Genomic DNA, 60,948 nt, shown 5'->3' on the forward strand with positions numbered 1-60,948 from the left:
AAAAAATAGAAAGAAAAAAAAACCGCTCCGTCTCCACAAGTTTCAGATGTGAAAGCGGTGGGATTATTTTAGGATGGTAGCGGAGCGGAGGTAAGGCAGGATCGAGCTACATAATGCTGATTTAATGTTTGTCTTTTCTCTGCCTTTTCTGGCGTTTGCCCTTCCAATTCTTCAGCACTGCTTGACAGCGGCACATCCAATAAAAGCACCCGCAAGGATTGACCTACAGCCTTTACTGACGTTAATGCAAATGAGCTGCGCGCGGCTAATGGGAGTCGCGCTCGGCGCCGCTGGGTGGTCCTTCTGCTTTCCGTGGGAACTTTGAAAGCAGGAAGCGAGCTCTCCCACAGCAGCTCTGAGCTGGATGCAGGTAGTCTCATCTGTCTGAGCTGTTGTTTCTGCTCATCTTAACTGGGTGCAATGGTTTTCTTTTCTTTTTAAAAAAAAAAAAAAACTGTTTTACCTTCTGTAAAAGAAGTAGTTCACTGCAGCACACGGAGTTTGTTGGGATTCACTGACATTTAGGTAAACGTAATCATAAAATTATAATATATATCAAATGTTTATGAAATCATAAAATGATAAAGAAAATGTTTCAGTAATATTTGATCATTTTTAATCACTAGTTAACGTGACTGATTGTTTTGTGTTGGATAGATTTTTTTTTTTTTTTATCAGATCACACACTGATTTATTATCATGATCTTTTGTCATATGATTTATGGTTGGTATGCGGGAAACATCAAGAAAATCCAATATGTTGCATTCAGAAATGTTTTCACCCTAAATTTGTCATTGATTGAGATATACTATGTAATTTTCTTACAAAATGACACAATTTTCTGACGTCTTAATGAACTGTCTGTGATGTGCCTTTGTCTAAATACCACAGGGAGAGTGTCCATGAGAGGAGAATAGTATTAAGCTCTCAGTCCTTTAGGTATCCTGTAATGTTTACACCCAGCTACCACTTAGGGTTGCAATATTTGCTTTTTTTTTTCCTTCATGCTGCATTTAGTCAAATAAACCAAACCTTTGGAATAATGTATTCCCTTCCTGCATCAAGCATTTCTGAAGGAGAAGATAAGACAAGCAGTAAAAAATAAAAACTAGTTAGTTTAATAGGTGATCTGGGGCAACTTTTCTTTCCACCATATAAATTGTAGTCCGCTTCTTCCATTTAGTTCTATAGAACATTAAATAACAAACCTGGTATGGCATTTTCTTATGTCTTTCTTAAATTAAATCAAATTTATACCCATGGACAATAATTTGTTGTTCAAAACAAACAAAAGAAGATTCAAAAAACAAAAAACAAAAACAAAAACAAAAAACCTTTTTCTGTCTTTAAGTATATGTTTGATGCAGATGAGAAATTTCTCCTCTGAGAAGGGATCGTTTGATGTAGAAATCCATGGTAAATCTGAACTACTTACTATATGAAGAATTTTCAGATACCATAATCTGGTTGTGTATTTTCTTAGTTTTCCAGTTGGATGTCACTAAAAAAAAGTAGTTAAAAGTACAGAAAATGTGTTTAAACAATCATGCATCCCTTCAAAATTTTAAAATTGCAGTTTGTAGTAAGGTGTGTAAAATCTTTCCTGCCGGGTTAGTTTGGTCTGCTGTAGAACTACTGTAGACATGATGAAAGTCCAAATTTAATCAAAAGTCTCAGTTCAATAAGAATGTCTTAAATGCCAAGCATAACTTTTTCTTTCTTCACAAAGTCATGAACTTTCCACAAATTAGCTACACTACATATCACACAAGCAAAGTAGAGCTCACTTTTCCAACCTGTGCATTTTTTTAGATTGTATGATGATGGCAGATAGTGTGCTTTGCACATGTTCCGGTTTAATTTAACACGAGCCTGTGATTGCTTTCATGTTTTCAGTACAGCCATCTTACTTCAGCCATGGTGTTGGCCCTGCATTGTATGAACTTTGATATCTTTGGTTTTTAATGAACACTGAAATTTTTTTCCTGCAAGCAACCAAAATGACAAATATGCCTATTTCCATATACTCCTGACTATTGAGATCACAGGTTAAGACTTACTTTGCTTAAACATGGAAGGATGATCCAATAACAAAGCAGTTCCTTGAGCTTTACATGTTGGACGTTTGTAAAAAATCTTCCTGCTCATCTCATAGGCTGCATATCTAGGAGCATCAGTCTCAAAGATATTAATAGAATATTGGAAAGTTTATATTTTATCATCCAAAAAGAATGAAGATAGGAGGCATGTCCCATTGTCATACTTAGCACTGCATCCTTCTTCATATTTTTCAAACCTCAGCTCCCACTTTCTTGATCGTGGATGAGATTTTAACATTATTCCTCATTTGCCATCTTCACCATGTGTGCTCATTTGTGTCTTTTTGTGTCTGATTAAGAAGAAATTTCAGCCTGTCAAAGATGTTTGTGGAGAAATCTGTCAGATGATTAGATTTTGAGTAGTGATGAGCAGAATAGTTGAGCAAAACCTTTAGCCTGGGGGGGGGGGACACGGACTCTTGTTACCCCTGCCTATGTGGTTTGTGTCATTTGTTTGACTATTTATTGGCCAAACTGTTCAAAAAGTTATGGATGAGTTAACAGGTAAATTTCACCTGACTTGAAGCACGGCCCTTTTCAAAAACTTTGGATATCATAGTGGATTTTTGTTAGCCTTGGTGGAGGTTAACATGTCCAGACTGGCTTTAGACACCATTAGACTGCTCCTCTCAGCTCAACAAATAGTTTGATATAAGAAGCTGAATTATATGTCTCTAGCCATATTAGACCCTCTCATGATATAGAACGTTGGATGCTAGTTACTTTAAGATGCTGCATCTACAGAATTAACATATGCATTTATACACAGTATAATACAGATATCTGTTTTGTTTCTTTGATACCAGACATGATTTGAAAAGGTTTGTTCACCAAAAATGTCCTCAACAGTATTAGAAAAGTGGAAAAACAAAGTGATATTTCATGAAATCTCCCTCCTGCCTGTTTGTCATTCAATGCTTTTCTTGGAATAGAGAAAGAGTGTGTGCAATACAAAAGTAGAGTTTGAAATTCAAAACACATTTTTTTAATAGTTGTTTTTTTTCTTTTTTTTTGTTGTATTGTGGAATTTAGTAATGTGACATGACTAAGAAGAAGGGTTGTGGTAAATTCCAACAAAGTGACACGCATCAGATGTGCAGAAAGATGTTGCCGATAAGAAGGCTTCGACTGAAGAAAAAGGCACAGGATCCTTTAGGGAGCATTCCAACACATTATTTACGCACCTCCATAAAGCTGGTAGACTGGAAATACTCAGGTTAAGGAAAAAAAAAGCTAAATATATTCTAACATTTATAAAAACTAGTTGCATCTTTTCCTCAGAAGCTCCTTCCTCAGCCTCATATTTCAAACTTACAGCCTAGACTTCGTATGATGAAACTTCTCTGCTGTTGTCTTCACAAACAAGGATTTACCATCATAACATCTGTTCCTATGCTTAACAAAGGGCCTAAAAGGCAGAGAAGTACTCCCAGTGACATGAATTGACCTTCATGTGCCAAGCTTCAGGAGGCTAAAAGCTTCCTAGAGCTGCAGAGAAGGATGTTTTTCTCACTACTGTTTGTAAAACATGAACACATTTAGTGTTTCTATCAGCAAAAGTTACTTTTTGCAGCTCAAAGCTACATCTCACATGATGCTTTTTGTTCCTATATGGAGGCCTGAAAAAGAAGTACTCTAAAATCCCCTTAAATCACCCACTGAAATGGTTTATTGCTTCCATAAAGCAGAAGAACGCCAGTTTTAAACAAACAGTGTGAGTGCTAAATAAATCTATGCTGTAGATTTGACAGATGATGGCACGTAAATGATTCCACAGGAAGATCACACAAACTTCTTTTTATCTTTTGCCTGCAAACAGTGACGTTTGCTACAGTTTTTAAAGGGGTGGGGGGTGACATGTTTACTGTTGCCTTCTCGTTTATCATTTATGTGTGTTTAGCTATCAGTTATCATCATTGTACTTTGGGCTGCTGCATTCTTCAGCAGGACCTCCGTAGGAAAGTCATTTGTTTATGTTTACCTTACTGTCCGATGCCGTGTGACATCTACATAGTATGCAAGAACTCATTGTGGCAGTGCAATGGTTCAGCGTTGGAAATGCAAAGTCCATTTGCTGTTTTTACGCATAAAACTTTTTAGGTTTACAGTGATCGAGTGCTTTTGTTCATTTTGTTCATTAAAATTCCACAACATAATTGTTTTATGAAAACTTTTAGTGCTATTTATCAGAATGGAGAAGCTGATGGCGGCTACAACTCTCTTGTAAAATGTAATGAGCTTTATTTCTATAAGGCATACATGTGGTACTTAACACACACTGCACTTTTAACAACTTGTTGTGGTGTCTTTTGTCATTTTGTTTTTTTCTTTCTTCTTCCTGAGATTTTCTACCAAATAATTTTTCCATTAGTATGTTTTTGGTTTTTTTTTCTTTTTTCAAATGTAGATTTGGATGCCCTGCTGCTTTTGGAATCTCTGCTGGTAGTTTTGGCACTCTTTATCATCTGTTGTGATAAGTTACTATGCCAACAGGAAGGTTGTTTACATGTGGGAGCTCTCTAAAAGTCCAATGTCTGGATTAACCGGCTGAATGGGAGATGTGGAGGATGATGATGAGGGCAGAAACAAAGTGAAGAGAAAGAAGGAGGAAGTTAAAACTTTTTCTTTCCTGGATCGTCATGAGGAGTGTGCTATCATGAGCAAACAAAGTGTATGCGCTTGGAGCAATAGCAGGGACACAGTGGGAACATCAGGAATGCAGTATTTTGTGTTTCATAGCGACACGACTGATTTATATTTTCTTTCATCCACCCCCAATAACATATATTATATAAATTTAATTGCTCTTCTGGGATAAATACGATGTGATCTTATAAGATTTTGTTGATGTTTTCTTTCCAGTGTTTTTAGACTTATTTATAGAGTGTTTGATGCCAACAATTAAAACTCAAATCATATTAATAATTTTGTAAATATATCAATCAAATACATCAGAAAATTGCTGAAGTAACAGAACACATACACACTAAAGTTAACCCACTTAATTTCTTTTTCACAGATGTTTTCACTTTAAGTAATGAAAGAAATTTTGTTTGCATTAGAAGTTTATGTTAAGATATGTCCAGATTTCTCTTACTTTTCTTTTTGGCTAATTTAGTACTTTTTTTTATTTCTTTTTCTTTTTAAACAATTTTTTTACATCAGCTTGACAACATAAAATAACCTGAAATATCCACCAGGGGGAGCAAGAGGACTAAACTTCCATTAACTAGGACGCGTCGCCTTATTTCTGAACTGGACATAAACAGTAGGAATAATAAAAGAATAAAAATAATAATAATGAATTGATTAAAGAATAAACAAAAAGAATGATCTATTTTAACCTGTGTAAAGTTGATGATCTGAAAAAGATTATTGTGTATCCAAAGTAAAACTGGTTTCAATATCTTTACTTTAAAAAAAAAAGAACGCAGTTTGTATTTTGTGCTTAAACAACATATTATTATAATTTTCACATTTTTCTTGCCAAATAAAAAAATAAAAATCATGTTTCTACATCTTGTATCTGACACAAAAACAAACAAAGGGGGGGGGGGGGGAAACCACTGTTGCTGCTCTCCTAGTTGTACAGTTGAAGTTTTTTTTGTACTGTACTCAGTCTCTCACAGCATGTCCAGACATAACACAGAATTAAACCTAAACATATTTTCTTTCTGAACTTTGACTACGCTGCTGTATCATGTATTGTCTGCACAGATTGTACTAACAGTATCTTGGATCAGTGTGTGGTTCCTGGACTTGATCCAACAGAAAAAAAACTGTAATTTAGTTGACATGAGACATAAAGACCCTGCTTAAAGCATTGAATTTGAGCATGTATGCAAATTTTAATTGTCTCAGTTGAAACAAATTAGAATCTCCTGTTCTGCATCACTTGACTAAATTTACGCTTTTATAAAAACTGATTTTCTTGTCATGAATCGCTGTTTAAGTCAACTTTTTTAACTAAACTAAAAACAGTATGGTATTTTTACATTACCTTAAACAAGTCTATTCCCCCAAACTGAATCATGATGTGAAAGGAACTTAACCTTCTTACAAAGTAGGCCCCCATTGTATGATTACAGTCTGTAGGGTCTTGTGTGCTGATTATATTTTTAAAGGAATTCTGTTTAGACATTGCCTCTGTCAAAGACAATTACTGAATGGTTGCCTTTCTTATCCTAACAATCATCAATGCTTTTGATTAAAAATCAGTTGACAATTTAATTAATTTTAGGTAATTTTGCAAACATCTGTAACATTTTTTAGTTGTACACAAAAAAACACAATGACACATTGTGACAATAAAAGCTGCAGGAAAAAGATCAGACAGTAAGTTACCGTGTGTAACAAAATGAAAGGACAATGGCAGAAAAAAATCATTTATTATTTAAAACGGTTTCTGTTCCTTTCATTTTACCAAAATTTTTTTAATGTTTTTATTTTCTTAGAATGACCCATTTATATTTAATCGCTGTGGGTCTACATAGATCCATCTATACATGCACATATAGAACTGACCATATTTATGTCACCAATTTGACCAAGTTGTCTCTAAATGGACAACCAACTCGTCATTTGTAATTCATTCATAATTGCACCTGAGGTCAGTCCTACAAAACTAGATTTTCTCTTATCTAAGTAACTTTAGGGAACATAACCAGAGAAACCAACGTAGATAAAAGCACCACCTCCTGACCACTCAGTTCTCTTGGAAAATTGCCCGTCCTTTCTGTCCAAGTATGTGCACAGATTATGAGTGGAGCACTTAGGACAGAAAGAGTTTTTAGTCATAGATATATCCTATTGATGAAGAAATAAAACTTGGACACTGACCACTTTGAAGTAAATTTTGTACTTGGTCTCTTAACTAGTTCCCAAGGCTGTTCACTGGGGTTGCAATTGAAAAAAAATTAGATTAATAACAATGGTCGCACATGGTATAACTGTACAACCATGAATTTATGGAATGTACAACTACTCGTCTTGTCAAGCTGAATTAATATTCCAACTTAAAGCATGCTCGCACGTCTTCTGAGCCTCAATAACACTGAATGGAAAACATAAAGAAAAGAAATGACACGGAGGAAGTGCTCTGCCTGAAACATCTGAGCTGTAATAAAGTTAAATTGAGAGATGAGAATGCTGTCTTTTTATATTGTCTGACAAATTAATATTGTATAATCTCTTAAATTTATGCAGCAGTGTTGCTTTGGGCCTGGATGGTGAGTGTTTGAATTCTTCATAATTCTGAAGAGTAATTGTCTGCTCCTCTGTGGTAAAATATGTCTGCAAGTGGTCAGATGCTGCAAACACCACCTCCTTTTATGTGAGTGTGCACTGATTAAGATGGGAAAACCCTGGGTTGAATTACTAAATTAATAACCAGCATCGTAGCGCTCATCTGGATTGTGAGTCTGGGTAAATTAATCTGAATAACAGAGGGATAGCCCAGGTATGTTAATCCTGCTTCGTAGGACAGGCCTCTCAGGTCACTGGATTCACTTGCAAATAAAAACACATTTATATCTGGGAAAATTTTGGTTACTGATGGCCACTGTCCATTGACAACCCTGCTTGGCGTTTGAAGTAATTTCTTTGCCCACTTTTTACCACTAGATGTCAGTGATTCTTACTGGTTACATCTTTACATTTAGGTTAAATGGAGACAGGAAAGTCTCCAGCCTTTCTCTATGTGGGATAATCTGCTGTTGTAAGTACATTAACTTCACTCTGCAAATCACAACCATACTTTGTACATTAACAAATGAAGCCCTTGCTGAGCTCAGAATAAATGAGACTTAGCTGTTTGCAGGACACGTTTAGCCACATTGAAAGGTGAGTTTGCATGATCAATTTAAATGTGCTTTCTCTCTCCTGTTATCTTGACCTTTTTTATATATATACTGGATGCTTCTGATTTAATGTTTTGGTTACATAATTCAGTTTTGTTATTGTTGCTATTGTGGCTTCTAATTCAGGCTTTAATTTAAACTATAATGCTCCCTGAACATCAAGAGGAACTGAGGACTTGACTGCTGTGTTTCTGCTTGCATTGAAGCCTGATCATTACCAATCCTGATCAATTCTTCTGTTTAAAGACAGCTGGTGAGGCAGCTGCACTGTGGCGCAATTAGGCAGCTGTACAAACAGCAATCCATCTACACAAGACTGCATGGACACAAATGGTATACAACTGAACAGCTTCTTACAGAATCAACTTGGTTTATAGTGAACCCTGTCCTGATACATGGCAAGCCACCTTTAGTCCAGACTGTGATACTGGAAGTGATTTGTTGCTGCAGTAAGCATATACAGGTCTTGTCACAGCCGTAGTAGTCACCCTGCACCTGAGCCACTGCCACCCCTCCACCTAGATTATCAAGTAAGAAGTGATAGTAGAAAAAAGTAGTTAACAAGTACATTCACATGTGAATACAACAGCAAAAGGTATGTTGAAGAGTGTAGCAGCAGTTATGTAAAAGCTGATTTAAAAAATGAATAAAACACAGATTAAATCCAATATATTTTGTAGTGCACACTGGTTTGATCAATATTACTACCTGATAAAGTTAATTTTCAAGTAATACTTGTAAATGTACATGTTGCTCCGTCAATTTTGTAGATATGGACAAATATAGCTGAATAAAAAGTCTTCTCAAAAACAGTATTCTTGGATCTGCATCCTTGTGCTGCAAAAACACTATGTTTCCCTGCACACTGCCAAAAGACAGTTCCCATATTCTGAATTGCATGCTCTGAAGTGACTGTGTGAGCAGCAAACTGGAGAATGTTTTTACTTCAGCCTTTATTCGTCCACATGAACTTTTCTGATGTTCATAGACGAGAAAAGACAATAACTCATGATGTGCAGAAGTTTGCAAACATGTTACATATACAACAGAGAAAAGGTGATGAATACATGACAAGCATCACAAGACTAGATAATTAATGGGTGAAATATCCCAATTTGTTATCCAAGCTTTTTATCTGTTACCACCTTAACATGAACTAGCAACAGTATACAGCAGTTAAAAGCAGTACAAAAATAATGTTTTCAACATAAAAACTAAAAAGACGGTCTCTTCAAGGAGATGATGTCACCCAGCATGAGGAACATAGTGTTGCAATATGTTTGCATAAAGCAGTGAAACACTGTGAAACCTCTGCTAACACCCGACCAATAAGATGGGAACATTTCAAAGTTCAAGTTTAACAAAGGTTTTACATTCAGTGTCACATAGTTTTGATCACAGAATCACACAATGAGATTAGAAGTGTCTTCAGATTGAACTAGAGGACATAAAGCAGCTGTTATCACAAGGTTGCATCTTCATTATGTAATCTTTTTTTATTTCTTTTAGCAAGATTTACATAATTATAAATGATACCACGTTTTTTTCTTTTGACACATCATCCTGGTTAATGGTTACAGGCATAAAGGTGCAACAGTAAATGTAGTAGCACATTCAGTTCAAACAGTGATACTTTTATCAGACAGGTGAATGGGTCGCAGGTTCACACGTTAGTGTTATCCACAGCGACCTACTTTATTCACCTCACCATGTTACAATAGCAGTGCGATGTGACTCCACTGCTGCACCCAATAACTGTTAGGTTTCTATGCTTCTTTCATCTCATGTTGTCATATCAGTAATTAAAAACTGAAAAACAGTCATGTGAAAAAAAAGTTGTACTCTTTTAGTCTTCAGGTCATCTGTAAATTGAAACCTCTGATGAACTGATGTTGCTGTGCTTTGGACCGATTCTCCTGTTGCACGATTCAGTTTCACCCAAACTTTAGCACTCAGGTAAATGCCGTCACATTCAGCTCTAAAATACTTTGTCACACAGTTTGGCTCAGTGACTACAAAGTGTCCAGGTTATGTGAGTGTAAAACAAGCCATAATCATAACCCCTCCACAACTGTGCTTGAGAGTTAGGATGCAGTTTGTTTTTTTTATTTGTTCAGGGTTTTCTTGTGGTTTTCACTAAAGATGGAGCTGTTTGCTATAGTCATGGATTATAACTATAGATCACCCATCCATCCATCCATCCATCCAGTTTTTATCCCTGTTTTTTTCCCATGCAGGATCACAGTGAGGCGGAAGCCTATTCAAGCTGCTATCAAGTGAGAGGCAGGGTACATCCTGGACAAACTGCCAATCCATCATGGGTAAAAGGAACAAGCAACCACTGGTGAAACATGTTTGAACCTAACATGCTTGTTTTTTGACTGCACACGGATGTGCAGGTAGAACATGCAAACCTAACATAGAAGGACTTTAGCTGAGGTTTAGACGAGGGCACTTTTTGCTTTGTGTGATGGACGTTGCAAACACCCCACTCACCCCTTAAAAACACAACTAGAAATAAACATAGAGTTGCAAAAGTTTTTAATTACATTCAATAGCATTGCATACAAAAAAATCTCATGCATTCCTCTGTTGACCCACAACTTTCCTTTAATTCCTTTATTTAAACAATAAATCAAGGCCGTTACATCTTACATTTCACTCTACAGACAGCAAAGGAATTACAAAACATAAATTTCCACAACAACACATCTTTCATTCAAAAAGCTTTTTTTTTTTTTTTTTTTTTTCTCGCTTTCCTCTCAAAAGAACCCAAGTCCTTCTGTGAGTGTGACTGGTAGCATGTAACTGGCCCAGATTTGCAACAGGAAAACAGCAGAGGCTAAAGGTATACAACATCTGATATGGACCTCATTTTAAATATATAAAAATACTAATTGCTGGGAAATCCAATAAAATAACAAGTTGGTAAAATAAAAGCAGAACTTTTACTGTTCTGTCAATTGAAATCTTAACAAAATTATAAAATATAGGTAAAAATTTTAAATTGTTCCATGACCTACATAAACACTGAAAAAATACCGTTATATAAAACATTTTTTTCTTTTTTTTTTTTTTGGAAAAAGATATGATTTTGGTTTTGAAGAGTGCTTTTCATTACATTAACACGACTTCTTGCTTCTTACATGTGTATTTCTCTTAGCGTTTCTCTTCCCCTTAGCTCCTATAGACTTGCAAACTCTTTGTACAAGACTGGATGTTCCTCCTTAATATTGGAGAAGAAACAGCTTCCAGATCACAGGAGGAGAAAAGATGCAAAGACGCAGAAGTCAGTATAATGAAAAGCCCCCTGAGGAGGTAGCTATACACCTCCTGTGCCCTAAATTGATGACATTCACATACCAAATTGTACCTTGTCCTCAAAGCTTTGGCTTTTAGATGCATTAGCCATAAACACTTTAGCTTCACAATAAGCCAGGCCAGAAATGCAGTTAATATTGAGAATACTGACAAGACATAAGGTGACGATCACATGTTGATAATCTAGCATGTATGTACCAATTAATTACGAATAAAACTGTCTGCAAAAAGCACTCTCATGCACAATGATGTCAAATCAAAATTATTAATAAATTGTCATTTAAGACATAAAAGCATGGTTTGGAAAATGGGCGATGTATACCCACACAGGTTTGAAGAATCACTCATTTGAAATAGTCACATCTGTGAAGAAATGGATTGAAATTTGCACACAGCAGATTTTTTTTCTTTCTTCATTTTTCTTTTTTTTTTAAACCCTTCTTGTGTCTCCGCATAGTTCAGCAATTAACAAGAAAGATTTTGGACCGAGGCTTTAGATTTAAAGCTCAATAAAAACTGCCTATTTCTGGCAAGGCTAGTGGAAGTAGGACTGCAGGGTACCACGGCGGCGCACATCAGTTGTCCAGCAATGGAAGCCACCACCCAGGGAGTTGGCATGACGAATGTTCACCTTTATGGTCTTGATACCTGTGTGAAAGTCAAATTTACACAATGTAAAACAGCCTAATTCTTTGCAGATAAACACGATAATCATAATACCTTAAGATAAAATACAAAAGTCGAAACGATTTTGAAATTTTTACCCACCAAGGTTCTCAAACATTTTGTGAATAGTAGCTTCGTTGGCGTCAACCATGACACGTTTCTCATCCAGCATCAGGACATTCATGGACAGCCATTTGGAGGACATCCAAAGAGGGTGATCTGTGCAGAAAGTGCTTTACTTTGACAAAAATTCTACATATCCATTTTTCCTATAAAACCAGCTATAATTTAAATACCCACCATCTGGAATCAAAGGTGTTGGAGGTTTCACAACAGTCCAACCAGCTTTCTTGAACATGTCGACCTGCAGTAAAAGACAAACCGAGGTGAACGTGAAGCATCGTGTTTGTGGTGTTTGTTTAACTCCACGAGAGGGCAGCACAGCCCACTGTGAGAAGTGAAGATCCCTGTGACAGTACCTGGCGACATGGGCGATCCGGGTTTGACAGCACCAGCCCTGGACCGATTATGTTAAATGTGGCATCGATGTGCATCGGATTGGGGTCCTTGAATGAAATTATGTGGACCTTGTAATCTGGAGCCAGATGACGACGCATCCACTCTATTCCCATGTAATTTGTAACCTGAAACAGAACAGTGTACAGGATGAGATCTGAGGTACTCACACAGATTGTATGTTCAGATGCAAATCTTTCATCTCTGAAGAGCATAATTTTATTTATTTATTTAGGTCTATCTTATTGAATAAACATATGCATCTAATCTATTGTTGTGCATGTTGCTCTGCATGTGACTGATGTTTCGTCAATAGCTATCGCCCCTTGAAACTAGATAAGAGACACGCATCATACCTGACTCCGCTGGACAAAAAGATCCCTCCCAGCTCGAATAAAGTCAGCTGCATCAAAGCAGGGCTCATGTTCTGTGGTCACAAACTTCCCCTGGGCAGCCAGCTTGTGCCTGTCCTCCACTGTACGGATGGGGTAGTCCTGAACGACACAAGGCAAAAAAAACAAGATTTACACTTAATTTATGAAACCATTACATACAAGAATAACAGTAATGGTCAAAATGTTCAGAGGTGATGTGAATAACCTAAATAAGGTGTTTAAATGGGAGTTTTAGATCAAGAAAAATTACCAGCAGGGTGTAGGAAAGCCTTACCTGATCATACAGCTCATCAGCCATGGTGGGTTTAGGAGCTGTGGTCCATTTGGCACCTTTTCTGAAGTACTCCTTGATCAAAGGCCTGTAGGCACGGTATTCAAAGAAACGAGCCCTCCAGGCCATCGGAGCCTCAATGATTTCATTTCCCACAACCATGAGGATGTCTCTCGGCATGGCAGCATACATTCCTACAACAGGTTCAGCCACATAAACTTAGCTTCCAAAAAAAAAAAAGAAATATAATGTTGTCAAAAAATTAAAACAAAGTGGGAAAAAAATGTGTGGAAATGTTCCATGCTGCCTCACAGGATTTTTTTTTTCCTTTTTACCTGTTGACTTGAAATCTGGAGTTTTATATTCCAAGGACCAGTCGATGGGTTCTGGCCTCCTCACAATGACGCCCTCATGACGCAGAATATTGCACATTTCTTCAATCTCAGCAACAGCTTTTTTCAAGTGGTCTGCAGGAAAAGACTGGCCCCCGTGTTTCTGGTAGAAGGGCCAATACTTCTCATATGTGTTAGCCTGTTGGGGTGTTTATAACAGGATATCATGCTCTTAAAATCTCATTCAAATGAACACTTGGCTTCAGATCAATCAATCTGACAAGCTTACTTTCACTTCCACAGTGAAGGGAGGCACATGGGCATTTTCGGCTCGACCCACAATCACCTCCTCAAGGGGGTCCCATTCATTGTAGCTGCAGACAGGACATTCCTGCTGAGCCGGCTCAGTAACGGGCTCCTCTTCAACTGCACGCTGTGGTTGTGCAGCTGCTGCACTCGAAGTGCTCTCAAAGGCCCTCTGCACCCACCCAGTGAGTGACCGGCCAAGCTGAGGAGGGAGGAAATGGATCAGTTTTGTGCTGTGAATAGAGTAAAATATAAGGGAAAATCTTTTGTGTAAAACGAGCCAACTCTTTTGATTTAATAGAAAAATCTTAATGAATAGATATTAACAAAAGCCTGATTTTCTATTCTATTGCAAGAAGGAAAACATTTTGAATGTGACGAAAAAAAAATTATATCACAGACTGAAGCCAACATGCAGAAAAAAACAGTATTGGAAAAAGATAAGGCACACACACATTATCCTCAGACTTCGATTTAAAAAAAAAAATGCCTTCATTGAGGTATAGATGGTTTGGTGCCAAAGTACACGTGCTAAGAAGCCTTATCTCCACAGATAGCCCTTACAGAGAAGCCTTTGCTGGCTCAGGACCAGCTCCAATGTCACTGAGTTTGAGAGCGCATCTGCGCCAAACAGCTGTTCGTTGTCACTCAGGAACCAAAAGAAAGGGGGGAAAAAGCGCAGCTTGGAAAACCAGAATCCTTTCAGGTGGTCGGTGTGATTCAGATTTTGTTGTCCCTTTCTCTTACTCTCTTCTCAGTCAATCATACTGGATCCCCCACCTCACACACACCTTTTTTTTTTCTTTCTTTTTTTTTTTTTTTTTTAAAATTCTGTAATAATAGACGAAACAATCAATAAATCAATTAAGCTGATCTCGACTTAACCAGTTCAGATGTAGCCTATAGTGAAGAAAAAGTCGAACAAAATGTCTTTATTCGCAGATGTGCTTTCTTTTTCCAACAAAAATAAATTCGTTTTGTGGATAAAATAAACAAGTAAATTATGAAAACCATCACAATACCAACCATGGCTCCGATCAGATGGGCAGCCTCGGCCCCCCTGCTACCTCCTCTCAGACATCTTACTCGCAGCATTGTCCGCAGGAATAATGAGTTAACTCACTGAGCAGCAACGGATCCACCTCTCAATGTGCTTGTGAAGGAGGGAGCCTTAGCTCACACACACCTTTATAGCAGCGGGGCTACGTGCCTCTTAAACCATTGGTCGCTTTCATGTTGTGAGGCAACGTGACTGGAGAAAAAGCATTTCTGAAACACAATCCCTTACGCCAGCAAATTCTTATCTACCGGTGCTACTACCGTCAAAAGTTTTCAAGGACGAAATCTGAAAAATGTTTTGGTTTTTTAAACATATATATATGTTTGAGTAGCAGCCTTTAAAACTGTAAAAGACATTTTACATCGCCAAGTATATGGACTTGTGTAACGACTCAATCTATCATTCAGATGTCTGCAAAAAGCTGGGAAACCTAAATGTGGAACATATGCTTTAGCTTAATCAATAAACCATTTATAATGGGAAGCAGTCTTCATGTTAACATTTTTATGAGTACCGTTATTAACTGTGTTAAGCCTCAGGCACTTTCAGATCCAGGTCATGAAATCTGAATGGTTATTTTTAAGTGATATTGCTTTTAAATATTTTAATTTATTGTTTCATTGAGGTTTTTGCTTTTTGTTCTGTCTTCTCTTTACAACACCTGTAATCTTTGAATGTTTTTACGTAAAGCACTTTAAATTGTTTTGTACATGAAATGTGCCATTCAGATAAACTTGCCTTGCCTTAATTAAAAAAATAAGAAAATGTCCATACCACCTTATAAATTTCCTGTTTAAGAAGTTAAACATCAGCTTCTTAAGGTAATTTTAATCTAGCTGTGTCTGTTTTTGCTTGCTTTCACAGGTTTTGAATTCAATAGGCTAATTAATAACATTTACAAGATAATCAGTCTTTCGGGGAACAGCTTGGAACACACTGAGCTGGCACTTGATATAATCAAAGAGATAGAGAGCCTTGCGAAGGCTGTCACACCACATGCTTTACTGGACTGTGCTCACAAGGGTTTCATAACCCACAGACCTCAGTGACTGCTGATATTTCCTTGCTCTGTTAAAGAAAGGTCTTTGGCTGATGCCCAAGGTTCAGTGGATATGTACTGAGGATGCCTTCAAGGTCTTTACAGCATCATCTACTCCCTGAAGAATCTCAAAGAGAATATTCTAAAATGAACATTTTTGTGCCTTTACTTGTGTTTTTAGCTGTATTTATTTAACTCTGAGTCACTCTGAGGGGTAGTTCAGCTTCTGAAAAGTAGACAAACAGATAGCTTATGTAAACATTACAATAAGTTATCCGCAGGTGTGAAAGGCTGCTTTGAGGGTCAGTGAGTGCATCAGTAGGGTCTGCGTGGTGTAAATGCTGGCATTAGGTGGGAAATGTAAGGCAATGTTCAACCTCATTTACATGCGTCTGATTATTCACAGCTCCACCAGTTCCATGATTAACTGGAACGTCTGCAAATCCCAAGGCATGTAACTTAATAGTGAAGTATACCACTACTAGCACTATTTTTAAAAAAAATGAAGTTATGGAAAAACTCACTTTCAAATTTAGCTCATTATTAAATGACAAAATTGTGGCCATTTTCCTTATATTTTTAAAATATAGATTTATTCATCTTAAATAAAATGGGGCTGTACATATTTATTGACATGATATTGACAGGTTCGCGATGTAAATATGCCAGATTTAGCTCTGTAGGCTAATCTCCACCTGTAGTCCCATTGCATTTCATTGTAATAAGAAACATAAAATACATACATATAAGTTTGTTTAGATCAATAAATAATAGTTCATTTTTTAAAAATTCCAAAAGTCATTCAGACAATAAGCATATATAATAAACAAACATTGTTGATATATATATATGACACAGAGCACATAGTTAAAAATGTTAAAAAACAATCAAGTACATAAGTATGTGCATGTTTGATTGAGGAGCCACCTTTTGACCCATTTGAAGAAAGTTATTATTGAGTTCTGGGGACAGAGCTACCAGTATGTGCTGCTCTGACAGAGAAGGACAACTGCCTGAAACTGCTTTTCCTAACATGGAACATCAATCTCCTCTGCTTTGGGATCAAGCGCCCACATTGTTGTTCAAATGGATGAATTTCCACAGAGCAGTTCTATAAAGGATTTTATATACCAGTATAACATTGTGTTAATCTGTCATTTCCCAAATAAAAAAAAAAAAAGTTTATTTTGATTTTTTTAAAAAACAAAACAACAATGATGGTAGAGGTTTAGCGTTTTGAGAGTATGTTTATGAAGCCTACTGGTTGTAAAGTTGTTTCACATATTTGTGACCAGCTGGTAAAACTAGCGAATGTGTGAGAAAATCACAACATTACCATGTCTTTTTGCAGACTCAGTTAAATGATTTTGAATCTGTCTGCAGGTTAATATGTAAAGTTAAACTTTATTTACTACCCTTTTCACTTGTTATTTAAACGTTATTTGAAGTCACTGGAAATGCGTGGAAGTGGGTCTGCCTTTTGGTTTTAAGGCTTAGAGAAGTACATGCAAACAGTTTTAATCAACTATTAAAAGCACGATTTGTTTATTACCACTTGTGTACAGATATGATGGCAGATTAAAGTTCCTGAGCGTACTGAATTTAGTTTTTGCATGTAGATAGATTGCAGTGTCATCAGCTGACAAGTACACCGCAGATGGACAAGCATCTGGCAATTCATTGGAGCATAACTTCTGATAGATGCATTTCCTAAAAACAATAATTAAACTGAGGGGGAACACCTGAACCACCAATTTTCTGTAATCATACAGAAAGAATAAATACTGGTAGAAACTTTGGAGTTCATACCTCTCTTACCTCTTCTTTCAAAATGGTAAAAATCAGGTTGAGTTTTTTTTTATTTTTTATTTACAGCTTTTTTCTTTTGTACAACCGAACCACTTTCAGGGTCCTGCAGGTTTGCGATGTTTGCAACCTGCAACACACCTGATTCAAATAAAAGACTAAGAAAAATACATAAGGCCACAAACTGCTGTTTAGGAACCATTGCTCCGCCCCTCTGTAGAAAAATCCCCCACAACCCTCCCTGCTTTGCAGCAGGGGCTGCACTTTAAAAAATAAATAAATAAAAGAATTAGTTTTTTTTCTTTACAATCTTTTAGAGGATATCTGACAATGGAGTTGCATTTAGTTTCAATCTTTTTAGCCAGCATCTTCATCATCATCATACCTTTCTCAGTGAAAACCTTTTCTCCTTATCTTTGGATGGATATTCTTTATTTCGGGGATCTGATTCGGATTTTTGTCACGTTTGTTTCGAGGCGACGAAGGAGACCTCTCTTCTTTGTTTTGGACCGTTTTTTGGAACAAACCACCACGTATCCGGAGAAGTTGTTCCTAGTCTTTGGAGATGAGAGCTACACATACACTGACACAGACAAAAAGAGCAACCAAGTTGCCAACGCGCTCTTGTCTCACCCTGGGTACAAAGCTGGGGACACCGTTGCGCTTTTAATGGGGAATGAACCCGCCTTCATATTTACCTGGCTGGCTTTGGCTAAACTCGGCTCTCCTGTCGCTTTTCTAAACCATAACATCCGGACCAAATCGCTTCTGCACTGCTTCAACTGCTGCCAGGCCAGAGTGTTGGTGGCAGCTTCAGGTATATGAGAGTGTTTTGTTTGTTTGTTTTGGATAGACCTGATCTTAAAGAGGCTGATCACTTCAGGTTTAGTTAAATGCAAATTAACTTTGATTTTTACCCTTCAGATAAGGGGTAAATGTAGCTTTAAAGATTGGAACTATGAGTTTTTAGTTGACTACTGCTACTTTACTTTAAAGTAGAATAATATGAAAGGGTATTCATGTCCCTTTTGCAGAGCTGAAGGAGGCAGTGGAGGAGGTGCTGCCTTCACTGTTACAGCAAGATGTCACTGTCCTCCTGATGACCAAACATTGTGAAACACCAGGAATTGAATGCTTCTCTGATAAAGCGGATGAGGCCTCAGACGCTCCGCTCCCTCAGTCCCTCAGATCACATGTCACATTTATAAGCCCTGCAGTCTACATTTACACATCTGGAACTACTGGTAATGGAGAGCCTGCGTCTCTGGTTTTTGTTTTGCAGTGCACAAAATATACAAGTAAACATATAAAGTTAATGAAAAATATAAGTCTCCTGCTTTCAGTTTTGTGTCTTGTTGTGTTTCAGGTCTCCCTAAAGCAGCTGTGGTGAACCAAAACCGCCTTCTAACAGCTCTGGCTGTTTTATCCTCAAATGGTGTAACGGCAAAAGACACTATCTACCTCAACCTGCCTCTGTATCATACAGCAGGGTTTATTGTTGGCTTGATTGGGTCCATTGAAACAGGTGAGACGATGGAGATGTAGATTTGCAGAATGTAATTTATGTGATTATGCGATGTATCAGCTTTATCAACAGATGAATGATTGATGATGAATCCTTTTTTTTCATGCTGTGCCACAAGCCAAAAAAAAAACCTCATAAACATTAACATCAAATAAAATGTACGAAACATTAAAAAACGCAGTCACAAAAAATTCTGTTAGATATTAATAGTGCTTGAACCTTTTTTTATGCTGCTCTCTGCACAAAAGTTATCCTCCTGCTCCTGCTCCTCCTCTTCCTCTCGGGATCCTGCCCTGGTTCAGTCTGAGTGAATGAGTCTTTTGTCACCACGAGCCAGTAATCTGAACAGATCCTTTTAACTGTTTTCTCCTAAATAGGCTAAAGTTCACATAGCTATTGTATATCCATGTAAGCACTGACTTACACACTTACTAGGAGTGATTCAGTGCTGCTGTTGTGCACAGTTCACCGGCACAAAGTGAACATATGATTATATTCTGATCTTTTGTGCATAGAAAAACTGCAGGAGTAAGGATAACATATCATAGAAAAGTAATTACAAATCTGTTTAAATTTGTCATGAATTATGTTTGTTGAAATAAGAAAAATGTTCTGAAAGTGTAATATTTGTCTTATTTATTGTGTTACTTTAAAAGGTTCGACTATAATTCTGAAGAGGAAGTTTTCTGCATCCCAGTTTTGGGACGACTGCAGGAAATACAATGTGACTGTTGTCCAGTACATAGGAGAAGTGATGCGCTACCTTTGTAGTACACCAAAGGTAATATTTTGTTTGTTGCTGGTACCCAGTTTAAATAAGAAGCTGCAGTGTAAGTGTAACACAGGCGTGTTCAAAGTCGGTCCTCGAGGTCCGCTGCCCTGCAGGTTTTTGATGTATTCCTGTTCCAACACAGCTGGTTTCCACTGAATGGATTCAGCAGCTGCATGATGACTGATTAACTTGAATTAGGTGTGTCAAAGCAGGAATGCATGAAAAACCTTCAGGTTTGTGGCCCTTGAGAACAGGAGCCCGACACTCCTGGGATAACATGTTAGGCAAATTGTTTTAAAATTTGAAACACACACACACATATATAGATATCTGATATGTATACACTAGCACATCTTTTGTTGTGAAAGGCATTCTCTGTTGTACCTAATGCTTCATTTTCAAATATTTTTGTCTGAACATGTTGATCAGTCTCTCATATATAGTTCTGTATCTAATTATTTAATAGCCATTAAGCAGTCACTTGTAATCACATAAGTGACTGGAACCAACACATGTTGAGACAGGATCTTTGGCAAGAACCTCTGATCACACCTCTGCTTTGCCATCCTAACTGCAGTAAAACTTGGTCTGAAAGACAGCTGCAGGGCGGGGTTTGTGAACCGGCTGCAGCAAGCTGCAGAACTAGCCAGAGAACTTTTCCAAATCTGTACATTTCCCAGCACAGCACAGCTGGCTTCCCAAAATAGAAATCGTTAAATCTCAACTATCGGGTTCCAACCTTTACCAGTGGAGTTTTTAGGATCATTAAAACCATCAGATTTTTTATTTTATTTTATTTTTTTTTAAAGTATCATGTTTTCGCAACCTTTTGAAGATGAATTTGTATTTAGGAGCACTATAAACATTCTTTCTACACATGTGCCATTCAGAGTATCTAATTGCATCACATGAAGTGTAGTCTCGATTTACTGCGTGACCCTGAGGGACTCAGAGGTGGTTTGTCTTTATCTGGTCACCTCTAGGAATAGATGCTGGCCTTTACTCTGACTACCATATCAAGTAACTTGGGAACCAAATCTTCTTGACTTATATACAGTATAACTTAAAGGAGACAGTATTTTAAAAGTCAGGTATTTTAGCACAACTCTTGAACAAATTGGTAACTTGTGCAAATGATGGCGTTTATATATTTGTTGTACTTCTTTATATGTCTATATTGGTGACTGTTATTTCTTGATCAGCTTAAAACATATTTAATTTTGCCATCTATGTGTTTGTATTACAATGCAGAAAGACAATGACATGGAGCACAAAGTAAGACTGGCCATTGGCAACGGCATCAGAGCCGAGGTTTGGAGAGAGTTTCTCAGTCGTTTCGGCAACATTAAGATACTAGAGTTTTATGCCTCCACTGAGGGAAACGTGGGATTTTTCAACTATGCAGGCAAAATAGGAGCTGTTGGACGAGTCAGCTTTTTTCACCGGGTAAGAATAAGAGCATTCACTTTTAACCCTCTAAAAACCTTTTCATACTAAAAACTTTTAGTCCTATTTTTCATACTAAAAAGTAATATCATAATGTGTAAACCTTTGTTTCAGTGTCTGCTGGGGCCCACTTCCGCTGCAGTAACTAATCTTTTCAGCGGTTTGTTTGTCTTGTACAGTTTAGAGGAATTTTACTGCAGATGTATTTGACCTCTTCAGTCCTGGAAAGTTGGTGGTTTTCTTCACATGGACTGCTCACTTTATGCCCTTTACAACATTCCTGTAGGATCATTGGTCTGGAGTTTGATTTGACCGTTGCAAAACATGAACTTACCACTTCTTTAATGATTATTTTGTAGGTCTGGAAGATTTAGCTAAAAAAAAAAAAAAAAAAAAAATAGGTGTCAACCAAACTCAATTGTCAGTCTTGTTTTTTCTTTTTTTTCTTTCTTAACCCTTTGTAGGGCACTCAATGAAATACCTTGAAATTAGAAGTTTTAACCTAAAATTGTCCTTCATGTATGTACTAAGACAGTTGTTACAGTTTTTACATTTGTTTTATGCTAAAAATCAAAGAAAACAAAGTGTTAAAAAATCAGTCACTTGCCTGATAAAGGGTTAAAAACATGCTAAAAGTTACAAAAAATGTTTTATTTCACTCTGGGAGCTTTTTCACACTGAGGACAGTATATTTGAAGGCATAGGCAGCAGAACTGCATCCATGACCTTTGTCCAATGAGCAGCTTTTGTCATACAGGATGCACTGTGAGAGAGATTTCCCAGATGTGGGTTGACATATTTTGGGCTTCGTGGACTGCTGTTTTGCAGAGAGCATATTTTTCCCACTGGACGTTCGGGCAGTTTTTACTGTGGTTGATGTGGGCAAGTGCCCAGGGGAAAAATGTGTGAAGGGCCACACTGTGCATGAGAGGGAAAAAATCGGTGTAAGGGTGCACAAGGGTACGAGAACAAAAGAAAAAATTCTGCTCATTTCCATGCCAAGTTATGGAGGTGGGCGCACCAGGCATGCTCATAATCTTACAGCTGCTGCTGCTGTCTTCTGGATGGTTAACTTGGTCCTCCTTAGCAAACAACAGTGGCTGTCTCCATGCAGCCCTACAACAAATACTGTTCAGTTTTCTTCTGATGAAAACTCCTGAAAATGTGAGGAAGGTCTGTTGGAGTTGCCATGTATTCCTTTACAAATTATAACACACCTTGCTCTGGTAGTAACAAAAAGATAAAGGACAATTCCTGAATGCTCTTTATCTGTCTACAATCAGCTTGATGTAAGGGTAAGAGATTGTCTTACAAACCTTTTAGCTGAGAAACATAAAGTCTTCTCATAAGTTTCCTAGAAATCTCCCTTTTTCATGTTAGGCTTCTATAAGTGTGTTTTCTGAACCTGATCAATCTCTGATCATTAGATATCTGCTCACACCTGATTGAAAACCCTTGACTCTTAACATCACCATGACACAGAAAGTTCCACATTATTTGGTTACGAATGCAACAATGACTCTTTTTCTTCAGTTTGTTTTAACCCCTGTTTTAATTGTTACTGGATGCACAGTGAATTTAATTTTACTTGTGCAATGGCAATCCATGCATCCATCCATAATCCGAACTGCTTAATCCGATCAAGGGTCGTTGGGAAGCTGGAGCCTATCCCAGCAGTCTCCGGGCAAGAGGCGGGGTGAACCCTGACCAGCTCGCCAGTCCATCGCAAACAATAGAGATTAATTGGAAAAAAAAAACTGAGCAGTGCATTAAGAACGGTGTCTATGAAGTTTCTTCACAATAAAAAAATAAAGATAAGTGATGCCATATTAATTAAATTTCTTCCATGTATTCTAGTTTTCAAAGTTTTAGATAATATTTTATTGGTGTATTTCAGGTGCCATTTTAAAGAAAGAGCTTCTGTTTAATAAATCCCCCAAAAGTGGCTGTTCCTCACAAAAATGCACAGTGTGTGTTGTGATTCCTTAAAACATTTGGATACACACAGTCAACAAAACTACAGGAATCATTATGGATGTTATTTACTATCACATCCTTCAATTTATGCTTGGCACAAGACATTTATGGAGACAGGAACAATGTTGGATAAGTGGAGGAGCGGACGACCAAGAACAACAGAGGGAAACAGATTTAGACAATGAAAAAAGAGACTTAAATATCTGCTCCTCCTTTTTTAAAATAATTTCCAGAAAATGATGGATTCATTTGCATTTTAATGAATTTGTTAAACTATAAAGAGACTTAATTAACACCCTTATAATATTTCTTATTAGTTGGTTTCTTGGTGTATGTTGTGAGTGGGTCAAAAAGGGGTGAAAAAGTTAAAAAAAAAAAACTGTTTTATTCTTTTGACTTATCTGAGTAATTACCAAACATTTCTACTTTTGGTAGAAGCTGTTTCCCTACACTCTCGTAAAGTATGACACAGAGCGGGATGAACCGATCCGGGATGCAAACGGCCTCTGCATTGAGTCACCTAAAGGTGGGACATGGGATGGTTATACTTTGAATCTTGTCTCTTAAGTTCATGTTTTTAGTTTGGTATTTATTATGGTTTTTATGATTTTTCTTTTCTTAAGGAGAAACAGGACTGCTGGTGTCAAAGATTACAGACATCGCTCCTTTTGTTGGCTATGCCAAAAACAAAGAACAAACAGAGAGGAAGAAACTTAGGAATGTTCTCAAAAAAGGAGATCTTTACTTCAATACTGGAGACCTGATGAGAATCGATAAGGACAACTTTATTTACTTCCAGGATCGTGTTGGTGACACATTCAGGTACTATTGTTTACTGTGGTTTGAATTATCATGTCAAATTTGATGATTAGTCAAAGTGTTTTTATTGTATGTTGATCTGTCTGTTTGTGTGTTTGTTCGCAATTTTAAGCAAAAACTACAGGGTTGAATTTTGTGATTCATTTCCTGAAAATGGATCTTGGTCCAAATTACTTTCTATTTAGTTTTGGGGAATGATCTGGATATGACTGTGTACACAGAAATAGCCTAACACTACTAATATGTAACACTGTTATACTCACATATCAAAATGGTATGGAAAATGTATGAGCAGTAAGATTCACCTCTCGTATATAGTTTACATCATTATTTTTGTGTAGAATATGGTAATATTATCCAGTGTAATGCTACGTAACATATAAAATAAAAGAAACAAAAAACATAGGAGTGTTGTTTTTGGCTTATCCATCAAAATATGGGGGAACTGAACTCCTCCTTTGAATTTTATATAAAAACTAGATAAAACTGTGACCACAGAGTTCATCAGCAAGATAAAAAAAACACAAAACCTTCACCCAAAACAGATTGTGATTTTGCACATATTAAAAGAACAATTAGGCCTTGTGTATCCGGCCTTTATTTCGAGTCTGGACACATATGTTTGTAAATAAATTAACATTATTTGTTTAACTGTTAAATAAAAAAGAACTATAACAAGATTAATATGTTTTTAATCAATATGAGACTTTCAAATGCTAAGCCTATTTTTTGATCATCAATGAATATAATAATGTATATAAAATGAATGTAGGTCTTTTGGGGGAGGTCTGCGCTCTCTGAGTGTTTTTTCTAATATGAAAAGTAGGGCTTGTTTGTGTTTGAGGCTTGATATGCCTGACTTACAAACACAGCAGAACAAAATAAAACAGCAGAGGCTGTTTTTATACTTCTGAGAAGAACTTATTGTTGTAGTTGTACAATATCCTTTCTACCATTACTGCATGGGAAGTTATACTTGACCGAAATGTTTTGTTTCTGGCATAGTTAGATTCATTATGTCTACTCCGACTTTAGATATAAGATTTCTTTTTTTATCAGACCATGATTATTTTAGAAAGGAGGACTTTTCTGAAGAAAACGGAAGTGACAGTCGAAACATGTCAAAAGTAAAACCAGCTACATTAAAACACTCATTATCTGTTTTAAAAAAAGAAATCTGACATCTAATGTTTAGTTTCTGTTATTTCCCTCATGTTTGTGTTTGTAAGGCACCAGACAGGCAGTTGTAGCACACAGTACTTTTTTTTCCCCTACTAAATATAGTTGATATGAGCTTGCTTGAGCCCACAGGTGGAAAGGTGAGAATGTTGCCACCACTGAGGTTTCTGACATCCTGACGATCGCCGATTGTCTCCAAGAAGCTAATGTTTACGGCGTCCAAGTGCCAGGTGACGGTCATTCCCTCTGAGAGCTTCACAAGACTATAACTTGGTAGCAGAACGTTGATTTGGTTATTGCTTAGCTAATCTGCTTTTGGAATTAGGACATGAGGGGCGGATAGGCATGGCAGCTGTCACTTTGAAGAAAGATGGACAGTTTGATGGAAGTACAATGTATAACCATGTGGTCAGCTACTTGCCCTCATATGCACGACCTCGCTTCATGAGGCTCCAGGTAATATAGATACACACTTTTTTTCTTGAAATTAATGCTGAACATATTGTACTGAACATGTGTACTGATTAGTGTTTAATTCGTTCATGTGTGTGCTTGTTCTGTTCAGAACGCCGTGGAGGTGACGGGAACTTTTAAACAGATGAAGATGAAGTTGGTGGAGCAGGGTTTTGATCCAGGATGTATTCAGGACCCACTTTACATTCTAGATGATCATATTAAAAGCTACATACCCCTGACTGCTCAGCTCTACTCCTCCATTATAGCAGGAAGCATCAAACTGTGAGCAGGTTCATGGGGTTGACCAGCTCAGCAGATCTTTTCTGTTTGGCTGCACAGATTTCTTATATAATGAACTTTTAGCTCAGGGGCACAATGGTCTTTAACTCCCCATGCATGATTTTTTTTTAAAAATATCCCGCCTATGGGTCAGTTTGTATATGTCTATTCGTCTTAGAGGTGGGACCTGGTTTGTTTAAACATGTAAATTCTACATTTACTGGCAAGTGAATAAGTAAATAATTAGTATAGTATTGTGTCGTTTGATGGCTGCATTTCAGTATCAAGATTACTGTCATGAGTTATGATTATTCATTGTCATTATGATTTTTGGGTTGATATGGCATTTTGGGGATAGTGGGTGTTGCTTCCTAATATGGTAAAGTTGAATTGGACGTTCACAGTTATTGGACTGTGACAATTTCATGAGATTAAATTTTAAATATGCTGGTATCTTTAATTAAAACATGACTTTTATAGAAATTAAAGTGATTCTTTTTCGTGAAACAGAAGCTGTTTTGTGTGTAATTAATGAATTTACTCATAATAGTTGTAAGATGACAAAAATCTTAAGAAAAAAAAGGAGAAAAGAATATCCATCTGACAGATAAGGGAAAAAAAAAAACACAAGGTGGAGCCAAATATTCACTGTCAGAGGCTCTGTCCCAAATGTAGCTGGATAGATGTATACCATATGTGCTGGTTGTAACAGAGACTGTCCCACCACACATTCCTGGTAAGTTTTTGCATATGATTGCGAAACCTTGTGGTGGAGTTTTGCTCTTATTCACAAATGAGAGCAAAAATGCCTGGCAAGTGTTCCCCATTCAGTCCCCCAGTATAAACATGTTGTGTGCTGTCAGACGATTTCTCTTTTTGTTGTTCATTAAAACTGTCATGGACAGCCTATTTAACCAGTTTTCATCCAGACTTTAACAAAGAAAACTTGGAAGGGGCTTGGAAGTTAACCTTTGATTTGATGACTCTGCAAATGCCAACAAACTTGCTTTTAGTTATGTTGTTTGACTCAAGGCGCTGTTGGTCATTTAGACATTTTATGTCACCAAATTGGACTATAGCAGGTGGTGTAACATGATGCTTTATTTAATAATTTAGGCAGATTTAATGGATTAAAAGTGTTTTCCAGTGAGCGTTTGGTCTGAAATTATTATTCAGAGTAACAGTTACACTTGCAAGTAGCAGCAGATCACTTTAGTTTTTTTTTAGCCTCTGTTTACGTGAGAAAGGGATAGATAAGATTAACTTTTTAATATGAAAAGTACATTTTCATCTAATGTTGGTTTAGATTCTTAGTCATTTAAATCATGATAATCCTGACAGTTTAAATAAAAGTGTGGAGTCCTTTTGCTTTGTTCTTGAAGATGTTTCACCCCAAAGGTCTCTTCAGTTGTAACTTGTGAGCAGTTATGTTTGATAGGTGCTAAAGGAACATCCACATGCCACTCAGCTTGTGTTTGGGTGTTTTATTCTTTGAGTGAGTCAAATTCTGTCTAAGAGTGTCATTGTGTATGAAATCTACTGGATAGTTGTGCTTGGAGAAAATTGGCTGAAGGGGCAAGGAGAACAGAAGTGCTCACCTTTATTCAATTCAATTCAATTCAAATTCAAATTCAGCTTTATTTGTATAGCACCACTTTACAACAATGTTATCACAGGGCACTTTACATACACATCATTTCAAGCCAATTCGTACATAATCTATAATAGAAACCAACTGATTGCATTTAGTCATGACTTTGATCCAATCCCCCATCCTGAGCATGCACAAGGCGACAGTGGGAAGGAAAAAACTCCCTTTTAACAGGAAAAAAGCCTCCAGCAGAACCCGGTTCAGGGAGGGCAGCCATCTGCCTCGACTGGTTGGGGTGGAGACGACAGGACAGACAGAACAACATGTACAACTGCACTTACCCAGGAAGACCTGCGGAAAAAGGAGAAATAAGTTAGAGACGGTGTAATGAACAGGTTTGTTCATTACGGGTTCACGCAAGCACTTTGCACATTGCACTTTAAAATATTCACAGCATTTGGTTATTCACTCTGCACTTGGGGAAGTGCTAATTTGCACATAAAGAAATTGCACATGATTGTCGTTTTAAAATAAATATATTTGTTTGTTGGGATGTTTGTTGCCCGTGGGTCCGGCCGGGGAGGCGTCACTTCCGGTAATGGCGGCCGCCGGTCCTGCGGGGCAGCGCGACAGTTATGATGGGATAAGTGCAATATATGTGTACATCTTTTAAATTGGTACTTTCTTTTAGGTGTGGGGCACATGCGTGAATGTTCGAAGTGTGGAGTGTAGGTGAGAGTGTATGTCGGGTTTTGTTTTTATTTATGTCCTCCTCTTGTGTCCAGGGAGGCGGCGTCTGGCCAAAAGATTTCCCGGGGAACCAGACGCCGCTGGAGAACGTTCCAGGCTGGACCAAGGGGAGGAACGAGACGGGGGGGTTTAGGATGTAGTATTATTTAGTCTTTAGTTATCATCTGCGTGGTTTTGTTTGGGGGTATATTTCGGTTGGGGGTTTTCTTTTTGTTAGTTTTGGTTATGGTTTGGTGTTAGAGAGTCTGAATATGAGTTTATGGTTAATGTTGTTTTGTGTTACCCCTGTAGAGTTTTATGGTTTATCCAATTTCAGCAGATGGCATTTAAGGCACCAGATCAGGTTTTTTTTTCTTCTGTCTTCGGCTGCTGGAGAAGCCATCTTCTGGTTTTAACTCTGATGCACTTTATTGCACTTGGCACTTTACAAAGAAAATAAAAAGAAAAGACGTGGACCACCTTCAGCCTGCCTCTGCCTCCCCTCGTTAATGGTACTCACTCCACCGCTCGTGTCTTTCCTGGCTAACAGACGGCAATATTGGCATAAATTTATACATTTATACATTAGCGATATAGAGCAAGGTACTTCTCAGTGCATCAGGTAACATCCCCATTGCTACATAAGTAATGGATGGCTAGACTACCCATAACTACAAGAGCAAAGAGCATAACCCGGAGAGTTGGGTCCCGTACATGCAGACTCCAACTCAGGAGATGCTCATGTCCTAACTATAAGAATCATGAGAAGGGAAGGTTTTCATATTTATATGAGAGAAACCAAAACAACCACCTTATAAAATGCATGAGACAATGCATGGCAGCTACCTTTACAGGCCAAGATTCATCTCAAAGATTAAGGCTAGATTTTGGACAGAGAAGATGGAGGCAATCTATGTTGAATTGGAATAACCATATCTGAACCAAGGAGATGGCCTCAACTATCACATTTCCAGTATTTATAGTAGCAAAAAATGACAGCAAATATGTAAAGGAGGCCAATTCATCAGGGAATGAAAAAAACAGGTGAGTTCTGAATGTGTGACAAGTCGAATAGCAGAGTGACAGATTAAATGTTTCTTTGAATGAATGTCAGATAGATTGTGTCACAATAACACTGTAACTTATTTTCCAGCTTGATCAAAATAACATAAGTAATAAGGTAAATTGTGGGGTGGACTGGTTTGAGGTGGGGACCTTTTCTATGTATGTGTTCTCGCCATGAATGCATGGGTTTTCTGCAGGTGCTCCAGCTTCTTCCCACACTCCAAAACATATCTTAATGGATGTTTCTAACGTGGTATATCTATCTGTGCCTCTAGCTCAGCAAAAGGCCTAGCATATAGTAAATTATATGATATATATATAAACAGAAAATTACAAAAGCAATATGTTTAACAATCGACTGAATTAACAAAGGACTTTGCAAGAAAATGTAAAAAATAAGACCATATTAACGGAGAACAGGTGAAGAGGTGAATATTATTAGGGTAAAAGATTTAAATAAAAAAAAAAAAATAAAATAAAAAAGAGAAGAAAAAAGCTAAATTAATCCCATCCCAGAGTTCCTATCTTGGAATTCCGAGTTCCAAGGACAACTTAAACGCACCATAATCCTGAAGGAGTTAAAGTCTGAACAGAAGTTTTGACTCACGTCCTCTTTTTGAGTCGAAATCTTTTTCACTTTACTGTCTCATTCTGCAGGACTCTGACGACATTGTCGTCCTTTCTATTGTCATAACTTCGTTGGAAAAATCGGCTGTGCCTCTCTGCTAGACGGAAAGACTCAAGTTGACCTTAGTTCAGGAGGCGTAAACCGAAAGCAGAGTACTATAGGCTATTTGGAAGCGGGTTGAAAGTTTCATTGCAGCAGGACTGATGCATTCCTCCTCTTGACCATGATTGCGTATATTCTCTTTACCGTTTTGGCAGTTTTGCCTTTACTTCTTTACTTACGAAACCCGTACTTTGTAGGGGATTTAAAGTACTTAGTTACTGTATTTCAAATCGGTATACGCCTAAGCAAACTCAAGAAAAAGTTTTACAGTATTTTGGACGTTTTCCTGGAGAGTGTGGCGAAGAATCCAAACAAGACGTTTTTAGTCTTCGAGGAAGTCTCCTACACTTACAGCCAAGCCGACAGAGAGAGCAACAAAGTGGCCAGGGCTCTGCAGACACATGCCCACCTGAAAGAAGGGGACACTGTAGCCCTTTTCCTGGGTAATGAACCTGTTTATGTGTGGCTTTGGCTCGCGCTGGCCAAGCTGGGATGCGTGACGGCTCTTCTCAACAACAACATCAGATCCAAATCTCTGCTACACTGTTTCTCCTGCTGTGATGCCAAAGTCCTCGTTGCTGGTGCTGGTAAGCTCTGAAAAAAACTAACCAAACTGAGCCATAGACCTCCTGCAGATTTCTTCCCTTGTGTTGCCTTTTTCTAAAGGCATATATTGTAACACGTTAAATTGATTAAGTTTTTTGTTGTTCATGCGAAAATTTTAGATATGTTTTCTCTTATTAATGTGTTTTTATGAGTTAAAAAGTTATTTTTCTCTCTTTAAAAAAAAAAAACCAAACAAACAAACAAAACCATTGCATGAACAAAAACTGCTGGTGTGTTGACACGAAAACAAGTCTGGTTAAAGATTTTTGTGTTTTATGTTTATATTGCGCAATATCTAACAAGCACAATAAAGCTGCAGTCTGCAAATGTCCAACTACAGGCTGTTAAAACTTAATGAGAAGAATGGCTTCATTCCCATTATTTTGCATGTCTTTGGTGTCTTTTTTCCTGTTTTGTTCTCACTGCACTTACCTCAAGGTCTAACAACCTGCCTTTATCACCTCTTCTCAGACCTGAAAGGAGCTGTAGAGGAGGTATTGCCCAACTTGAAAGAGCAGGGTATCCAGGTGTTTATCCTCAGTGAGCGCTGTGAGGTGGAAGGCATTGAAAGCTTCTCTGACAAGATTCAGCAGACTTCAGACCAGCCTCTGTCACCACAGTTAAGGGCCAATATCAACCTTAAGAGCCCTGCTCTATATATCTACACATCAGGGACCACAGGTAATCTTACAGCCTTGTCTGGCCTTGACCTCTTATCTGATCTCACATTCTTGTGTGTTTCTTGTCTGTTGTTGCCTTGAGCGACAGTTGTAGGACAGTAAAAAGTTACACCATTTTCTGCTTGTAATGGCAACATTGTCTTGAAGGACTTCCCAAGGCAGCTGTAATTAACCAAGAGAGGGTATGGCTGGCATCTTCTCTCCAGTCTATTGCTGGTGTGCGCTCAGATGACACCATTTACATCTACCTGCCTCTCTACCATACTGCTGCTTTTCTTATGGGACTCTGTGGAGCCATAGATAAAGGTAATGTATTATAAAAACTTAAAGCAAAATTGCAAATACAGATTTCCTTTCTGCAACCTGTAATAACCAAGTTTATTACAGGTTAAACCAACAGGCATATGACCTCAAACAACGTGCAGCCTTGCTCTGATTTTAATTGTTTGTCTTTCAAAGTCCTAAAGTGCAGTTTACAAAGTTCTCAACACCTGCTGTTTAAGACAAAAAAAAAAAAATTTAGACAATCTGCGGCTAAGTTTTTTTTTTTTTTTTTTTTTTTTAAGTAACCTTAATTAGTGTGAAGGGAAATAGAGTCATTTCTGGTGTTATTTGAACCTAAATAAAGATGGTAATTCAAAGCGGAATCATAAATTTACCAAAGTTAGGACAGAGATCAGGCCTACTCATGTCTTTTTGCTGAAACAACTAAAGATGAATGAAAATATTTCTGAAAAAAGTTAAGATTATATAGACTCACAAGTTGGCTAACTTCACTTTGTGAGTATTTGGCAAGCTGTCTACCTTACATTGTTTGGTTTTCTCAACTATTCAGTCTTGGGAAGTAGCCTACATCCGTTTTCCATATTTGCTTTTTCCAGCACAGGTCTGCAGGGACGCAGTCTGTCCCAGCAGCTACTTGGGGAGAAGCAGGATACACCCTGGACACATCACCAGTCATTCACAGGGCCAACACTAGAGACAAACTGTTGTATACACATAAAGCCCAAGGTTCACTCCAGGGACCTTGCTGTGAAGTAAGAGTGTTAGGCACTATATACCACCATTCTGCCCAGGAAGTCTCTATAAAAGTATTCAAATACCCTTTTGGGTACAGGTTTTCCTTACATAGGCTTTAAACCTGAAGTATCCAGAGGACTTGAAGTACACTTTTAAGGAAGTTTAAAGATGCTCATGAACTTAGCCAGGGGTCAAGCCATTTTAATCAATTGTGGCTTTGAAATAGCCTGCAATGATGCTGCAATAGAAATGTTTAATTCTTCCTGAAAAGATGATTTAGGAGGAGTATTTGATTTCTTTCGGACACACATCTGCAGGTTGGTGTTGTGATTAGCATTGTTTCCTCACACGGCAGAAGGCTTCTTGCTCAAGCCCCAGCCTTTCTGTGTTAGGAGAGCATATATGTGTGAGCAGAAATGACTGGGACTTCAAATTTACTCACAAATAATTTGAGGCAACTTGTTAACATAAGTTGCCTCAACTTTTTCAGACATTCTTAATTTCACAGCATGAGTTGTTTCAGCTCAAAGACACAAATAGTCATAAATATCTATCCTAACTTTATTAAAGTGAACGTTCTACCTCTGTATTACCTTCTTAATTTAGGTTCACACAATATCAGAAATTGAGTTTTACACCTTTACACGTCTCAGTTGTGTTTTCTCAAAGAGGTTTGTGACTGGTTGCCCTACTTCTATAAGGTCAATCAGCTTTTTCTTTTACAGTGATAAATGTTCTGTGTGACATTGTTTATCTGCTGAAACATATGTCTTTTCCTCTCCAGGCATCACCGTTGTTTTAAGACGTAAATTCTCTGCCTCCAACTTCTGGAACGACTGCAGAAAGAACAACGTGACTGTCATCCAGTACATAGGAGAAGTCATGCGTTACCTCTGCAACACACCAAAAGTAGCATCAGTTTGATATTGCAAAATTATTGACAGCGATATTGTGCTCAGTTTATTCAGTGTTTTAATTATTTCGTTTGAAATGTGCGTATACTATTTTACTTCACTTTCCTTTTAGAAAGACAACGACAAGATTCATAAAGTACGAGTGGCTTTGGGGAACGGGATAAGAGGAGACACCTGGGCTGAGTTCCTGGAGCGATTCGGCAACATTCGTATCTGTGAATGCTACGGCGCAACCGAGGGAAACATTGGTTTTGTCAACTACGTTGGAAAAGTTGGAGCTATTGGACGAGAACATTTTCTACACAAAGTGAGAAGTGGGGGAAAATGGCCTATTTGCTCAATATTTTGATGTCGGGTCAGACTTACCACCATTTTGTATTTTGTTGTCTGTTCTGGACTGGAGCTAGAATTTAGTTATAAATAGAATTAGTATAACACATATTATACGAGCTAACTAATGGATTACTTCCTCTTTTCCCTATTTGTTTATCCTTAAGATGTCATATCCATATGCCCTCATACGGTATGACACAGAGAAAGAGGAGCCAGTCAGGGACTCCAGAGGATTTTGTGTTAAAGTCCCAAAAGGTGAACCACTTTCCCCAGAAACTAATATCCTCCTTCATCTTTGGTGTTCTACCCATCCACTTTTTGACTTTTGCTTCTACCTGCAGGAGAGACTGGTTTGTTGGTTGGAAAGATTGGACAGAGGACACCGTTCACCGGCTATGCCAAGAACAGGCAGCAGACAGAGAAGAAGATGCTGAGAGACGTGTTTGTGAAGGGAGACCTCTACTTTAACAGCGGTGATCTTTTAAAGATAGATGACGAGGGATTTGTCTACTTCCAGGACCGCATTGGAGACACTTTCAGGTCTGTGGATAAGACTACTTAAACAAATTTGACAAGCTGGATATTCACCCATAATGCACTTTCGATATTTTATTCCAAATAATATAAATTCATTGCAGGTTTTGCAAAGAAAGAGTACATAAAAGCAGATCATTTTAAGGAAAAGAATGTGTATTTCAATTTTTCTCCTTATCTGGTGTGCTACAACCCTGCCTCTAAAAACTGTTAGAGTGCACAGGCTCTTATGCATGTGCAAGTTTGTAACCACGGCAACTGGATAGCTAGAAGGAAGCATGTACACCCTGAAAAAAAAACAAAAAAAAAACAGAATTTGTTTTATTTGGGCACTCGTACCTATTATATGACTGCAGCTTTGCCTTTTGCCTTTTAGATTTTTGGTGTTTCTCTTTTTAAATATGATGAACAGATTATGGCTCCAGGGAGAGGTGAAGGCCTTTTTTCCTCCACCTGACTTTTAGAGAGAAGTTCATCCCTTCTTCACCTCTGCATTAGATCACTGTATTCCCCTACACAAAGTGCAGCAGGTTGCATTTTAGCTGAAAAGAAATGATCTGATCTTGTCACACCTCTGCTGGCTTCCAAGCCATTTAAAAGTTCAGTTTAAAATGTTTTAACTTGTTTTTTAAGAGCCTAAATTGAAGCTGTAAAAATGCAGATTGATCTGAACTTTTACGACTCTTCACTGTAACCAGAACACTGACGTCTACAAAGAGTTATTCTTTTTACTGGGTTTTATTTGTGGTTAAACAGCATATTTTATTATATTATATTTTATTTTATCTTATTTTATTTTAGTGATCATTTATCTCTGGTGACATCCTTCATGGGCTCCTCATGGCCACTGTCACATTTGATTAGAAGCATTTCAAGTCATTTACTGACTTCCAATACTGTCTCCTGTGTTACTGTCACAGCTTAGAGACAGTTTTACATTCAAAAGTTATTTCAATTCAAGGTATTATAGTATACTTAAAATTAAGCCAAATGCTAAAATATGGCTTTTCTATCTGTTGGTATCTTTTGCAGGTGGAAAGGAGAAAACGTGGCAACTACTGAAGTGGCTGATCATTTGCTCACAGTTGACTTTGTGGAGGAGGCTAACGTCTATGGTGTGAAAGTGCCAGGTGATAATGACTTTTTGCCATTAAGTAAGACTAATGGAGCACATTTTTGTGAGCTAGAAATCATCAGAAAGAGCTTTAGTTGGTGAAAATGTTCTAATTATTGAAAACATTTCATACGGCTTCCTTCGTTTGAATTGATTTAAGGTTTCTATATATATTTTTATCTCTTGGACAAATGTCACATCAACTAAATAAGTAAGGCAAAGAAAGTTCCTATGTTTTATGTGCTTTAATGAGTCTTCTTTTTATGTTAATCAGGACATGAGGGAAGAATCGGGATGGCAGCACTGAAGCTGAAAGAAAATATGAACTTTGATGGGAGCGTCATATATCAGCACGCCAAGAACTTCCTGCCCAGCTACGCCAGGCCACGTTTTATTCGCATACAAGTGAACATACATCCACTGAATTGACATTTTAACATAAAAAACTGTGAAAATGTTATAGAGAATAATTGATATCTGATATCATTTTCTTGTGCAGGACGCACTGGCAGTAACTGGTACTTTTAAACAACTGAAAGTGAAACTGGCCGAAGAAGGTTTCAACCCTACCGTCACCACGGACCCATTATTCTTCCTGGAAGAAAACAAAGGCTATGTACCCATGACTCAAGAGATATTCAACTCCATTGCAGAGGGAAAACTCAGACTCTGAAAGAATTTAGTCTTTATTATTGGACTGTCAAATGATGCATTTAATTTCCAAGCTTTAAGTGATACATGATACCAAATAGACAAGAGGCCTGTGCATTAAGCGCTTTTACACGGCAGATACCATGATCCACTAACTTGTGAGGGAATTACTTGGTACATGACTATTTTACAGGATACAGTATGTATTATTTTATCAACTAAAATAAAAAACGTGATTTTAAATAAGCAAAGCAATCCTTAATTTTTTAGTTAGTAACAATCAGTTGGCCAGAGGCTGTCTGCAGGCGCAGCACTGGCACAGCCTATAAAAACACACAAGTGCTTGATTATCAGTAGCATGATTAATGTGTGTGTTTGAACTACCGTTCACTGCTTTCAGGATCATTACCGGAGTTTAGCTGCAGCAGCAGCAGCAGTTTCTACTGGTGTTGTAGAAGGAAGCTGTGTTGGCTACAGGAAAAGCAGGAGCGCAGTTTATTCTTCGCAGGTAGAAGACAGGTGTTTTTGTGGTGCTTGGGAAACCTTTAAAGGGCAGCACAGCTGTTGCCGACCACACTGGATCCATTGGTTGCAGAAACTGGGCACGCTGTAGAACTTTGTCAGCTTTTTTAGGACCTGTTTGCCAATATCATTTGAAGGTATTTCATCAATCTTATACATAGGACCAGATCCCGTTGGTGATGGAACAGGGATTCCACCTGCAGCATCTTTGTGGCCAGACCTGGTTTCACAGTTGTAGGCAGATATCGGCCCAATGTAAGTGTAAGGCAGAGGCTCGCTGTTGCAGCTAAGAGACCGCATTGGTCTCCTAGGTCGATTCCAAGCCTTGTCAATCCACAACTCCACATGAGCTTTTTCTAGCTGGGTGACTGCATCTTCTATTTCACCAGATGCAGCATCTGAGTTAGGGTTGTGGTCTTCTTCAGTACCTTTCTCTCCAGATCTTGGCTGGTCAACATTGTTCAAAGCCTGCATCTCTGCCAGAAGAGTGGAAGCCGTTTTGGAAATAATGCCCCAGTCCTTTAGGATGTCATCTGCAGTAGTGAACTGTGAGGTAACTGTAAACCGGATGATGCGTTTGCTGTGAATTTCTGCAGGGATGAGGTACATGGTGCCAGAGCGGGTTAGTCTCCTCAAAAGCTCCTGGGTCAAAGCATTTCCTGCCTAAAAAGAAGATAGAAAAAAATATATTGAATGGTTGTACAGCAATAAGTGTTTTCATGAACCCAAAAAGTTTCTGCTCTTAAACCTTTACCAGTTATCCCTTATTTTAGCTTGATAAAACTATGTTCATCTAACTCACCTTTGAACAAGGTGTGACAGGGACTCTTGTACATCTAAGTAATGATTAGCCAGTAATAGATGTGTTGCTTCATGCAAAAGGCAAAACTTCATTCAGTGTGTTTTTACAGATTACTGCCTAGTTGAAAGTCATGCTGCATACTTTCAGACAGAAGACCACCAGGCCAAGGTGCCTCTGAGCAGGAACATCAAAATTCGGGTCACTCCTTATATGAGACTCCAAGAGTTTCGCCATCTCAATACCCTAAAACGACAGAAAAATATTGTTCTGAAACAGCAGTAAGTTGTTGCTGAAAGAATAGTGCAAGAATGCAGCTGAAAGTTCTCACATGTCTGATGTGAGCCTGGAGGTTTTTCAGACCGAAGGAGCGCATCACAAACCAGAGCTTGAGTGATCGGAAACGTCGGCTGAGAGGAATTTGCCAGTGCTGAGCATCAGAGGAAAAAAAGAAAAGTGTTCAAATGAGAAAAGTCTGTGCAATGGTTTAAACCATTACAGAAGACATGATGAACTGATACCATAAAGTCTGTGGCTGCCTGGGAGTTTTCATGTCTGAGGTAAACAGGATCAACACTGAAGGTCTGTTGCAGCTTATATTTATCCTTTACCCTGAGAAAAACAAAAAAGACTGAATCAGATTGCTGTTCTGTCTTATACGTTTTTTTTCCTGGACAAGGTGACTTACCAGAAAGCTGTGCAGTCAAAATGAACCATCATCCACTTGGAAGGGTTGAAAACAAAGGAGTGTGCAAATTCAATGCCTTCCAGAGACCAGCGAAGTTCAGGACAGAAGTAGGCTGAGCCGGCATACGCAGCATCAACATGAAGCCAGAGTGCCTCTTCCTTACCTGAAACAATTTGTTTTACTGCTTCATATTCCTGATTAATAACAGCATTATGATTGGCTTATTACAAGTAAGACAATGTGGAAAGCAAAAGTCAGATACACACAGACTGGTCCCAGTTCGGAGAGCTTGTCAAAGGCACACACTCCTGTAGTTCCCAAAGTTGAGCATAGCTGGACAGGAGGAAAAATAAAATCCAGTGCTGGTGATTTTAATCATCTTTAAAAACACATACCAGTCGTTCTTTATGTTTTTGTTCTTTGAATCATTTCAGTGTTAGTGAGTATATATGATTATTGTTGTGTGTTTTTAAGGATTTGTTTTTCATTATTATTAGTATTATTTTTATTATTGTTTGCTTTGAAATGCAGAAGACTCAATCAAATTTCATATAACATGTTGTAGCATCGAGGAAAATGCATAAAATCTTAGTGAACTCATTTTGAACTCTAGGCATTTATCAATAATTAAGTTGTTATTGTTACTCTCCGTTATTCATATTGACAGACAAAGCTGCATTTCTATAGATTTCCCTGGTTTGCTGTTTTGGGAAAAAATCTAACATGTCAAAGAAACCATAAATACACATCAACTGCTGCTGGGTTAATCAAAACAATAATTTTAGTAGGATGTTGCTTTATCAGATTGTGTGTGTGTGTGTGTGTGTTAAAAATGTTCTCTGGATATTGATACAAATAAGATAAGTATAATGTGGAGATGAAACACTCAAAGTGCAAAACATAGTTGAGTTTATAAACTGATGTACTCTGCAACTGGCTTTTGAACTGTTAAAGCTTCAAGCAGGGGTAGAATAAAACTCCTTCATGCCAGCACATCTAAGGAAACCTCAGGAGTTTAAAGATAAACAGTTGTAAAAGATTGCATAACTTAGATTTTTTGGGAGGCTGTACTGTCCACACGAGTCACAAGAAAAAGACACGTTATTTTCTTCATGTCAGGCACTGAAGTGAGAGTCAGAGATCAAATCACTTATGTTTCCTTGAGTGTATTGACAAGACAAGAACTGACTAAATAAATAAACTAAATAAACTGCACACATTCACATTGCTGGAAAGCAGTAATATAGCTTCAATAAAGGTTAATAACTGAACATTTTTCTGGTATCATGCATATGCCTTTCACAGCAGAGAAAGTTTTATAAACACATGGTGTAGTGAATAATGTCAGTGTAAACTTTAAAAACCACAATGTTGATTCACTCATTTGTAAGATTCAAATACGTACCATGAAAGGGACAAGTCCCCTCCTCCTGTCCTCTTGAACGGCTTGTTTCAAAGTGTCTCCTCTCAGAGATAAATGCTTATCAGTGGGCAGAAACCTGATCTTCACCAGGGAGATGAGACCTGCCTTCTCGACTGAAGAGTGAGCCTGTGAAAATAATTACAAAGAAAATCTCAGTTCAAGTCTTCAGACCAATAGGAGGGTGTTGAACAAGAAGTGAAAACACTGACCTGATCTGAAGCGTAGACTACCAGTCTTGAATTCAGGACTGAGTCGTCCACATCCTGGTCCAGTTCAGACCGCAGTTGCTGTATTTTGTCTTTCCTGGCTGCCAGCAGAGCTACAAGTGTGCTCTCGCTCACTGTGCTCTTGACAGGACATTCAAGTTAGCGAGAAAGAGGATCAGTTCTCATTTACATGAGAGATAGTTGTGCCGTTTGGGGCTAAACAGCAAATGGTGTTACAAACCTGCAGGATTCCTCCACCTCTGCTGTCAGGATGGTGATGCAGGAAGAATAAAGGAAGCCCCAATGCTTTACATAACCAGTCCATCACATTCATTTCCAGCTCTGTACAAGCTGGGCTGGAAGCCTGTTAATAAAAGCCATAACACAACAAAATGAATCAGAATGGTTCTTTACTAATATGACATGTTGCTGTCGTGCAAGATGTTCTCTGCTTACCCAAGTGAACCCAACACAATTGATGGCATCAGCCAGCATGTCTCCGAGTATAGAGGGCCAGGAAGTGAGACTGGGGTAGTAGGCATGCATGTGAGGGCTCTGCCAATGGACCACCTGAGCAAGAAAATAAGAAAATTCTTGCATCCCCATAAATCCAATTTAAATGATTTCAATGGAGTCAGATTCAAGTTCAAGTTTATTTGTACAGCACATTTTTTGCAACCGCAGCTGCTCAAAGTGCTGAGCAATAAAACACCAAAGACTTCACAATTTAAAACAAAGCACTACTCAATAGAAATAAATAAAATCTAGAATAATAAAAACAAGTAAATCAGATTTATGAAGATATTCCAGATTTGGTAATATAAGAGTAAAAACTCACTCCTGGCATGATGACTTTCTCAATGTCGTTGAAGATACTCTCCCAGTCCTCCGGTTCTGTAGGCGCAGAGTCAGGAAGAAGCTCCCGCATGTAGCCTGGTTTCACATCTGGAATGACCCTCCTCTCTCTGACTGAGCCCAGATACTGTGTGATGTAGTCCACCATCTCCTTACCTGATCAGTGACACTGTAATGTGAGTGTTACTCTGATTTACAAGTAATTGCCTCACCTGGTGTTTTCTACTTTATTTGCAAGAACATTTAACATTAAAGTAGTGAAAATGAATCTGTGTGGTAATAAAGTACCTCTGCGGTTGTATTCCTCAGCCTGCATTTTTTAAAGACGAAAGACCTCTTCAGCTAAATCTGTTGTGTGTCACAAGGGGGTGCAGAGATGCTTTATGTGTTCAGCAGCAGAGATCACAAAACTATATAGACCTTGCTGTAGAGAGCACGCCCTTAGTGACGCACTGAAACAACACTACAAATGCCCTCCTCGTGATTTACCCATCATCCACTGATTCAACATTTGTACTGAATATTTACTCTCTTCTCTTAGGCTAACGAACTTGATCTTTAGGGGAAGGCCGGACTGTAATCCTTGTCAGTTTCATGCAATACAGAGTTTATTGTTTTTGCATAAATGTAACTTATATTAATGGAGGTCTTGGGTTTGAAAATGCAGTTAATCATAACTCTCTCCAATAAATCTGTGTTAATCTTGTTGTCATGCAACTTCTTTTAATTGTTCTTTATTAATCAACAGGAAATACTAAAAAGAAAATACTGTAAAATGTTGGGATCCCCCCCCTTTCTTATTTCACAATGTACATCAAGTATGCAACTATAACAAAAGGCCTTTTGTCTTGGTTTAGCAAATAGACTGGGAAAAGAAGGAACAACTGGCGTGGCTTTGGCAAAAGTTAACCTTCCCACCAATGATTTAAAAAAACCTATCAATTAACATATGTTGAGAGCAATTAATTTTTCTCAACTGTAAACCAGTTATTTAGTATTTTTAGCTTGCTAATATGCGATCTGTTCCACAGCAATTCGATTAAGACCAAATTGCTTATCTGTCTTGGCCAGAAAACTTTGGCCACATTTTCCCCTCTAAAACAGTGAATTAATTAAGAATGAGGTATAATGCTTCGATGGGCACATTTTGTCAGCATGGCTGTTTTACATCTGAATCCAGTCTACATGTGAAAATTATTTAAATATCATAGTATCATAAAACTCTGAAGAAAATATTGACAGTTCAAAAAAAAAAGTATATATATAAAATAAAATTTAAAAAAAAAAAAAAGTATATATATAAATTTATACATATATCTGCAACTCATTTTGTCTGATCAATTTTCAGAAGATGTGCAAATCAATATTTGTACAGGATGGTGACTCTTCACAAATCACATGAAAAAAGAATACAGGGAACATTATGAGAAAAAAAAAAAGATCAGAAAATAAACACACAGTAAAAGATAGTCACGTAATACGGCCATACCCATTTATGTCACAATACAGCTTTTTAAACCATGACAAAAGCTTGTCCAGCAGCACCTGCATTGTTCACACACTGTGCTGTTTACTACGCATTGTAATTGACATGCAACAGCTCTAATGCGGTCTATATGTTATACTAGAAAACCCATGATAAGAAGCAACACAATTAACTGGAGCTAAAAGAAAGGCTATGTACATCTATGCCACTTGAAACCTGTTTTCTGTCTTTGTTATAACATAAACTGCAGATATATGAAATATAACGTAATTAAATATAACGTATGATATCATCTTTGGGATGTTATAAGGAAGACAGGTGTAACGAGTAACCCATCACTCATTTTTACACTGATTCTTTTCTGCCCACTATCTACAATAATTCTCCTCAAGAGGTGTGTTTTATATATATATATATATATATATAATATTCTTAGTGCATTTCTTCTCTATTAAATCAGCATACACCCTCAAAACAAGTATTTTAAAGAAATTGCATTCATTATGAAGATTCCTTCTATCTGACAAAAAACTTTCAAACTCTTGTAAAGGTAAAGCAGAAGTTTAATTTTAACCAAGACAAACAAGTTCCTAAAATCCGAGTGAAAATTATGACAGAGGTTTTATCCCAGTGAAAGAAGGACACCTAGTCGGTTTCGGTGACTAATACTAGCACATGTATAGACAAAAAAATGTTTTGTGATATCAAGCACAGTGTAACTATTGTGCCTTTACCCTTGTATGGCTTTACGTCTGGGAGTCCAGACCTGATGAAAGCAGATTTATTCATAATTGCGTGATTGAGGTTTGGTTGCTGGTTTGTTACATCAAAGACAAAGTGCTTGACATAGAGTCTTATTTTGGTGCTTTTATTCTAATAAGGTGGAAAAGATCAATATGATCTCAGCCTGTCACATAAAAAAAACCTTCCCATATAGGTTTGATCATACAATCAGAAAGTCAAAAGCAGTTCATAGAGAGAAGATATGGCCACTAAGTTTGATATGAATATAGACAGAATAAACACAGACAATGACTGATGAATGAGACTGAGAATGAAGGTGGAAAAAGATAAACATGTGGTTGCACAAAACATGTGGTTGCACGCATCCGTTAAAGTATAACTCAAAGAACAAACTACATTTGAAAGCAACTGTGAAGCTGACAAGATCCCAGTATCATTGCATGAATATGCCATGAAAATAATTATGAACCAGTTTTTAAACTGAAGTCCTACTTTAACCTCATCAGTATTGTAATATTTTTGTAACAAAAACTATAGTACAGGTGAATAAATAATATTACCTTTATTTATTTTTTTCATTTACTTAATAGAATATTGAGTCATTCTTTAAAAAATGGTTTAGAACAGACTGAAAATGGCCTGATTCCTGATCCCAGGTGAGCTGCAAAATTTATACAAAGATGGATTGATTGATGTCTGGTTGAATAGGATTAGACAACAAAGGGACAACTTGGTCACGTGAGCATGGTAAGAAAAGAAGATTTGAAGTAGTGATATGCATATTAAATTACTAATGACTGAGAAAAAAAAAAAGAAATATGTATATATATATATATATATATATATATATATATATATATATATATATATATATATATATATATATATATATATATATATATATATATATATTTACATATATATAAATTAAACAAAAAATAAATAATGCCATCAGAGTTTTGGCTCAAAGCTTTTCCGAGGTGGGACCCTGCTGATTGACACAGGGCCAACTGTTCCGGCACAGCTAGACACCGACTGTGCCAGCCTGCTGCTCTGTGACTGCTGTCCTGTCCCCAGTCCATGTGTCTTCATGCTGCTTTGCCATGAGATGGTCTTTTAGGCGATTCCTTCTGTTGGGTAGGACACTGCAAAGGGCAGTCTCTAGTTTGGATGTGTCAGATCTGTTTTATGACAGTTTGGCTCTTGATCATTCTAATTCCTTTTTAGCATTTAATTTTTCATTGAACAATTAATTTTACTAGTGGTAACTCTGTTATTTGTCCTTTTTTTTCAGATTGACTCCCTCTGGTGGTCGACAGGTCCTGTTAGTGGTGGTGACTCCTTATGATGTGTGCATGTGACTTGCACAAACTGATCTTGTCTCAAAGCTTTGTAGATTAACCTGAGTAAGGCAGATTTCCTTGAGTGAAACTTCCAAGATGACGTTGTCACACACACGCACACACACACACACACACACACACACACACACACACACACACACACACACACACACAATCCCCTCTCGTCACACTTGGATTCTTGCAAGGAAAGTCAGTAGAAAATGCATATCTAATATGTGACCCTGTCCCATATAGGTGATGAAAATATGTTGATAAGTAAATGTCCCTGTATACTGGCAAAGCCTTTGCAGTAAATGGAGTTTGAACTTTGTTTTTTCTTTGGGAGAAAGTCCAGGGGCTTACATCTGGATACTACAAAGGCTCAACAATGTCACGTACACGTGAAGCTGTGATCAGTTCAAGGGAGAAGTAACGAATATCATCTAACACAGAAAAATAAAAAATACCAATAAATGAAGATGGAAATTAGGTATACTGAGTCATGCTTTGAAAAATGGCTTAGAACAGACAGAAAATGGCCTGATCCCTGATCCCAGGTGAGCTGCAAAATTTATACAAAGATGGACTGATCGATGTCTGGTTGAATAGGGTTAGACAACAAAGAGACAACTTGGCCACGTGGGCATGGTAAGAAAAAAATATTTATAAACGTGATATGCATATTAAATTACTAATGTTTGGACACAATACCCCCTTTCTTTTTAGCTACACATACTTTTGTCCAGGTGGTGGCGCTAATGTACCTCCAAGAGCGAATAAACGCCATAGAGAGGAAAGAAAGAGGAAGCGGAACAAGAAATCAGAAATCAGCTGTCAAAAAAGTAGCTTAAGTGTAAGCAACGGACCTGAAAGGGGTAATTTTTATTTCTTAAATTGATTACTACTTACCGAAACATCCACCAATTTACATATGTTAGTATTTTTCCAGAAAGATGTGTATTTCATGTCGAATATAATTGTGTCTCTGACTGCCGGGGCAGTAGTGAAGCAGCTCATGGACGCGAAACTGCGTCTTAAAGCGCAGCATGCTAATGTAGCTAGCTAGCTAGCAGCAAAGCTAAGTACACATTTAGGTTCCAGAAATGTGTTTATTTTTTTCCTTTTGCCGGTTTGCAGTCTGCAGAGAAAGGCCTTCATCCTATTGTTTCATCAGATGGTCCTGCAAAGATCTAGTTTAGGCATTTAGTCACGTCTAACATTAGCCAGAAAAGTACTGTTGTTGTCATGAATGTTAACAAATCCTGCACCACAGGCTAAATAATGTTGGCTAAGTTGTTTTCTGTAAACACAATACTATGTGATCATTAACGACAAATCATTGACCTCATTCTCTTTTTTTTTTTTTTAAATATAGCTGAGTCTGTTCTAATTTAGGACATCATTAAACCGTGTACGACAGCTAAAGGTAAATTAAACCAACATCCCTTTAAACATGGCGCTAACACATTGCTGGTATTGTTGAAAGTCAACAGTGCCCCAAATATAAGCTAACGCGATCGATGAGAGCAGGGAAACAGATTAGTAGATTAAAATGTCAAATAAACACCGTGCGTCTTCCTTATTTTGATGTCACATTTTGTTAGAGATGACCAGAGCTTGTGTCCAGCACTGACAGGCGCCTGTTTGGGATCACATCCGCCAAGATGCCTGCAGTATCTACAGGGGTCAAGGAGCTATATTTATCCACTTCTCTGGGTGACCTCAACAAAAAAGCTGAAATAAAGCCCGACAAGACGAGCACCAGAAGGTAAGGTTTGGTGTTTTGTTTGCTAACAGCAGCTCATTGTGTTATAAAGATGTTATTTTGATCAACGTGATGTCATTTATTTTAAGCAGCTTTTTTTAAAAGCTGAATTTGTTTCCAACCTAAAAAGTGTTTTTTTTTTTTTTTTTTTTTTTTTTTTTATAGACATACTTAAAGAGCTGCAGGGTATGAGAATAAGCAAACATCAATGGCTGCATCATAGTTTACTTCAGTGTTTTTCAACCACTGCGCCATGGCACACTAGTGTGCTGTGAGAGATTATCAGGTGTTCACTGAGAAATTAACCAATTTCACCTTATTGGTCTAAAAAGCAGCTCTGTGTTCATCCAAACAAATCCCAGTGAAAGACAATAATATTCCTTCTTGTTTTTATCTGATTTCTATTCAAGAGGCTTTGACGAGATGGACTTTATATTAATAATATGGACTTTAAAAAAAAAAAAACATTTTGGTTTGTGGTGTGCCTTGGGATTTTTCAGTGAAAAAAATGTGCCTTGGCTCAAAAAAGGTTAAAAAACACTGGTCTACATGTTGAAAAGAAAGTATGCAATGTCCTCTGCTGATATTAGAATACTAGGCATGTCGGTGGGTCCTGAACAGAACTGGTTCAAAAACCACAGCTGATCTGAGACCAGAGAGAAGAAAAATATGCAAAACTGGGCTATGATGACTCTTTTTTTTTTTTTTTTTTTTTTTTTTTTTAAGGTGCATTACAGTTGTGTGGCAGTGATATATTTATTTATCTATTTTTTGTGTTCTAGCTATGTTCAGAGTGCCTGCAAACTCTTCAAGGCAGCTGAGGAGTGTCGCCTTGACAGAGATGAGGAGAAAGCTTATGTGCTGTACATGAAGTATTTAACAGTATATGACATCATCAAGAAAAGGCCAGACTTCAAGCAACAATTGGTATGATAGAGCATTTTGTAATTACTTTTCCCCTTTATTAATAATTACTAATTGAAATGTTATGTAAAGGAAAAAATATTTAAAGATTTCACAAGTTGTTTTTCCTGAGTGACTGTGTTCTGTATTTGTTTAGGATTATTACATGACTATGCTCGGACCAACCAGCTTCAAGAAAGCCCTTGAAGAAGCTGAGAAGCTGTCCGATAGCCTTAAACTAAGGTTAGAAGCTTGTCGCATATCTTGCAGACTTATTTAATGCAAATGCTGCAGAATGTCATCTATACAAGCTACTCTCTTTCCGTTTTACCCAGCCATTATTTCTGTTTCATACAGGTATGAGGAGTTTGAAGTTCGAAAAAAACTTGAGGAAAAAGAAAGATTAGAGGAGAAGAAGAAAAGGGAGGAAATATCAGAGAAAGATGTGGGTCGGGGCTCCCCAAAATTGTCTTCCGCAACCAAGAAGGACAGCAAAAAGGTTGAGATCAAATTTTAAACCTACTGCTGCAGTATCTGCCATAGTGAATTGCCCATTAAAAAAAAAAAATCATCCCCATTTCACTACTTTTTCTGTCTGAAATAACCTAATAATATACTAATAATCATTGAGAGCTATACAGGAATTCATGATCCCTAAATGCAGTTTTAATTCTGTTGACACAAAAATGTACAGCTCAGATTAGGAAAAAATACATTAAACAGTGGTCTAACTAATGGTTAGTGTATTTGTAGTTATTTTATGTAAGAATGAAATCCATTAAAACTAATATAGTTTTTTGTGTATGTATGCCAGGTGAAAGGAGAGCAGAATGAGCTGAAGAGTGTAATCACAAAAGGTAAAATAAGTCTCACGAGGAGTAAGGGCATGCTTTTTCCTGTAAAACATTTTTATGAAACAGTTCTGTTTTTTTTTTTTGTTTTTTTTTTTAAAATGAATTTAATGACTTTATCATATAGCTGCCCAGCCAGCTGGTGGAATAACAGCCGAGAAACTTTTCCACATCATGAAGGACCAGACGATATCCATAATTGTCATGGATGCCCGCAGCTATGGTGACTTTGAGGAGTCTCACATTCAAGTCCCAGCCCAGACCTGCATCAGTGTACCTGAGGAGGCCATTAGCCCAGGGTGCGAGTCAACTTCATCTTCTTTTGTCCTCATAATGTTTGTGTAAATGGAAGGAGAAAAAAGCCCAAACTTTCAACTCCTCAACTTAAATGTCATGACTTTTCAGAATCACTGTGAATCAGATTGAAGCAAAACTGCCTGAAGTGTCCAAGGATCATTGGCGGCGGCGAGGGTTTGTGGACTACATCGTTTTGCTGGACTGGTTCAGTTCTGTCACTGACCTTAAACTGGGAACGACCCTGCAAAGCCTCAAAGATGCCATCTATAAGGTTTGTGTGTGGGTGGTGTTTAGGTTATGTATGAACAAGAGAATAATCTTGTTATGAACTATGTGTTTACACACTTAACAGTGGGACAGCCTCACCATCCTGCGTAGTGAGCCACTAGTGCTGGAAGGGGGCTACGAGAACTGGTTGTTATTTTACCCCATGTACACAACCAACGCTAAAGTCCGACCGCCTAGACAGTCTGTTATCAACACCTTTCCTCAATGTGAGTATCACCAGCACAAGATAAAGCTTCCAGTTCTGGCTCGTTGTATTTACTGGATTCTGAGTTATGATTTTGTTTTTTTGTTGTTTTTCCAAAAAATTATAAAAAGCAGATTTAGTTTGAATTAAAGTAAACAATACATGTAATTTTGTGTTATAAGTACTGACACTCCAAGTTTTTTATACCTCTGGAGCCATCCAAGTGCCATCGCTTGCATTGTCCACTCTTTCTTATGTAGAGTAAAGTGTAGCTCTCAAGGGTAAATGGTGATAGATAGCTTAGCCTTTAAGTGATCTACAGAAGTTCTCCAGGCATTTATATCCTGTCAAGATGTATGTATACCCAGGTACAAAATATAGAGTTTTTTTGGCGACATTGTTGATTTAATAAATCCACAAAAAGTGGTCCATTATAAAGCAATAATTTATCACATTTTTTCCATTTACAAAACTGTGAGTAACACTATTTTGGTAAAAGACTTCTATTTTGAACCAGAAGTTATGACAAAACCACTTTCTGTGAAAGTTGCTGCCAATCAGACAGTAAGGGGTAATCAGGTAACAATCAGGTAAGTACCAAACATCAACTAATGACAAGAAAGTTATGTTTGAAAAGAATTAAAGAAGAAGTTTCAGTTGTTTATTTCAGTGCCAGAAAAAAGATGGACCAAAAGTTGCTAAATTTGCCTGGGAGCTTTAAATGTTAAGCATATTGCACATATGCAAGAATGAAAATAAAATGGGAACATGGTATTTTGAACATGCTAAATCCTGCATTACTTATTTATCATTTAAATGAAATAATTTTCTGTGATGTTTTGAAAAGTGAATTTCAGCTACCCATCCTTAGAGGAACCAAAACCTCCTGTGCCACCCCAGCCTGAGCCTGAAGTTTCACCTGAGCTTCAGGAGCCATCTGCTCCTGTGCTGGTTAATGGGATTGCACCTGCAGAACCACCAACATCCAGAACCTCCGTGGTTGCTGATAAGTTGCCAGACGTTGAATCCCCTGTCGCAGAAACTACAACTTCTGGGCAAGACCCTATTAAGAAGGGCCCTGCATCCAGTCAGTCACCTGCAACAGCTAAGGGATTCCCCCAGGTATAGTGCCTACCCTGAAAACTTGGGAAATCCTAAACAGAAAGAGTTCCAGTGTTTTTCTAAATCTGGTTCATGTTTTCTTTTATCCACCTGTTTGCCTCTCACAGTTTGACCGTACCAAGAAACCCTCTGTCCGGGTGTCAGATGAACCCAAGTCAGGCCAGAATGGGTCTGCAAAAGATTCCACCCAAAATGGTCCAGTCATCCCTGACCGCTCTGTCAAACCACCCCTCATCCCAGGCACTGTTCTGTCTAAAGAAGAGCAGAGTCAGATACACTCTGAAGCAGTGGCAGTGATGGAAAAGGCAAGGCAAGAGCAGGATAAACGTATGCAGGAGCGCCGTTTTGAAGAGGAGAGACGGGAGAAGGAAAAGAAAGAGAGAGAGTTGAGAGAAAGACGTGAGAAAGAAGAAAGTGAGAAGAAAAAGGAAGAGGAGGACAAAAGACATCAGGAGAAAAAGAGACTTGAGAGGCAAAAGGCAGAGGAAGAAGAAGAAGACAAAGAGAACAGAGTGTGGGACGACAAGGACAGGAGGTCGAAGGAGCCAAACTCTGACACTCCCTCAAAGAGCATGTCTCTGGATTCACCTGCTCCCAACCACATTGTTAGTGAAATCAAGGTGAGTTCCCTTTGCTGTCAGGGTCGAGCGCTGCTATAGTTCAAAGGTACATTTTTTGTCTTTGTGCAAGCTGCATTAACAAAACGAAAGGAATTCGCTCCAAAGGCTTGATGGCCTACATTTGTTGTTAAAAGGGACTTGCAAAACTCTTCATTATCATATGTTTTGAACCACCTGGCTTGAAATCGGTGTCCATGCAAACATTAATTCACAAATTAATTCAAGTCTCAGACAAAATACACCGATGCAAAATCCTTTTTATACAGCTGGAGTGTGTATACTCTGGCTATTCAAAAGCTGACTTGTCACCAGTATTATTCCAGCTCTGTTTCTATGCATTTAATCAAAAAGATTTAACAACTCTTTCCTCAAATTCATTTACAGCTACATCGGCTTAGTTTTCATTTTTGTTATGTATGCATGCTGCTCATGTTGTTCACGTCTCTTATAAATCCAGAGAGTGTTCATTGCATTCTTAAATGAGCTTATTTTGTTAGAAAAAAAAAAAAAAGACATTCTTGCTGCCTTTACCGCCTGCTTTTTCACTACTCAAAATCTTGAGATGTCTGTGAAGCCAGTGTGTGTTTGCTTTACAGAGAGAGCCTCTGACCAGAGCAAGGAGTGAAGAGATGGGTAGGAGTGTGCCTGGCCTCCCAGATGGTTGGATGAAGGTACCAAATATTAATTTATATCTCTGAAATGCTGAGTCATGTGGAGTTTACAATGTTGAAAGTTGTTTTGCTGTATATTTTAATAGGGAAACATTGTTCTCACTCTGTTTTTATTTATTTATTTTTTTGTTATTAGTTCCTCGACACAGTAACAGGGACTTATAGATACTACCATTCCCCAACCAATCGCGTCCACCTGTACCCTCCTGAGGTCACGGTTCCCCAGACCCCACCTTCCACACCACCAACAGTCAAACAGAAGCAACCTCGGCCACCTGAGCCAGACATCAACCGTGATCGAGAGCAGTCAAAACTGAAACGTTCCTACTCCTCCCCAGACATCAGTCAGGACCTGAGAGATGAGGCCCAGAAAAAGGCCACTGCCCCAACCACTGCTGCTGTCATACCCACTATTAACAGAGAAACCAAGTAAGATACACACATGTATGGTACAACACACAAATACCAATGTGTTTGAACTATTCCACTAAACAATCCTAAGAAAAAAGTCATTGTTTGCTGCTACAGTTAAAACGTGGTAGAATGAATGTTCAGCAGCTCTTATATGTGCTTTAAGTTCAGAGTCATTCATTTGTAGAAAAAACATAACATTATTTTTTATAAAAAATGGTTCACTGAATAAATGTCTCCTGTGTTAATCAGCCATCAGTTGCCGTGATGACTGGGCAATGTGTACTGGTCAGTGAACTGAACTTCACTGTACTTTTTGGATGCCTTGCATGATAATGGCGTGTTTCTCTTTCCTCCAGACCTCCCAGTACAAAGGTTTATTCTAAAGTGGAGATAGTGCGGCCATCTGCAGCCAAAATTCGCAACCTGAATCCAACATTTGGAGGTCTGGGTCCAGCACTGACTGGTCTTCGTAACCTGGGCAACACATGCTATATGAACTCCATCTTACAGTGTCTTTGCAACACTCCTGCCATGGCTGAATACTTTAATAACAATTGCTACCTTGACGACATCAACAGGTCAGGTTTCAGATAAGCGACATTACTTCCCTTAAAGAATCGATTATTATGGAAATGTGTAACATTCCTGTATTTGTATTCTTTCTGGGTCAGGTACAATATTCTCGGCCATAAAGGGGAAGTTGCAGAGGAGTTTGGTGTGATCATGAAGGCCCTGTGGGCTGGTCTGTACAAATGCATCAGTCCACGAGACTTCAAGATCACCATTGGCAAGATTAATGAGCAGTTTTCTGGTTATGACCAGCAAGACTCCCAGGAGCTGCTGCTGTTCCTCATGGATGGGCTCCACGAAGACCTCAACAAGGTAGTCCTCACACTTTATTCAAGGCACAACAGAACCACCCGGGTGGTGTAAATGATGTCCTTCAAAGATTTAATATAAAATAATTTTTTTACTTCAACATGTGCTCACTCCGAGTTAGCTGTTGTTTAAATAGATGATGTATTTATTTGGCTGTGTAAGGTTTGCCTTTTACTGCACCTGTATGTTGTTGCACATTTGCCTGTTAACAACTGAAAAACTTAGTCTTATCATTTTCCTTCTTTCTATTTTTTCACTGGGTTTCATTTTGATGACAAATTAGAGAGTAAGTAAATAGTTGTGTGTTCTTGATCTTCCTGCAGCAGTGTGAATGTGCTGTGTCTGCATCTGTCCGGTCTGATGCTCTGTCAGAACGTCTGTGCATGTAGACCCAAAACATGCTCATTGCCTGTATGATTTTTCTTTTTTGACTGACTTCATGTGTGTTTAAATGGGCAAAAGGATTAGATCATTTGGTAAAAGAAGAGGAAAAAGATTTTTTCTATTTTTCTATTTTCTTTTTTTTTTTTTTTTAAAAAGCTACTGTTTATTTCTCTGACTGCTGTAACAATCAACGTGGAACACAAGTGAATCAGTTTTGTTTATCAGGGTACTAAATGATTAAAATGGGAAGGATGAGTTGCTGATTAAATCGTAGCAGCTGGTGATGTGCATTTCTCATGACACACTCCATCTCATCCCGTTCCTTTTGTGTGATGTTCAGACGTGTCTGCCATCAGGCTGGCCCAGTCCGTGTCCACTTTATCTTCCCAGGATAATTAATTTTTCAGTCATTCTGCCTATTGAGATATTAATTAGCAACCACTAACCTGTCACCCATATCTTCCTGCCTTTCATATTCGAAGTGACCTGGCTTATCTGCATGTTGATAAAGCTGAAATTTATTATATAGGCCTTGAATACACAAATTGTTGCTTAGAAAAAAGTTTTTTGTTTTTCTTATTGAAGGTGTGGGAGGGGAGGGAGGTATTATTGACATTACTGATGTGTTCTGTATTTTCTCAGTCAGGTGTTTTTTTTGTGGGATCATGAAGGCAGGTACTGCTAAGCTATTGTTGCAGTTGTTCCTTAGTTCTACCATGTTTTTCCATCTCCATCAGGCGGACAACAGGAAGCGGTACAAAGAAGAGGAAAACGACCATCTGGATGATCAGACTGCAGCTGACGTGGCATGGAGCAAGCACAAGCTGCTCAACGAGTCCATCATCGTAGCACTCTTCCAGGGGCAGTTCAAGTCCACAGTGCAGTGTCTGACCTGCCATCGCAAGTCAAGGACATTTGAGACGTTTATGTACCTGTCGCTGCCTCTTGCTTCGACCAGCAAGTGCTCCCTGCAGGTTGGTCACACAGAAAACACGTCCATCAGTGCATGTACCAGCAGTATTAGTGTTACTAAAGGCTTCTGATTGGATCTAAGCTTGTCAGAGAGACTTTCTATATTTTCTGTTTCCTTACAGTAGTCAGATTAATAGTTTGATATCAAAACAGAAGGTGAAATCTTGGGCTTTTCTTTGCAGGATTGTCTGAGGTTATTCTCCAAAGAGGAAAAGCTGACTGACAACAACAAAGTTTTCTGCAGACACTGCAAAGCTCACAGAGATTCCACTAAGAAACTGGAGATCTGGAAGGTTCCACCCATTCTCCTGGTGCACTTAAAACGGTCAGTAGTCCCTCAGTACAGTTACATTGCTGCTCTAGTAAAACTACAATTGATTAGGAAAATAGCATTATAATAACCTTAAAGATGTTCAGCTTGATGTTATTTTTACCTTTGGCACTTCTATCCTTTTAATATTTACTTCTACAGGTTCTCATATGAAGGTAGATGGAAGCAAAAACTACAGACTTCTGTAGACTTCCCTTTAGATAATCTGGACCTTGCACAGTATGTTATTGGTCCCAAGCAGAGCCTGAAAAGATACAGCCTTTATGGAGTTTCGGTAAGTATGAATGAATGAATGAATTGATTTCTGTTTAGAGAAGACACAATTGGTGTCTTGAGTGAGTTTGAATAGATTTTATTTTAACAGCATGAAAACTGCAGCTCACTGTATCCTGCAAGTGAGAAATACATTTATCCAGAACTTCAGACATGCTATAGTTTCTTCTTCTCTACCACCAGAATCACTATGGGGGCTTAGATGGTGGCCACTATACAGCCTACTGTAAGAACACCCCAAAACAGCGCTGGCACAAGTTTGACGACCACGAGGTGTCTGAAATCTCCACCTCGTCTGTGAAGTCGTCTGCAGCCTACATCCTGTTTTACTCCACACTGTGACGGTGCTGAAGGACCTGAAGGGAAGTAAAAATTCCATTGCGGCCGCAGGGCTCAAGCCTGCAGGTTGTCCTTTCTATTTTTAAAACCTCAGCTCCAAGGACCTGGGGCACAGAGTTGCAGTGTAACGGGTCGAGTACGTGCACGAGACGACACACTCAAGAAAGTGGCTATGGGATTCAGGTCGGAGAACGGGTGCAGACACGCTGCGCAACGCTTCAGCTACTAGAAAACTCCATAGCTGTTAAAACATGCTGTCTGTTCACATTACCAATCATTTAGTGACTAAACAGATGCCTATGTTAATCTGACTTTAATACCATAGTTGTGTTTTAGGTCGACAGCTGATTCAAATACTCTTTACTCTAATTTCTGCTGTACTCGGCGTGACTGGCAGTATTGCAGAACTGATTTTCAGCTTTCTCATACTGTGTACACAGAATAACAGTTAGATGGCATGTAGATTCTTACTAATGCTGATGTTGCACATTCAGAAATGTTGGTGTAAATACTTGAGGGCAAGGTGTTTATCTGTTAAGTGACCAAATTACTTTTTTTTTTTTTCTTTTTTTTTTTTTTTATCTTTGAAAGTAGCAACCATTATATCAATATATAAATGATGGGGAAAAAAATGTCAAGCCTTCTGGTGTTTGATATAAGAGCGAATGAAAAGACAGAATGCCTTTTTCATTCTTCTGAAGGGGAGGAGGAAATTTAGAATAATTGTTCATATTATCCACATTCTTGAACTTATACAATATGCAATCAGTTGAAGTTGTTTATGTAAAACACATTGTTTAACAGCAGAACTTCACACACAAAACACATTAAAATCAGTACTAATGCAGAGAGCAGGTTCACCTTGCTCGGTTCGGCCAGGGACAGAAACCTTTACCTGCTTCTGTAAGGTTCATTCTCTGCTCAACATGCTTAAATTTTTACATTTATTCACTATAAATGTAAAAATTTAAGACACTAATGGGGAAAAAGTAGTGGGATCAGTGGATATGTTTCTTTGTTTATGCCAGAGATGCTGTTTTGTGTGTGGAAGTGTGGAGTTTGAATTTACTGATGTATTTTAATTCTGTGTTAAGTACTGAGCCAGGTAACATGAAGACATGGGAAATTGACCTTATTCGCTTCTTTGAGTGCAACAGTGTCAACATTTGCTGCCGGACTGACTTGCTGACCGACCGACGAGAGAATGATCAAAGTAGACGAGATGTTCATTCTGAACGAACCAGAGACCTGACGTTGACGGATCTGACTCTACTACCCGAAGACAGTTTTATTGCCTAGCATGAGATCGAGATCTGTTTTTCTTTTCACTTGTACTTGTTGATTTTTATCTCTTAAGATTGTTTAAGATATAACGATTATATTAACCTCAAACAACTCCTATTACTATTTATTAAAACTGCTTCAGATTAAGCTCTGTGTGTTTGTGTGTGTGGTTGCCAGATTTGTTTTTTCAATGCTATTGTAAGGCACTTATAGTGCATAACCAATTTATCAGACAGGTCTGCTTTAGATCTTTATTTATGGTAGGTGGGGAGACAATGGGATGACAAGCAGCTGTTTAAAGACTGAACTCTGCATAAAGGAAGTACAGTTCACACGTTTTGGTAAAACCCCTTTTTAGCAGATTCTGCTCAGAGTCCGTGGATCTTTGGCTTCTGGAAAGGCTTACGACTGTAGAGGAGCACGTAAGCGTTTGGAGATTGGACTAAGTTGTCTTGTACCTCACTGACAACTGCATCGTCAAAGCAGTGCCACCTCTGCGCCAGCGTGTTGTAGCACACAGCCGTGTAGTGACCCATGTTCAGGTGACCTAAGTGGTTCTTGAGAAGGAGAGCGTAAATTATTATCACATTGGTTTAGTTTACTTTTATTTAAGCTATTTTGAGGCAATTTTTTTGGAAAAAGATCAGCAAAATCATCCTCAGTCTTAGACTTCTACAGTCTTTGCTTCTACAGTTTGTTGTGGAAAATTGTTACAGTGACATCATTAAACATATAGAATGTATGAAGACCCACAAAAACTACAAAACTTACAAACCTATTAAAAAGGAAAATAAACTGCAAAATGAAATAAAAGTTAAGACTTGTCTGCTCATATTATGGTGATCCATTAATGTCGTTATATTTTCTGAGTGATTACCTACCACAACAGCATAAAGATGATATGAAGAAGGAGAAATGTTCTGTGCTGAGCTGGATAAAAATGGGGTGAGATCCAGTTTCATGGAGAAGAAAACATTAGTCCTCAGTTTTACTTGATTCTTGCCCCTGCAACTGAACCTGGAGAGGAAATAGTAATCCGATTAATTTAAAAATACTTATATGGAAACAAAACATTTCAAGGCAAATTGCCTCAAAACCACAAAGTAGCTCTCAAATATGAGAAATGTATACAAAAAAAAAAGACTGAAATATCTACCAGCTCTAAAGTTAAATGAATCAGTAGGTAGTACTGATCTGCCAATTTCACATATTGCATAATGGTTAAAGATTTATCTGTTAAACATGCACCCTTCCTGTAAGCAGCTTCCTTACAGGTAATGTTTTAACCCACCGCTTGAGGTGTAACACGAAGATCTCAGGAGGTTTTTCTAAGCATGTCAAGATCGCAGTTTCTCTCCTCAGTTCGCACACTGAACACAGCATCTGCTCTCCTTCAGTGAGGATGGTCTGCTCGAAAAACAGTGACAAGCAATCCTGCCCAAACACAGGCGCAGGTTGAAAGTGAGGAGGCACTGAACAGCAAAATTAAGATGTTGTAATATCAAAGTGTGGATAGTGTTTTAAATGAGGTGGTGATGGTGTGTGATGCCGGTAAAGGGTACCTGAATGGAGCACTTGTTGGTGTCTTTTGGAATTGGAAGTGACAGCACAGTGAAGGTCTGAGTGTTGTGTGCCTGATGATCACAATGCATGCACAAACTCATGTAGCTCAACTGGCCCTCAAACAGATGTGAGACTATATTGGACTCTGTGGCAAAGTTCCTGTTCTGCTCTTGTCTCGGAAGCTGTAATAAGGAGCGCATCTGGCGCTTTGTAAAGACCTTGTAAAGACAAATACAAAGTAAGTCTTTCTCTAGGCGTGGTTAATCACAAAGAGTAAGGGGTTCAAGTGTTGGTGTGCGTAATGCAGGCACACCTTTTTGAAGTCATCATGGAGTGCATTGAGGAGAAAAAGCAGCAGCTCCTGGGCATCTTGCTGGGCATAGTTGTTAAACTGAGGGAGAATGGAGCACAGCATAGACCTGGCTTCGGCAGGGGCACAGCTTGAGTTGCTTCCCAGCCACATTTTCTCCAGCAGACGGGCAAGAACCTCAGCAAACCTGCACTTAGACCTGCAGCAACAAGGTGTTAAAACCACTGGGACAACAAACCTCGATTTAAATGAGTCAGAAGATGACAGGGTGAGAGGCGTTACTTTGAGAGCTCTTTCCGTGTGTCCTGATCAAGGAGGTGCTCCACGAGGGGCACAGAGGAACAGAGACACTGCAGCACTGCATTTAAGTAGCAGGAGTTCCCATAGTTGTCTAATCCACACACTCCCGGCCTGTTCCACTTGGTCTCTAACCTCACTGCAGAGCTGTTTTTGTCATTTTCCATCACCTTACCACAGCTGTTAGTCCTGCAACAGAAAACACACAAAATGGGTTTTTTTTTTTGTTTTTTAATCATTCAACATGTATTTTTAGTTTAACCTCTTAAATCTTAAATTTTAAACTTGGGGTTGGACTCACAACAGTCTAAACTATTCTCTCTCCTCTAATATCCTAACTCTAAGGGGGGAGCATTGAATTCAGTTCAATTCAATTCAGTTGTCATCCTGGAGGATGGAGTCAGTCCCTGATTCTGAGAAAATGTGATCGCCACTGGATCCAGGAATCTAATCTGAGTTGGTGCATAGCTGGTCATAGAGCTGTGACTGGCACATGCCTGGCAGCACATGTTTAGCTGTGTTTCTCATCTACAGAGGAACCATCCATATAAGTTAAATGTTGTAAAAGTGGTTAATCAGACTGTCTGATTATGTGTAAAACAACACCTACTACTATTCTAAAGGGGGAGAAATAACTGACTAAACAATTATTTACTTACTTTTTGTGCATATTCTATAAAAATTGTCCTTAGTACTGAAGAATATGGCTTTCATTTTATGGTGAAGTAAATATGTAAAGTGCAAAAAAGGCTTTACTGGTACGACATAAAAAATGTCACCATCTGCTGCTCTCAAAGACATCCAAACAGATTGTTACTCAAGTACCTCATCTACTGGATATGATTTTTTTAAGCAAGTCAGACATTTGCTGGCAACTTTTAAACTTTATTTTTCATCTTAAATTATATTTATCTTTCAGGTTTCCAAAACCAAGACGCTAGATGATGCTACCTTTGGGATTTAGGTAATTGTGATGGGCCTAGCCATTGTTGTCTGCAATATCTGGACTAAGGACATTAATTGAAAAAACAAAACATCCCATGGCTTGCTGGTAGGAAATAGTTAGTTTCTGCAGCCTAATAAGTGTATTTAATTTATATATATAAATATAATTTGTACCACATGTGTACTGAAAAAAAGGTACCATTAAATGTCTTACAGTGGTTATAAGTAAATACCTTCTGAGCTTATTTTCATGGTAAAATGTAATCCTCTATGAACTTGGAGTGATGGTGAGCTGGATTCAGCTCCAGCTGCATTTAAGCTCTCCACTGTTAAACTGACACAGGTATTTTTAGCCATAAAACGATCCAAAATTGGACATTTTCAGATGACTTTTTCCTTTGTTCTTTCACACATCTGTTACTGTGAAGGCTATTTTTAACTTGAATCAGAAAACTGTGAAGAATAAGACTCACCTTTGCTCAGGAATGTTTATTAGACTTGGTTTTTGGTACGAGCAGCTGATCAGTCGTGGCAGGAAAGGCACAGTCCTGCCACAGCAAGTGGTCTCTGTGGCCAGCTCAGAGGCTAGAGCTCGGGTGAACTCCATGAGTTGCCTGCCTGAGCTCTGACTCTGCATAGAGTGGAGCACATATGTGTTGATGCAGATGATATGAAGTGTCACCCAGAGACCTGGCAGAAACACATCTGCTGCTGATCCTTTCTGGTTTGATGGTGAAAACAGAGCAGGTCCCGTCCAGCCCTGTAGATGGGCTGCAAGTTTTGACATTGGGTCTGCAAATGTTGAACTGGGCTGAGGTGGGGTGACAGCTGGAAATGAAGATGACCTTGGGCTCATTACTGTTTAACAGGTGGGACAAAATGAATATTTATTCCCAGTCCAGAGAGGATGTTGGTGAGTCTGCCTCCCATCCAAGCTGAGCTGTCCAGCTGAACCATGCATCTTTGTCCACAGAAAGGTCCTAGTAGGCGTTTGACAACCTGCTCAACTACAGGCCTCTTGCTCAGCTTCCGGAGTTGCTCTGGACAAAACAGGTACATGTTGCAGATAAAGCCCGAGCTCATGTCGCAGAGTAAGGCGAGGTGGAGAGAGCAAAGGCTGCACTGCTGGGAAAGTCTGTATTTCTTCACAGCCAGGTTAGGACCAGGTTTGTACAGGGCCTGGTAGCGCCTGGATAAGTGGTTGCAGAAAGCAGACAGAGTTTCCAACTTGTCTCCATCCTCCAGTTTGGTCAGAGATACGAGGTTGGTCTGGATGCTGTTTCTCTTCAGGACACCATGCCATCTGTCCAGTTTGAGGGTTATCTCTGCTCCAAAGTTGCAGTTCTCTCCTACAGACAAACCACTTTGCAGGACTATAGAAAACCACTTTAATGCCTCATTATACTCCTCTTCAGGAAGATCAACAGTCTGTTCTCTTCTCTGGCTCGGTGACGGGCGGTGAGCTCTCGCCTTTAAAACATGTGCTCTCCTAACCAGCTCCCAGACACCCTCTCTGTCCAACACTTTCAGCAAAAGCTCTTTGGCTGTATGATAAACCTGATAAGTGGACCTTGTATGAGTCTGTGAGAGCAGTCTTACTTTCTTGGACTTAAATATATTTGGCAAACCAAGGCTGTCCCTCTGTGTGTCTCCATGCAGCTCATCCACTAGGTGGCACTCACCTGACGTCCAGTTACACTCCCTCACCGACAAAGCTCGGGCTTTCATCCTTATCTCTGTGCCCAGTCCAAGAAAAAAAAAAAGAACTTTAAAAGCATGAGGATTCCTTTAACAAAGATGTTCTCTGATCTTAAATCACCGTGTCATTACAAAACCAAAAGAGAAGGTCCTCAGTTGACTAAAGTCCTGCCCTGTTGCCTCTTCAGTTTGATGGCTAAAAGCTGGTAACCAGACACTGAACACCACAGTTGGGAGTTTCTGTTTTCCTGTTGGGTGCCCAAGTGTTTGTGCTCGATTTTGAACATATATAACAGCTTAATGCTCTCAGGTGAAATGTCCACACACTCCTGAGAATCTGCTGTTAAGGCAAAACCACACAGGGCCCACAGTAGCCAGACAACAGTCTTGGCAACATGCAAA

At 38.3% G+C, this 60,948-nt stretch overlaps 6 protein-coding genes across 11 annotated transcripts in view; 2 read left to right on the forward strand and 4 right to left on the reverse strand.

Annotated features, from left to right (window-relative positions):
- pde8a (phosphodiesterase 8A) overlaps positions 1-176 on the reverse strand; it is a 54,707-nt gene extending 54,531 nt beyond the window's left edge. For all 4 annotated transcript variants that reach the window (XM_079245992.1, XM_079245991.1, XM_079245993.1 and 1 more), the window contains exon 1: positions 1-176. This exon is cut by the window's left edge and continues 62 nt beyond it. The gene's annotated coding sequence lies outside the window, so the exon portion shown is untranslated.
- A 10,306-nt stretch (positions 177-10,482) lies between these two features.
- gatm (glycine amidinotransferase (L-arginine:glycine amidinotransferase)) lies at positions 10,483-14,920 on the reverse strand. The gene is made up of 9 exons (XM_079238713.1): positions 14,792-14,920; positions 13,749-13,967; positions 13,463-13,658; positions 13,131-13,321; positions 12,818-12,955; positions 12,425-12,589; positions 12,246-12,309; positions 12,048-12,164; positions 10,483-11,927 (listed from the first exon to the last, which is right to left on the reverse strand). Exons 1-9 carry the CDS (start codon positions 14,858-14,860, stop codon positions 11,815-11,817), a joined length of 1,272 nt encoding a protein of 423 aa, XP_079094839.1. The 5' UTR covers positions 14,861-14,920; the 3' UTR covers positions 10,483-11,814.
- A 3,119-nt stretch (positions 14,921-18,039) lies between these two features.
- Positions 18,040-36,249, forward strand: LOC306774488 (long-chain fatty acid transport protein 2-like). Its single transcript, XM_079264534.1, has 20 exons — positions 18,040-18,487; positions 18,705-18,914; positions 19,037-19,195; positions 19,852-19,976; positions 21,219-21,413; positions 23,826-23,916; positions 24,014-24,212; positions 25,521-25,618; positions 25,714-25,844; positions 25,954-26,126; positions 30,335-30,825; positions 31,316-31,525; positions 31,672-31,830; positions 33,329-33,453; positions 33,571-33,765; positions 33,956-34,046; positions 34,133-34,331; positions 35,358-35,455; positions 35,714-35,844; positions 35,939-36,249. The coding sequence occupies exons 1-20, from the start codon at positions 18,091-18,093 to the stop codon at positions 36,110-36,112; spliced, it is 3,651 nt and encodes a 1,216-aa protein (XP_079120660.1). The 5' UTR covers positions 18,040-18,090; the 3' UTR covers positions 36,113-36,249.
- Positions 36,250-36,585: 336 nt separating this feature from the next.
- On the reverse strand, positions 36,586-40,899 carry hdc (histidine decarboxylase; the record flags this gene model as incomplete). Its single annotated transcript, XM_079242389.1, has 12 exons — positions 36,586-37,275; positions 37,556-37,657; positions 37,743-37,841; positions 37,933-38,023; positions 38,100-38,262; positions 38,366-38,432; positions 39,505-39,648; positions 39,732-39,869; positions 39,970-40,092; positions 40,185-40,298; positions 40,567-40,739; positions 40,872-40,899. The coding sequence occupies 12 exons, from the start codon at positions 40,897-40,899 to the stop codon at positions 36,586-36,588; spliced, it is 1,932 nt and encodes a 643-aa protein (XP_079098515.1).
- A 4,060-nt stretch (positions 40,900-44,959) lies between these two features.
- usp8 (ubiquitin specific peptidase 8) lies at positions 44,960-55,871 on the forward strand. Of its 3 annotated transcripts, none has more exons than XM_079239797.1 (19): positions 44,960-45,031; positions 45,761-45,924; positions 46,704-46,848; positions 46,982-47,067; positions 47,182-47,323; positions 47,639-47,681; positions 47,803-47,974; positions 48,081-48,243; positions 48,325-48,466; positions 49,292-49,566; positions 49,674-50,186; positions 50,783-50,857; positions 50,994-51,286; positions 51,628-51,849; positions 51,943-52,156; positions 53,272-53,508; positions 53,689-53,831; positions 53,979-54,111; positions 54,294-55,871. In XM_079239797.1, the coding sequence occupies exons 2-19, from the start codon at positions 45,821-45,823 to the stop codon at positions 54,450-54,452; spliced, it is 3,261 nt and encodes a 1,086-aa protein (XP_079095923.1). In that variant the 5' UTR covers positions 44,960-45,031; positions 45,761-45,820; the 3' UTR covers positions 54,453-55,871. The 3 variants fall into 3 exon arrangements, with proteins under 3 accessions (XP_079095923.1, XP_079095925.1, XP_079095924.1); XM_079239799.1 differs by having other exon boundaries at positions 51,943-52,153; XM_079239798.1 differs by lacking the exon at positions 44,960-45,031 and adding an exon at positions 45,558-45,582.
- A 230-nt stretch (positions 55,872-56,101) lies between these two features.
- Positions 56,102-60,576, reverse strand: LOC306774495 (ubiquitin carboxyl-terminal hydrolase 2-like; the record flags this gene model as incomplete). Its single annotated transcript, XM_079264550.1, has 8 exons — positions 56,102-56,290; positions 56,615-56,750; positions 57,025-57,167; positions 57,296-57,514; positions 57,610-57,805; positions 57,889-58,092; positions 59,322-59,479; positions 59,848-60,576. The coding sequence occupies 8 exons, from the start codon at positions 60,574-60,576 to the stop codon at positions 56,102-56,104; spliced, it is 1,974 nt and encodes a 657-aa protein (XP_079120676.1).
- Positions 60,577-60,948: the final 372 nt, after the last annotated feature.

The sequence above is a fragment of the Telmatherina bonti genome (assembly GCF_933228915.1).
Source record: "Telmatherina bonti genome assembly, chromosome: 1".
Classification (NCBI taxonomy): domain Eukaryota; kingdom Metazoa; phylum Chordata; class Actinopteri; order Atheriniformes; family Telmatherinidae; genus Telmatherina; species Telmatherina bonti.

Excerpts from the sequence above, each read along its gene's own strand:
- gatm (XM_079238713.1), bottom strand. The coding sequence starts at position 14,860 with ATGCTGCGAGTAAGATGTCTGAGAGGAGGTAGCAGGGGGGCCGAGGCT. Across the intron at positions 13,322-13,462 it reads TCCAGATTTCAAGTCAACAG|GAATGTATGCTGCCATGCCG; the intron begins GTAAAAAGGAAA and ends AACCTGTTGTAG. Across the intron at positions 12,590-12,817 it reads TTTTTGTCCAGCGGAGTCAG|GTTACAAATTACATGGGAAT; the intron begins GTATGATGCGTG and ends GTTCTGTTTCAG.
- LOC306774488 (XM_079264534.1), top strand. The coding sequence starts at position 18,091 with ATGGATATTCTTTATTTCGGGGATCTGATTCGGATTTTTGTCACGTTT. Across the intron at positions 31,526-31,671 it reads CTACACATCAGGGACCACAG|GACTTCCCAAGGCAGCTGTA; the intron begins GTAATCTTACAG and ends ATTGTCTTGAAG. Across the intron at positions 34,047-34,132 it reads TTGTGTTAAAGTCCCAAAAG|GAGAGACTGGTTTGTTGGTT; the intron begins GTGAACCACTTT and ends TTCTACCTGCAG.
- usp8 (XM_079239797.1), top strand. The coding sequence starts at position 45,821 with ATGCCTGCAGTATCTACAGGGGTCAAGGAGCTATATTTATCCACTTCT. Across the intron at positions 45,925-46,703 it reads GACAAGACGAGCACCAGAAG|CTATGTTCAGAGTGCCTGCA; the intron begins GTAAGGTTTGGT and ends TTTGTGTTCTAG. Across the intron at positions 49,567-49,673 it reads CAGCTAAGGGATTCCCCCAG|TTTGACCGTACCAAGAAACC; the intron begins GTATAGTGCCTA and ends TGCCTCTCACAG.